Source organism: Megascapheus bottae, chromosome 7, assembly GCF_031878675.1.
Source record: "Megascapheus bottae isolate mThoBot1 chromosome 7, mThoBot2.hap1, whole genome shotgun sequence".
Lineage (NCBI taxonomy): Eukaryota > Metazoa > Chordata > Mammalia > Rodentia > Geomyidae > Megascapheus > Megascapheus bottae.
This window is the reverse complement of record NC_143515.1, coordinates 39,318,955-39,391,043: the sequence shown is the minus strand read 5'-3', so window position 1 is coordinate 39,391,043 and position 72,089 is coordinate 39,318,955. Positions and strand designations below refer to the sequence as shown.

The window sequence follows — 72,089 nt, the reverse complement described above, 5'->3', positions numbered from 1 at the left end:
CTCAGATGGGATGGGTATCTGACTGGAGACAAACAATGGGGCACTTTGTGAAAACCCCTCTACTAGCTAGATGATGCCACCTCAATTCTAGACTGTCTGGATTCAAGGGCTCATTTTGGAGTAGCCCCTAGTTCCTGGAGGCTTACAGGAACAGTCTCCCATTCTTTCACACCTTTTCCTGGCAGTTGGGCTTCCCTGGTCTCACTGCAGGTACAAAACATAGCAAGGGCTTATCCCCTTTTTAGCCAAGCATGGAGTTTAACTTCCATCTTCACTTGTAAACTCGACAGAACCTGGAACAGAAGATAACATTCACATTGGCTGAAAATCCCACTGGTACATTGGAATTGCTAAAGAAATGTAAGGCCTAGTTAGCATAGCACTCCACCTTTTAGAATCACATCCCATTATGAAAGAAGTCTGATACTGTTGTTATAATTACTCATGTGTGTGAACACATGTGGGGAAATGTGTACACCAGTACTGGGTTTGAACTCAGGGCCTCGTTTGGCTTACTTTTACTCATGAATGGTACTGTACCACTAGAACCATGCCTCTACTCCTGGATTTTTTTTGTTTGTTTTAATTCTTTTTTTTTTAAATTGTGATTAATAGAAGGGTTACATTATATTCACCAGATAGAAGGTGCATAACTTCACAAACATTGATACCCTTTTTCATGACATGGTCTCCATTTGCCTCCCACCCTCCCCCCCACTTATCTTGATTTCCCCCCTTCCCTATCCAATTTCAAATAACCAATTAAGCACATATAAAATGTATCAGATAACAAAGTGAAATATTTAACAAGATGAGATAACCAAGGGATGGCAAAAGAGATGTGAGATAACATAGTACATTAAGGACAACATTCACTCATTATATGGCTTTTGTTTCCTTCTCCTAGAGGTCCTTTCATTTAGTGTCATACTATATGGCCTATGTCTCTAGATTTTGTTCTATTGTAAATCTCTGCTAGGAGAGCCCAAGGTTTCTACTGATTATGACAAATGAGGGAGACTATTGGAGACTATTCCTTTGAGTCAGGCTTTCTTCACTCAATATGATTTTTTCTAAGTCTTTCCATTTACTTACAAATGGGGCGATGTCGTTCTTTCTGACAGCAGCATGGAATTCCATTGTGTATAAATACCACATCTTGTTGATCCATTCATCAACTAAGGGACATCTGGGTTGGTTCCATATATTTGCTATGGTAAATAGTGCTGCAATGAACATCATTGTGCTAGTGGATTTAGTATGCCCTTGTTTCTGGATGGTTGGGTAAATACCAAGGAGTGGAATTGCTTTGTCATAGGGGAGCTCTATGTTTAGTCTTTTTTTTTTTTTTTTTTTTTTTTTGCCAGTCCTGGGCTTGAGCACAGGGCCTGAGCACTGTCCTTGGACTTTCCCACTTGAGCCTCAGCACCACTTCCGGCTTTTTTCTATGTATGTGGTACCGAGGAATCGAACCTGGGTCTTCATGCATGCTAGGCAAGCACTTTAACCACTAGGCCAAACTCCCGGCCCCTATGTTTAGTCTTTTGAGGCACTGCCATACTGCTTTTCATAGTGGTTGGACAAGTATGCACTCTCACCAGCAGTGTAGTAGTGATCCCTCCTGGCCACATCCCCTCCAGCATCTGTTGTTATTAGTTTTCTTGATCCTGGCCATTCTAACTGGAATGAGGTGGAATCTTAGAGTTGTTTTGATTTGCATTTCTTTTATGACCAGAGATGTCTACTCCTGGATTTTTTAATGGTAATTAGAGATAAGAATCTCTCAAATGTGTCTGCCTTGGCTAGCTTAGAGCCATGGTCCTCAGATCTGAGGCTCCTAAGTAGGATTACAGGTATGAAACACCAGAGCCTAACTCATCATTACAGCAAGACAGGGTCTCACTTATGTAGTCCAGGCTGGCCTGCCTCAGTCTCCCCAGTACTGGGATTATAAGATCTGCACTCTTATGCTGAGCATCTGATATTAACCATGATAAAACTTTATTATAGGGCCAGGAGCATAGCCTAGAGGTAGAGTGCTCACCTAGCACTCAAGAAGTCCTGGGTTTGATTCCCCAGAACCACATACACAGAAAAAGCCAGAAGTAGAGCTGTGGATAAAGTGGCAGAGTGCTAGCCTTGAGCAAAAATTATCCAATGACAGTGCCCAGACCCTGAGTTCAAGCCTCAGCACTGGTTAAAAAAAAAAAGAAGAAGAAAAGAAACTTTATTACAGAATACAGAGAATTCTGCCACTAGACAAAACTCTGTCTACCAGTGTCAGGAAACCTCACACATGTCTGGAAGCCCCACAGAGCACCAGGACTAAAGCTAGGGATTGAGCAAGGCTTCAACCCTGATACCGCGGAATATCCATAACCTAAGCCCAACACTGCCAAGCCTTCCTTCTCTCTCACCTGGAGAGGAAACATGATGCCCATCGTAATTTAGAAAATGTAGAGTTTTCTCTTTTTTAGTTTTGCCTGTATTAAGGCTTGAACTCAGGACCTTGGTGCTATCCCTTAGCTATTTCACTCAAGGCTGGCACTCTACCACTTGAGCCATATATCCACTTGCAGTTTATTTATTTATTTTTGTGTGTGTTGATCCTGAGGCTTGAACTCAGAGCCTGGGAACTGTCCCTGAGATTTTTTTGCTCAAGGCTCTACCACTTGAGCTCCATCTCTGGCTTTTTGGTGGTTAATTGGAGATGTGGATCTCACAGACTTTACTGCCTGGGCTGGTTTCCAACTGTGATCCTCAGATCTCAGCCTCCTTTCTTTTCTTTCCTTTCCTTGTCCTTTTATTGCTTTCTTCTACTTCTTTTCTTCCTTCCTTCCTTCCTTTCTTCCTTCCTTCCTTCTTTTCCTTCCTTCTTTCTTTTCCTTCCTGATCCTTCCTTCCTTCTTGTCTGTCTATTGTTTCTGAATGTGAGTTTGCTATGTAAGTCAAGCTGTTCTCAAACTTACAATCCTCTTACCTTAGCCTCCCTAGCTGAGATTGCTGGGTATGCCATCTAGCTCCAGTAGACCCTTCCTTTTCCTGTCCTGGGGACTGAGCCCACGGTCTCACCTTGCTAAGACAGCACACTACCACTTGAGCTACATCTCTATTCCTTTTGCTTTTAGTTTATCACAGTGTCAAAATTTTGTCTGGGCTGGCGTCAGACCATAATCCATTTATTTCTGCTTTCCTAGTAGCCAGGATTACAGGCATGAACTAATATGCTCTTAGAGAACACTTTATTTTTATCTATTTTATTCATGTGGTACAAGGACTTGAACTCAAGGCTTACAGCTCTTGCTCACTGTTGGCTAGTGTTCCACCACTTAAGCCATGCCTTTAGTCCAGCTTTTTGCTATTTAACTAAAGATGGAATCTCAAAGACCCTCCTGCCCTGACTGGCTTCAAACATTGATTCTCCAGGTACTGAGTAGCTAGATTTACAGCCACCAGTTCCAGTCTCTGGAGGACACTTTTTAACTTGCTATTTTTATCTAATTTGGTGCAGGTTAGGAAACCAGATAAGTTGTCTTGGAAGTATATCAAAAATTGGAATAACAAATATTTACACAGTGCTCACTAAATGTCAGGAACTGTTCCAAATACACTTGTGCATCATTTCCAGTCTTCCCAGAACCTCCAGAGTGTCATTTATTAAATCTATTTTACAGCCATGGAACTGTCCTTAATAAATTTTGGTTACTGCTTAAAGAATAAACAATCAAATAAAAATAATAAAAAAATAAACTCTTAATAGTTCCATTTAAACTCAAATCATAAGCCATGCAAAACAAATCCCCCTTGAGAGAGTCTCCAATTCCATGAGAATTATTTTTGTCAGTACTAGAGTTTGAGGCCAAGGGCCTACACTTAAGGAGACCCCACCCAAGCCATCCTATGTTTAGACCACACTCATCATGTTAGCTCCCTCCTCACCCATCAGTGGTACTTCCCCTGATCCCTGGATTCACGCCCCTCCTACCCAGTGGCCCTGTTCTGATACTCTTGCTTTGCCCGAGCCTATCCTACTGGACTCATTCCTGTTTCCTGAGTGATTTCTTAAACATACACATGTGACAAATGGCAGAGGAGAGAATATCTGTAAGGGTGTATCTGGGGAGATTTTCCTTGCTTTCACAAAGGATGGCAGGAGCATTGCCTTTTTCTGTCCTGGATGTGGATGAAATTTCAGGATCTTGTAGCCATGAGAGAACAAGCTCAAAAATAAGGGCCAGTCACTGAACTTGAGAAAACAGAAAGACGGGACTTCAGTGGTACTGCTTTCACTGGACTTTTGGGCTAAACCTGAGTTCACTAGATTTCTCATCTACATGAGAGTCAATAATAGAAATATTTTTCTTAAGCTGGGCGCGGTGGCTCACACCTGTAATCCTAGTTACTCATGATGCTGAGATCTGAGAATTGAGGTTCAAAGCCAGCCAGAGTACTAAAGTTTATGGGACTCTTCTCTCCAGTTTACCACTAGAACACAGGAAGTGGTGCTGTGGATCAAGGGGTAGGGAGGTAGCCTTGAGCTGAAGAGCTCAGGGACATGGCCCAGGCCCAGAATTCAAGCCCCATGATCGACAAAAAAAAAAAAAAAAAACCTCTTTCTTAAAGCAACCTGCAATGAATTTTTATTTCTCATAGCAAAAATGATCCTACAATAATAATAATAATAATAATAATAATAATAATAATAATAGAACTGCAAAAAAAATCCTATAACACTGGATGCAGTGGCTCACTCCTGTAATCCTAGTTACTCAGAAGGCTGAGATCTGAGGATTGCTGTTCAAAGCCAGCCCATGCACTAAAGAACATGAGACTCTTACCTCCAATAAACCACTAGAAAACCAGAAGTAACACTGTGGCTCAAGTGGTAGGGTGGTGGTCTTGAGCTGAAGAGCTCAGGGACAGTGCCCAGGATTGAGTTCAAGCCCCACGACAGACAAAAAGAAAATCCTATATGATACATATTTAATTTCTCAAAAGAAAAATGTCTTTCCAGGATACTGCTGAAAATTTTCTGACACAGAATAAAATGGTCTTGGTTTAATCATTCCCCCTCAAAGATTTGTCCATTCTCCTAAATTAGGGAAAACTAGATTACAGTAAGCTCAAACTTTCAAGTTTGAACCTCTGGGAGTGTGGTTTTGGGTCAGATACTGAGAGCCTTTTTGAGCTGATATCAGCATATCTGTTATCAAGCCCAAGTTCATGAACTAGAGCATATGAGTGTGTGTGTGTGTGTGTGTGTGTGTGTGAGAGAGAGAGAGAGAGAGAGAGAGAGAGAGAGAGAGAGAGAGAGAGAGAGAGAGAATGGCAGACAGATAGAGCTGAAAGGCACTGAGCACTGTAAAGGGAGTTAGATGACTAAACAACAAGTTCAAACAAGAGACAGAGCCTCCAAGAGATGCTTTGCTTGTTTATGGATTACTGGCCTTCTCAAAGAGTATTACATTACAAAATCTTCCAAGCAAAGGAAAAATATGTTGAGAACTGAGTGCTTGTATAACTTCTTTTGAAACCAGCAGAAACCTGCTATCAAAGACTAGGCAAGGCTAATTAATATGTATTTTAGTGAGATGATTCATCAACCCAGCGGGTGTTTATATAAAAATAAATGTTTGTGTATTAATATAAGAAGAGACAAGATAAAGTAAGTGTAAAATCAAAAAAGAATCTGTACTATAAGGGTGGCCAAGAGATAAAAATGGAGCTTTAGGATATGAGGCTCTTCATTCAATGACCTAGAATGTTCCAGCTAAGTAGAAAAAATGATCACTAGGCTAAAAAATATAAACCACATCAATTGATATATCAGTGGCTGCAAAGCACAGAAAACCTAGCTTATTAGAAACTAGCTTATAAAATAATGAAGGTACTTAAATCATGCCTTACAAGAGACTAGTTAGTTTTCTGGCTCCCCCCCCCCTCCGCCATAGGCAGATGATGAGTGTTTTTCAGAGTCCACGTTAGAGAAAGCAATAGCCAGTGAAGACCAAGGGCTGCATCTACCGGGGGATGTAATGAAAGCCCCCAGCAGACTTATTTTCTACTCTCATTGGCCAGAATTGCTTCATGTGCCCTTTCTTATCCCAGCCTGTAACATAAGAATAGCTCCAGTTTCCTGAACAAAATGAGAGGTGACACTGGTGGCTCTTGCCCGTAATCCTTGTTACTCAAGAGGTTGAGATATGAGGATTGCAGTTTGAAACTAGCCTCAGCATTCAAATCTGTCAGATTCTAATCTCTAGCTATTGAGCAAAAAACCAGAAGTGCAGCTGTAACCAGGGTGCCAACTTTGAGCTTAAAAGCTAAGAGGGGATGCCTAGACCTTAAGTTCAAGCCCCACTGCTGGCACCAATAAACAAACAAACAAAAACCCTATATTTATTATGAACGGCAACAATGTAAATAAAGCTAATTAATGAAACATAGGAAAGCAGATTAATTGCGCTCAAGGTGTAGACCAGTGTTGGTAAAGAATGAAATATTTGGGGCCAGGAGTTTGGCCTAGCAGCAGAGTGGATGCCTAGCATGCATGAAGACCCGGGTTTAATTCCTTGGTACCACATACATAGAAAAAGCCAAAAGTGATGCTGTAGCTCAAGCAGTAGAGCTCTAGTCTTGAGAAAGCCCAAGGACAGTGCTCAGGCCCTGAGTTCAAGACCCAAGACTGGCAAACATAAAAATAATTTAAAGAATAAAATATTATTGTTGTTTTTCTTTCCTTTCTGTTGTGTTTGTTCATTTATCTGTCTTTGGGAGAGAAAGAGGGTACACAGAAACGGAAGGATAAAAGGTGAACACATGAGCAGTGGACCTCACTCAACACTGTTGAAACTGAACCATACAACTTGTGGGTGGAGATGGGAGGGAAAAACTGGGAGAAAGTGAAGGAAAGAATGACATTGTCCAAAAAGAAATGTACTCCTTACCATACTTATGTAATTGCAACAATTCTGTACATCACCTTTAGAATAACAACTTAAAAAATAAAAGTGAATTAAAACAATATTTTTGATTGTGAAAGGAGCACGGAATCAGCTTTAAGCCTAAATTCTTGCTGGAGAAATACTTTCTAGTTAGGCATGATAGTGCATGCATATCTGTTATCCCAGCACCAGAAAAAAAAGAAAGAAAGAAAGAGAACTGTTTTTAAACTTATAAGCTCATTGTTTCATCTTGGGCAACTTATATCTAAGCTGAATAAAAGCAAACCAATAATTTCTTAGAAAATTAATCCCTGAGACCCTTTTCCCATATTGTTTCAGTTTGGTTTGGTTTTAGTGTTTTTTTTGCGGGGTGTGGGGGTGTTCATGGGGTTTGAACTCTGGGCCTGGGCACTGTCTTTGAGCTCTTCAGCTCAAGGCTACCACCCTACCCCTTGAGCCACAGCACTACTTTGCATTTTCTAGTGGTTAATTGGAGATAAGAGTCTCACCTTTAGTGCCGGGCTGGCTTTGAACTGTGATCCTCAGATCTCAGCCTCCTGAGTAGCTAGGATTATAGGCGTGAGCCACTGCCTGGCTGGTTTTAGTTGGATTTTACTATGCATAATTCTCCTCCATCAGCCTAGTGAGTGCTGATATTACAGGCAGGAATTACTGTATTTAGCTTTCCCCTGCTTTCCTGATTAGGAGCGCACATGTAGTACATGAATGTTTGCTTGTGTTAATACTTTCTTATTCCTAGTGGTGAAGATAAATTGGGAAACACCATCCTAAACTGGTAGATTTTTAGCCTAGGCCTAAAAATCAATTTTAAAAATGTGGCCCAAGGAAAGGGAAGGGGGTGGGAGGAGGGAAATGGAGACAAAAATCATGAGAAGGGGTATCAATGTGTGAGAAGTATTGTACCTACTACCTGGCGGGTGTAACTGTAACACCTCAATACATTACCCCAACAATCAAAAAAAGGAAAGAAAAGAAATGTGGCCCAAGTATAGATGGTGGTGTATTCTAGAAGACGAAAAGATCTGAAAAGAGAACCTAATCTTTGTTGCTTTCATTCAGCCAGCTGTGCTGTTTTTTGTTTTTTGTTTTAATTCATAGAAAGTCCGACTGTGAAAGCAGATCATGTTCATTGAGAAAATTCCAAACCCGCTGATGGACTGTGCCTGTATTATTTGCCTCTGCCCCTCCAGTCCCCAGCACTGCACACAGTAGAAGCTCAATGTGCCAGCACCTCTCCTCCACTCCTTCCCTCTTCTCACAGACAATCACCATTAGTTAATAGACTACAATGCATACACCTCCTGTGCAGCATTATTAAAAACAAACCTTTCCCTTTTAGAACAATTGTGGATTTATGTAAAATTTGCCAAAATACTACTTAGAATTTCTACATACACACACATACTATATTCTTTTTTTTTTTTTTTTTTTGCCAGTCCTGGGCTTGAGCTCAGGGCCTGAGTACTGTCCTTGGACTTTCTCAAGGCTAGAGCTCTACCCCTTGAGTCTCAGCACCACTTCCGGCTTTTTGCTATGTATGTGGTACCAAGGAATTGAACCCAGGTCTTCGTGCATGCTAGGCAAGCACCTTAACCACTAGGCCAAACTCCTGGCCCACATTCTACATTCTTATGGCACATTTTTCATAATCGGTAAGCCCGATTATTGGTAGAAAATCATTAGTACCTAAAGCCTATATTTTACTTAAATGTCCTTAGTCTTCACCTAACATTCTTTCCTGTCCCTGGATCCCATCCATGCTATAGCTCTACATTTAGTTGCCATGTCTCCTGAGACTCCCTGTAATTGGACAGTTTCTCAGATTGTTCCTATGTCTGGATGATCTTGACAATTCTGAGCACTGATTATCCATTTCATAGCATTTCCCTTCACTGGGAAATTCTAGGTAATATTGTGAGTTGTTCCTCATAACTAGACCAGAACTATAGATTTGGGGAAGAAAACCCAAGAAGCCAAGTACAATTCTTCTCACATATATGGAGGGTAACACTGTCATCAGGACATAGCCATGGAGCCATTCATTCCTCTCTGCTATATTGCTAAGTAGAATCACCCTGTTTTCCGTGTTAAGATAAGGATGGGGAAGCTGGGATACAGCTCACTGGCATTAGGCCTGGGATTGGAGGGCTTCTGTCCTAGTTCAAAACAGTGTCCCTAGTTAACCTGGTCTTGGACAATTCTAAACATGGGAATGATTCAAAAGAGAGATTCCTAACCTTCATGCTGGCTTTTGGCACCAGAGGAGGATGTGAGGGCAGAGAAGAATCAGGAAGACACGCCCACTTCCGTTGCATGCCAAATTTCCAACACACAATTTCCAAGGGCCACATTTGGCTGTCAAGCAGGGCCCGATGTCCAGTCCTCTTCCTGTTGAACAGTAATGACCTTTGATGGTGTAAGCTTTGACATTTTAGCTATAGCTTGCTTGGGGATGGTGACTCACCTACCACTATGCTGTAACTATAGGAGTCCAGAAAGGCTGGGCTAGAACACAAGGATGGGAAAAAAAAAAAAACAAGGAATCTGATCTGAAGTATTCACAAAAAAAATGTTTCACTTTTTCTCCATTGCATGGTAACATTTTGCTTGGATTCTTCCTTGCTTTCTTCAAACATGGTATGAATACGATTTTGAGTTATTTTTCCTTGAATGGAATTAGGATTTGGAATGTGATTTTTCTTTATTCTGACACGTTAAGCAATTCAAGTGACTGAAGTATAAGGTACACAATAATAATGAGAGCATATGCCATCATTATTTTAACTTGAATTTATTGAACAGTTTACGATGTGTCAGGAACTGTGAGAATTAGTTTTTGTTCCTAGTTCACTGAATTCTCATCAACACCATGAGACAGTTATATTTTGTAGAAGATAAAATGAGCCACAAAGCAGCCACCCAGGGCTCACACTGGAAATTCTATCTACTTGGGCAGCTGGTATGGGGAAGATTATAGTTCAAGGCCACCTAGGCAGAAAAGTTCACAAGATTGGCTCCCAGTCCACTACTGAACACAGTGGTGTATGCCTGTCATCCTGAACTATGTGAGAAGCTGAGATTGGGAGGCTCACGGCTCCAGACAAGCCTGGATAGAAAAGTCCATTAAACCCCATCTCAATGAAGGGAACTTGGACATGGTAGCACAATAAAAAGAAGCCTAAAGCAGGCTATCAAAATGCAGGCACCCGCCCAGGTAGGAAGTAAGATTATTCCAAAGGTTATCCTAAAATTAACCAGTAGAAAACAGGCCTGGGGACATAGTTTAGCAGTAGAGTGCTAGCCTAGCAAGCAAGAGACCTGAGTTCAAATCCTAATACCACAAAAGAAGAAGAAAAGGAAGAAGAAGAAAAAGAGGAGGAGGAAGAAGAGGAGGAGCAGGAGGAGGAACAGGAGAAGGGGAGGAGGAGGAGGAGGAGAAGGAGGAGCAGGAGGAGGAGGAGAAGGAGGAGAAGGAGGAGGAGGAGGAGGAGGAGGAAACCGCCTGTAATCCTAGCTACTCAGGAGGCTGAGATCTGAGGAACACAGTTCAAAACCAGTCAGTAGATTTGAGCTGAAGAGCTCAGGGGCAATACCAGGCCCAGAGTTCAAATCCCATGGCCAACAAAAAAAGTGACAGAAATAAAAAAGGATAAATAACTTGCCAAAGATCATATAGCTAGTGTTGGTAGATAAGGGTATAAAAAATCACATTGCCATTCCTCTCCCCATACTGTTGCACCATTCAACAAGCCAAGTCTTCTTACTGCTACACATTCAGAAACCAACTACACTGATAGGCTGTTCAACACACCACTACACTATATAGCTACACTCATCCACAAACCAGTATGGTCAGCACCTTGTCCACACTGCTGTATAGTGTGGTGGATCATTATATCACACTGCCACACTGTGCAACTTGAAAAATAAGGGACTTGAGCCTGTGATAACTTTGAAGCCAAAGGAAATGGCTTGGAGCTTGACTATAATCCAAAATAACTAACAACACTCAAAATACTCAGTGATTAGTTCATTCTCAATTCACAGGCAAAAGAAGTTCATCCACTGGCTGAAAGAAGTAAATCAGAAAAATGATAGTTATAGAAAACTGGGAGAAGTAGACATGAGCCTGAGACAGCCTCCACGGACAGAGTCACAGGGGCCCAAAGAGACACACATGCCCATAGTGATCTAGGTGCCCTTCCTTCACCATCATGAGGCAGAAGCGGAGGAAGAGGAGGAGGAGGAGGAAGAGGAGAAGGAGGAGGAGGAAGAGGAGGAGGAGGAGGAGGAAGAGGAGGAGGAGGAGGAGGAGGAGGAGGAGGAGGAGGAGGAGGAGGAGGAGGAGGAGAAGCACTACCACCACCACCACTGGATGAGTTTGTGATATCCATGGAGTGATACTGCATCTGGAAAAGAACACCAGATATTATTCATGTTTTCATTAATATCAATTGGCTTGTACATTTACAAATCCAATTATTTCTAAAGCTTTTAAGCTCAGCAAATTTTATTTAGAGAGCTAGTAATTTCTTTCATTAAAATAAAAAGCACTCACTTCCACTTTTTAATTTGTTCTCAATAAGCTTATATATTTGATAGGTTGATTTCTCCCTAAACAGTTAAAATATTTATAAACTTAGTAAATTCCTTTAGAGATTTCAAACCAGTCACAAATAAACATAGCTGCATTCTCGTAAGAACCCCAAACATTAAAAGGTAACATATAAATCAAGCAAGTAAACCCCCTAAAATTATTTAAGGGATTCAGAAACCTTACAAAGCAGATTAAAAATGTAATAAATAATTGGATTATCTTAATCACTTAAGGCATCACAAAGAAAAACTACAGGAGCAACACAAATAATTCAAAAACCTTGTTATTATATAACCACAATTAATGCCATTTGTCAATGCTATTGATTTACTACTTCATCCCAGAGCCATAGTCTAGGAAACATCCTAAGCTTATTATAACAACTGAGGTCATGAATGCCCGAGTTTGAGTATTCCAGAGCTCAGTTCTTGAACTTCCCGTCCTCTCTTCACTCACCCCTGCCCTCCTCCACCCCAATCCTCTCAGGTAGGTCTATGGCTTTAAGTATCATGTATGTGCCAATTACTTCCCATTGTATATCCCCATATGCAACAGGCTTTAGTGTTGTTTGCTCAATATGGTTTTCCTTTTGCAAATACATAGCAGAATTGCACTTCCTCAATTGCTTGAGGTCTATTGTGGACATGTGACTAACTGTGGCCAAGGAAATATTTTATCCCTAGGGTGCGATTTAGCTCTTTTCTTCCTCTTGCTGTAGCAGTAGTCCAGGTAGTAAAGCCTCTGTCTGTACCCCGGAGGAAAAACAGTATGGAGCAAAGCCTTATACATGGAATAATACAATGAAATTTTGCCATTGTGTGTTCCTGCAGCTCAGCCTCAGCCATGCTAATTGATTCTCATTACTACCGGCCTCTCTTCTCAACTCTAGAAATAGATTTCAAGCTCCACTCAACCTCTCCACTCAGATGACTAAACAGACATTTTGAACATAACAGATTCGTGGCTTTCCTCCTTGAAAGAAATAAAATCCTTACTCAACCTCTCAGTTCTCAGCTGCATACCTTTTCTGCTGCACTAATTGCTTAAGCTCAAAGTATGATGATCACCCTTGCCTCTAGTCTCCTTCTTTCACACTTGATATCCAATCCTTTAGCAAATCTTTGAGGCTCTACCTTCCAAATGTATGCAAAAGTCTAACCACCTCCTGTGCCCCACCTCAATCTCACTCTGAATGCCTTCTCAAATGGATCATCACAGTAGCCGAACAGGTCTCCCTGATTCCATTCTTGTATCCCTCAGTAGTTTTGTTCTTCTCCAATCAGACCAAGAATCCTGTAGCAGCAGGAACTGTATGTAGTATTCCATTCGTGATAAAATGCCAAAGTCTTTACAAGATGCACAAGGTCCTAGCCACACGCTTCTGACTACAGCTCCTTTTTTTCTGGCCTTTCTCCATTTCCCTCCAGCCCCGTTGGTCTCCTGTTCTTCCCTGAACATGTCAAACAAATTCAAGCTAAGAGTTTCAGCTGTAGCTGTTCTGTGTCTGGAATATTCTTTTTCCCAGCTACTCATCTCTGCCAAGGTTTTGCTCAAATCTCACTTTCATAGTTGCTCAAGCCAGATTTATATTTTCTCCATCTCAATTTAATGCTACAACCTTTTTTTTTTAAATCACGGGACCTCCGAATCTACTTTTTCTTTATTCATAGCACTAACCCATTACACAGTCTATTTTTTTACATGTGGTAATATGTAAACACTATACAGAGCTTGTATTTCTTTTTTCCATTCCCATATCCAAGGGACCTGGAAGAGTTTGTGTAACATATGCTTAATAAATATGTCTTGAAATTATTTGTTAAATGAATGAATGTGTAAATTATAATTTGGAGTTGGGACATGGGATTGTCTTGTCCTAAATAAATATTTGTTGGGTTAAGCTGAGTTGTTACTGCCTAGTTCATGCCCTGGACAGGCCTATAACTTCCATTCCTCACTCATGACAACAGTCAAGAAACGTCTCTGGATGTTCCCAAAATGTCCCCTAGGAGGCAGTACTATACATATGAAGAGTAACTCTTCTACAGGAAGTAAACACATGACTGCTAAGTCATGCTAAGTCAGCTAAGTCTTACTCCCCCCCACCCCCACACACAAAATGCTGTGTAATTATGACGGTGATGGGGCAGCAGTTGCAGACTCATTCGTTGAGCTGATCAATTAGTGTGCTCTGAGACCCACTGGTAAATGTGTGCCAAATTGGCTGAGCATGAGGGAGACACAAAGACACACTGTTCTAGGAAGCTCAAGGCTCCCTAATAACTGCTCTTTCCTCGACTAAACAATAGTCCAAGATGTGTTCTCTTAGCCTCCTTCCTTCCAGCATTGCCTTCTGACAGCTTTACTGGCCCAAGACTTTCCAATTTTTTTTTTCTCATAAAATAAAGTCCTTGGATATTTTGTTCCACCCTGGCAGGTGCGTTTTGGAGAAGTTGAGCTAACACAGTACAAAAGAACTCTAGCATACAACAATATTTGTCACTTGGTTTTCATGGTTTGGGGCAAAAACTGGACAGTCATGATGAGCCCATATACTTTGCTGCCTTACTCCGATATCTGCAGCTAGAATGGTTGGTATTTGACCTAGATGATCTGTATAATAATAACTAGGGGATTCAACTACGTGTCTCACTCTTGAGCAAATAAACATAGACCTGGCCTCATGGAAATGACACACACACAAGGCAGTATAAAAAGCCTATATAAAACTTATTTCACAAGTTAGCTATACACATTGGCCAGAGACAATCATGTGGATGATTCAGATTTGGAGGCCTTAAAAGTAACATGAGCCTGGCACGGTGGCTCACGCCTGTAATCCTAGCTACTCAGGAGGCTGAGATCTGAGGATCATGGTTCAAAGCCAGCCCGGGCAATCTCCAATTAACTACTAGAAAACTGGAAGTGGAGCTGGCTTAGGGGGTAGGCTGGTAGCCTTGAGCTGAAGAGCTCAGGGACAACAGCCAGACCCAGAGTTCAAGCCCCACAAAAAAAATAAAAAGCCAGCCTGGACACTAAAAAGTCTGTGAGACTCTTATCTCCAATCAACCACCAGAAAACCAGTAGTGGCACTGTGATTCAAGGGGTAGGGCAGTAGCCTTGAGCTGAGGAGCTCAGGGGCAGTGCCCAGGCCCAGATTTCAAGTCCCATGACCAACACACACACAAGTAACATGACGAAGGGTCAGGACATTGAAAGTCTTAAGGAATGAACTATTTTAATCATCTATAATATAATCTATTATAATATCTATATACTTTCTCATAAGGGATGTGTAACGCTTCCCCAGTTAAAAAAACCTTAACTACCTTTCAACTTTCTATTTTCTCACCGTTGTACCTTCATTATTTTTATGGAAAGGAAGTCTGAAATTCTCAGTATTTACCAACAGACTCTGAATCATGCATTAGTTAAACTAGGAAGAACTTTAGTCTCTCCGCACAGTGACCCTGGAATGTGAGAGCCTGTGTGTATACATAGGGGAGACATTAAGTAGGAAAGAATCTATAGTTTTTGGTATGACAAATATTGGTAAACAAAAAATATTTTGTTCAACATTTTTTTGGTGAATGAAATATTAAAGGAATGGGCTGGGAGTTTGGCCTAGTGGTTAAAGTGCTTGCCTAGCATGCATGAAGACCCGGGTTCAATTCCTTGGTACCACATACATAGAAAAAAGCCGGAAGTGGGGCTGAGGCTCAAGTGGTAGAGCTCTAGCCTTGAGAAAGTCCAAGGACAGTGCTCAGGCCCTGAGCTCAAGCCCAGGACTGGCAAAAAAAAAAAAAAGAAATATTAAAGGAATAATGTTTATTGAATCTAAAACCCCTTTCAGAAAAATAGATTAAGTCATCCTCACTTAAAAAAAAAATCCAGGGCTGGGGATGTGGCTTAGTGGTAGATTGCTTCCCTACCATACATAAAGCCCTGCTTTGATTCCTTAGTACCACATACATAAACAGAAAGAGCAGGAAGTGGTGTATTCATACAGTAGAATGCTAGCCTTGAGCAAAAAGTAGCCCAGGGACAATACACAGCCCTGAGTTCAAGCCCCAGGCCTGGCAAAAAAAAATCCAGTAGACTCCAAGTTACTCCTGTGATAATATCACTTAACTCACAAGCCAGCATTCTTTCTTAAGTAGGAGGAAAGGAAAGTCTGTTGTGTTCCAGCTCAGTAGCCTAGAATTGCCTCCAACGCTGGGCCCATTTCATGGCTGTTGGTGCTTCCTACAAGCATCACTTATCATGTGTGGAAATAAATGGAAAACCACAGTTGAAAGCCATGGTGACCTCTCACTGTTCCAAGCTTCTATAATTCTTACCTCTCTACTAAGGTGGCTTGGCTCTGCAGAGCCACAGAATTAAAGTCTTCACTTATTATTTTTGCTTCACTACTTATTCCTGTAAAAATTATTTTGTGCTAAGCACCAGTGGATCATACCTATAACGCTAGCTACTTAGGAGGCTGAGATCTGAGGACCACAGTTAGAAAACAGCCAGAACAGGAAAGTCGGAGATCATCTTATCTCTATGTAACTACCAAAATCCAGAAATGGAGCTGCAGCTCAAGTAGTAAAGCACCAGCACTGAGAAAAAAAAAATCTAAGGACAGTGCCTAGACCCAAATTTCAAAACTCATTGCTGAAATATACACAACATATTTCATATTTAAATTATTTAACACATAAACATTTCTAGAACATTTATGTCTAGAAAGTGTGCCTCTGTCACTGTGTTACCATCTATGTACTTACACACTTTTTGTCAAACTACCTGAGAGGTACTCATACACCATGACACTTCACCCTAAATTCTACACCATCATGTCTCAAGAAGGAAGGCATTGGTCCTAAGATCTAGAACATGGCTAAAGAAAAAAAAAAACACTACTAAAGAAAAAAAAACTCATTAGATTCAACCTACAGGCCACAGGAAAGTTCTCCTAGTTGTCACACAATTAAAGCCCTAGTTTTTTTCAATTCAAGCTCCATCATTAAACTAATAACTAGGAGAATAAGACATGGTAGGTAGGTGGGGGGTGTTAGATAGGTAGGTATGCAGATAGTAGATAGACAGACAGACAGACAGACAGATAGATAGATAGATAGATAGATAGATAGATAGATAGATAGATCGATCGATCCCTGGGTCTTGCCCCAAAGTTACAAAATATTTTCAGGGTAGAGTCCTGGAATCTGTCAGACTCTTCTAGATGACTCTGGTAAGAGTCACATTGGGGACCACTAAGTCATTCATGAAGTTATTGTAAGGTCCATCTGATGGTCCCATGCAGATACCTCTCCCTTCCCAGTTAAGTCTTCTCCCAGTACTTGTGTTGCCAGAGTGACTGGCATACTTGGAGACAGTCACCTCCCCCTTCTCTGAGGTCACATCCTGGACCTCCCCAGTCACACCTCCCATGGGACTGAGAGAGTTCCAGGTTCTGAGGTCACATCCACATCTGGTGTGCCTACACCTTCCCCTCACCTGGCCACATCTGGCCATACCTTCTCTTACCCCTCTCCCCCTCACTCTCTCCACACCTGCCCCTTCCATAGATAAGTGCAGGCCAAGCCCATCTGAGCCCCTTTGGCCATGCTTCTCCACCATGTACAAAAGGCCCACAGTTTAGGAAAATAAAGTTCTCTCTCCTGCCTGAATACCATGTGATGTTCTCTATCATCAGTCTAACTTAAATGTAAACCTTTACAATTATCCTTTCAGGAGTCCATGTCTAATTCCCCAGATAGACTTCAGTGAATTTTTGGGCTGAGTAAAATAAATTCTTGTGAGATCTCTCTACCCTATCTATTCCAAAGCCAATCCCACCTACTTCTCACCTCTTAGCATGCACTTAGAAACAGGGACTTGATTTACCAAGTTTTTAAAAACGAACCCTTCTTTCTAATGGAAGCATAGAATTCTATTGTGGATACATCACATTTTCTTCATCCATTCATCCACTGAGGTGCATCTGGGTTGATTCCATATCTTAGTTATGATAAACAATGCTGTAATGGACATGGTTGTGCTGGTGGCTTTACTGCAGCCTGGTTTGTGGCCATTTGGGTAAATGCCCAGAAGTGGAACTGCTGGGACATAGGGAAGCTATAGCTATGTTAGAATGTCCATACTGCTTTCCAGAGTGGTTGTGAAGTAAGGAGATTGGGTCCATGCTTCCCCTAGATAATTACCCCTTGGTTTGCTGTGATTCTTTCCCTAGATGGTCTGCTTTTCTATAAGGTAGAGGTGTCCTCCCCTAGTTTGCTTTAATCATGTATGACATGTTTGTTGGGTTTTATTCTACACACCTTGTGTGGTCTTGGCCAATAGGAAGCTTTGTGCTAGCTGCATTCAGGGCTGCTTGTCTTTTAAGACATGAATCCACCAGCACTCCTCCAGCTCTCTAATAAAGATTCATAATTTGGCCTTTTAAATGGTGTGCTTCTTCTGTTTCTCACAACTGAGTTTCCTTATAACAGCTGAACAAGTTTACATTCCCACCAACAATATAGTTGTGTTCTCTTTTGGACACATCCCCACCAGCATCTGTTATTGCTAGTTTTCTTGATCCTAACTGGGGTGAGGTAGAATCTCAAGGAAATGCAAAGACTTGGAAAAATTATACTAAATGAAGTAAGTCAAACCCAAAGAAACAAAGGTTGCATGGCTTCCTTTATTTGTAACAGAATGTGCCTACAAATCTACAAGTAAACCCAATGGGAAGTAAAAGATAATTATACTTGGATATGATTAAGCAGCATTCTAAACATTCATACAATGAGACCAAAGGAGGATGTCTTAGGAGACATATGACCATATAAAATGCTTATCAGGGGCTGGGAGTTTGGCTTAATGGTAGAATGCTTGCCTAGCATGCATGAAGACCTGGGTTTGATTCCTTGGTACCACAGACATAGAAAAAAGCCTCTAGTGGTAGGGCTCTAGCCTTGAGAAAGTCCAAGGACAGTGCTCAGGTCCTGAGTTCAAGCCCAGGTCTGGCAAAAAAAAAAAATGATGCTTATCAAAATGAACTCCAAGAAATGGAAACAAAATGTTTTTCAATTTTACTGTTTGCAGAGTTCTTTCTTTCTTTCTTTCTTTCTTTCTTTCTTTCTTTCTTTCTTTCTTTCTTCCTTTTCCTTTGGTTTATTCCCTTTTGTCGCCATTTTGATTTCTGTGCCCTTTGGCTTATGTGTCCGTTTACCTGGTTTGAAGAGAGGAAGGAGAGGCACAGACACAGTGGGACAAGGATGAACCATTTCAGCAGTGATACTCACTAGCCACTATGTTGGAAATGAACTATACAACTTGGAGGATCGGGGAGACAGGAAGGAAAAACTGAGAATGAGGGAGAGGGTGACGCTGTTCAAAAGGAAATGTACAATGTGATTTATGTAACTGTAACCCCTCTGTACATCACCTTTACAATTTTAAAAATAATTTAAAAAGAATAAAAATAAAAAACTAACCCTGTTGCTAATCACAATCCACACAGAGACATTGACAGATAAAGAGATGTGGGGGAAGCCAGGAGATCAGTCTCAAGGTCATCAGCACTTGGCCCCCAGTTCCCAGAGGCAAGCATTTATTTGAATTTACACAAGGAAAGTTACCATGGATATATGCAAAAGTAAAGCATGTATATTAGTATTACAATCCAAGCCAAAACAGTTTGTAACACCGGTTCCCTTATACTTCTGAGACAGGAGGCTGCAGCCGGGGAAAGTCCAGATATGAAGTCCACCCTATCTAGCCCCACAGCTAAACTATCAAGGTCTCCAGCATTTAAGGCTAAGCTCCAGGCCTTTCTGGCACTAGGGGTCCATATTCCAGTCACTTAACCCTCTCCAGGGTTGTTTGTTTTAACCTTCCCATGCCAGCTCTCCGCATTCCAAATGCTGTCTAGGCAGCATTCCAACCTCTCAAACCTTTTCCAGATTTCACAGCTCAGCTTCAGAGTTCCCTATATAACGCTATAGCATACTGGCCGAGCAAAAGAAGCTCAGGGACAGCACCCAGCCTTGAGTTCAAACCCCAGAACAACACACACACACACACACACACACACACACACACACACACACACACACACACACACACACTCTACCCTAGACTTTATCTTGGACTCTTTTTAATTCTAACTTTTGTTAATCTAATTCCCTTGATTGAATAATAGAGTGGGGAGAAGAGGAAAGAACTGGAATGTATGCTTGTACACTCTGCCTTATTGTCCTACTAGTTCTTTCTTGTGCAGGGTTTTGGTTGTTCTGTTTTGCATGTGCTGGTAACCGATCTCAAGACTTTACATACACTAGGCCAGTACTTTACCACTGAGCTACATTCCTAGGCCTAGTACTATAGTTCTTTTCTCCTCTTTTACAGAAACTTTATGGGCCTTGCAGAAGCCATTGTTTTTATTAAGCATCAGCATAAACATCTTGCTGTTTGTGTGGGATTAAATCTCCACTCTTCCCACAGAATCTAGGCATCAAACTTATTTACATTCCTAACATTGAACTCATCTCTTTCAATGTTCCTATTTTACTCATCTTCTCTAAGTAACATCATTAAGGATATTCTAGCTTTTCTGCTTCATCTTACCTTTTGATCCTACTCTGATCAGGCTCCCCATTTTATTGACTCAGATTGAGTCTATTCCCGAGTTTTTAGTTCTAGGGGCATCTTTACATCCCTCTCCATCCCCATTCTTATCCCCACTTAACTCTCCTATTAGATTTGGAAGGTAGAGATAATACTGAGGATCCTAAAGAAAGAGCTCTAAGGAGGACATTGGTGGTTCATACCTGTAATCCTAGCTACTTAGGAGTAAGACTGGGAAGAAAAGTCTGTAGGAGTCTTATCTCCAATTAATCCCCAGAAAACTGGAAGTGGAGCTGTGGCTCAATGTGGTAGATGTGCTAACCTTGAAAACCAAAGAGGTAAGGAAAAGTGGCCACACCCTGAGTTCAAGCCACAAGGCCAATAAAAAACAAACAAAAAGAGCTCTAGAAATCTGTGTACCAGTACATTGTTGAACAAAGTTGTGCAACATGAAATTTTAAAAAATGTGTGCTAAGTATCAGGTATACTTAGGAAAACAATTTTTTATCATATTGTACTTCCTACAAGTATTTAGGAAAACCATTTTTAATCCTATTGTACTTTCTACAAGGCTATTTTTATAATATGGAAAAAACTAAACTGACTTTCTAAACTAAACTTTTCTAATGTTATTGTTAATTTGATGTCTCTCTGTGAAGAATTGTTCTAGAATCTAAATTTGCCTCTAAGGAGGCTGCACCTCTTCCTCTATCTATTCATGGTGGGAAAACAATCCTTGCTTGGTGATTCCCATGATATTTCTGGGGACTACAGTAACATAAAGTAGAAAATATGGAATGATTATCAGCTATCAGGGCAGAACTAATCAACTCTCACCAGCAGAAGCCAATGCATGGGTGTCAAGAAAACTATTCTCAGATGTACAGATATCTTAAGGCTGAGGGTGTGGCTCAGCGGTATGGTGTTTGCCTACAGCATGTGTGAGGCACTGGGCTCAATCCCCAGGAAAGAAAGAAAGAGAGGACTTTTGAAATGATAACCAGTCCCTTTGATAAGGTAGTAGTGACAACCTTTTTATCATACTCGGAGTAAAAATTCTATAGTCATTGCTTTAATGAGGGAAATCAATTCTTCTTCATGATGAGTCATGAACTCATGGCTTTAAGAACATGATTAATGGAGTTGGCACTGTGGTACATGCCTATCCCAGCCTTCTGGAGTCACAAACAGGATGTCTGAGTTCAGGCCAGCCTAGGCTACATATCTAGACTGTTTAAAAAAAATGTTCCCAAACTGGAAGAGTAAGGGAAGGGGTGACACTGTCTCAAAAGAAATGTACTCTTTACCCTATTTATGTAACTAGCACCGCTTTGTACATCACCTTTATAATAGAAACAGTTTAATGCTATCAAAATGCAGCAGTGGTACTCACTAGACACTATGTTAAAAGTGAACTATACGTTTATTTATTTGAAGCAGGAAAGGGAAGGAGGGAAACATGGTGATTGGGAGGGGGTGGGAGGAGGGAAATGGGAACAAAAATATGAGAAAGGGGTATCAATGTGTGAGAAGTAATGCACCTACTACTTGGCGAATGTAACTGTAACCCCTCTATTACCTCAATAATAAAAAAATAAAATTAAAAGTAAACTATACAGTTTGTAGGTGGGGAGAGAGCAAGGGAAGAGGTAACCCTTCCCAAAAGAAATGTACTCATGACCTGACTTATGTAACTGTAGTCCCCTCTGTACAACATTTTTTTTTTTTGCCAGTCCTGGGGCCTGAACTCAGGGCCTGAGCACTATCCTTGGACTTTCTCAAGGCTAGAGCTCTATTACATGAACCACAACACCACTTCTGGCTTTTTCAATGTAGGTAGTACTGAGGAATTGAACCCGGGTCTTCATGTATACTAGGCAAGCACTCTACCACTAGCCCCTCTGTACATTTTTTTTTTTGGACAGTCCTGGGCTTGAACATTGTCCTTGGACTTTCTCAAGGTTACAGCTCTACCACTTGAGCCTCAGCACCATTTCTGGCTTTTTTCTATGTATGTGGTACCGAGGAATCGAACCCGGGTCTTCGTGCATGCTAGGCAAGCACTCTACCACTAGGCCAAACTCCCGGCCCCTGCACATTATTTTTATAATAATAAAAATTAATGTTCCTAAATTAACTATTTTTAATTTTTTTTGCCAGTCCTGGGCTTGAGCTCAGGGCCTGAGCACTGTCCTTGGATTTTTTTCTCAAGACTAGAGCTCTGCCACTTGAGCCTCAGCACCACTTTTGGCTTTTTTTTTCTATGTATGTGGTACCGAGGAATCGAACCTGGGTCTTTGTGCATGCTAGGCAAGCACTCTACCATTAGGCCAAACTCCTGGCCCTATTTTTAATTTTTTAATTGAAAAGTTAAATACATATTTATGATGTATAATAGGATGTCTTGAGACATGTATATATTATGGAATTGACAAATCTATTTAATGTATGCATTACTTAGCACAAAAACACTTAAAATGCACTCTCCTAGCAATTTTTAAGTACATGATTTTTTTTTTGCCAGTCCTGGGGCTTGAACTCAGGGCCTGAACACTATCCTTGGGCTTTCTCAAGGCTAGAGCCCTACCACTTGAGCCACAGCACCATTTCAAGCTTTTGCTATGTATGTGGTATAGAGGAATTGAACCCGGATCTTCGCGCATGCTAGGCAAGCACTCTACCACTAGGCCACACTCCAGGCCCCTATGTTATTACAGTTACCCAGAAATACAATAGATCTCTCTTAAAGTTCCTCCTCCAGTCTGACAAAAATTTTGTGTCATTTGATCAGTATCTCCCCAGCTCAGTACTCCTGGTAACCACCATTCTACTTTGTGTTCCTCTGACTTAAACTTCTTTCAGATTCCATGTTGGCAATCATCCAGGACTTGTCACTGTGCCTGGTTCATTTACTTACTGTCATAGCTTCTAGGTTCATCCAGCTTGTTGTAAATAACAATGACTTTCTTGTCAGAAGCTAAATTGAAATTGTATTCTACTGGATGTCTATTTAGATTTCAACCTAGACTTCTGGTACTAGGGCTTGAACTCGCGGTCTCACACTCTTGCTCCACTTTTCTGTGGCACTCTACCACTTGAGCTATGCCTCTGGTCCAACTTTTTGCTGCTTGATTGGAGATAAGAGTCTGGTGGAGTTGTCTACCCAGGATGGCTCTGAACTACAATTATAGGATTATGGAATTATAAGTACCCACATCTAGAATACTCACTCCAACCACAGTAATAGCTAACCACATTAAGTTAGAGTAAAATGTCCAACTCATGGCAGCTCTTCCAACCACTCTAACCCAGGTGTAATCAGCCTCAGCAGATACAAAGTAGGACAGACCCAGGATCCTATGGAAAAGCCAGAATAGAGTACCCCAGTTGAGCTGTTTCTAGCCATCTCTAGCCACTGAGACACCATCATGGAGCAGAGTTGAGATCGCCTATTGTGCCATCTAAACCATGACCACAAGAAAATGATTGGAATTTCATGCCACTCTGTTTTGAGGTACTGGTTGTTCTCTGTCAGAACTAAACACTATGAGCAGCAAGTAGGTCTAGGGCAACAGAGATTCAGAGACTGTATAGGGAAAAAAGAAGATAAAGAAATGGATATCCTCCCATAGCTGAAGTGGTAGAGCAAGTAGGAGGTCAAATTCAAATCCCAGGACCCAAAAACAGTAGGAAGACTGATCAGACAACATTTCAATGGCCCATATAAGAAACGAGGAAACAACTGGCAGCAGGAATGGGGACAGAGGGAAGAAATGACTGTGACAGATATTGCGAAAGGAGAATCTATGGGACTCGTCAACCGATCAGATGAGAGTAGATGCCAAAGGGAGGACTCAAAGGTCACTTTGAAATTTCACACAGAGGTAACGTGGCCATCAATGACCAATATCGATAACGGCAACAGGGGAATCAGATGAATGAGTAAGTCTGAGGAAGGCGACCATAAATCTTGTTTTGAATCTGCTGAGTTGGGATGACCACAGTACACTTGGGTGGAGATGTATAGCAGGCAGTTGGAAAGTTATTTCTTGAACAGGATTCGAGAGTCTTTGCATAAAGTAGTTGTTCAAACAAAGGGAGGAACTGATGTGCAAAACAGAGCATGTGTCTACAGGAATTACACAGAGAAATGAACCTTGTTCTGGAAACCCAGATAGAAATATCTGTAACTCTTCACCTGACTAATCTCTCCCCTTCTCCAGAGAGAGGGGGAGAGAGACAGAGAGAGAGTTCTACAAGCTCCAGCCAACAGCTGACTGGTTCCAAATAACTCATTGTCTCAAAATCTGGACAGCTCCTTAAAGTGCTTACGAGGGCATTTTGGTTTGCACAAAAGTGTGCTATGCCATGTTTGGGGATGGCTCCTTTTCTGCAAGAGATAGATAATGCCTTGTCTTACTAATTTAGGTTAGCCTTCCCTTTCGCAGACATCTACAAGAATGACTTTTTTCAAAGTACAATGCGAATAGATAGACAGACAGCTAGATAGATAGACAGACAGACAGACAGACAGACAGACAGACAGGACCTGCAGAGGTTCCCCTTCTCTCTGCCTTTTAAATATTAGATGGGAGAAACAGGAAGTCAGGCAGCTGAGTATGAACGGGAAGGAACCACCTGCAGGCGTCCCGGGCTGAGGCCCAGGGATGAAGAGGTTAACAATCCGGGGGCTGTCTGGCTGAGATTACGTGGCAAAGCGCCACGGCCATGGGTGGCGAGAAGGCTTGAAGGCTCTGTTTCGTCTGGAAGGGCTCTGTGTCCCCGGCGACTCCCGCGTCGTCCCGCAGCCCTGGGGCGCGGATCGGGGCCCCGCCATCGCCTGGCCTTATGCTGCAGGCTCTGCCCTTTGTGAACACGTGATAAAGCCTCTCTCGTGCCCCCCCCCCCGCCACCCCCAATCCTGCTTTTGTCTCCACCAGGGCCTGCGGCCCGGCATCATGTCGCCCTTTACCGCCAGGAACCCATGGGCCCCCAGGAGACACGGAATCCCGCAGGGCGTCGGGACGGGAGGGCAGCCCTCAGCCCCCCACGCCATCCCGCGACCGGCCGGCCACGAGGGGCGGGGGCGAGGGCACCAACCCTGGAGGGTCTTCCTCTCCTTCTGCACCCCGGGTAAAGAACGTCTCGGCGTTCCCTACTTTCCCAGACCCCAGCTGGCCCGTCAGGCCCCAGCCGGTGCCACCGAAACCCAGTCACAGGTCAGGCCTCGGCCCCGGCAACCGCCGTTAATAGGGTGGGGGCCCCACGCCTCGCAGCCCCAGACAGGCCCCGCCCGCTCAGCGGGACCCCGGAGGCGGGGCTCGCGCGGCCGCCGCAGTCCTCGGCTCTGATTGGTCAGAGCCCTTGGGGGCGGGGCGGGGCCCCGGGGCGGAGGGGCGGGCTCGGGCTGCCGTGGTTGGCTAGCTCCTGCCTAGTCTGCGACCAGCCGCGCGCCTCTCCAGTTGCATCATCTTCAGCTTGCGGCTGCTCCGGGGAAGTGAGGCGCGGCACGGTCCACTCTGCTTGGGGCTCCGACCCACTTTCCAACACCTCTCCTTTGCCCTTGTCTCGATCCGGCTCCTGCGCCCAGCCTGAAGACCCCTCCCGGGGGGGTGCTGGCTACCAGAACCTTGGAGACAAGGCGCGCAGACACCGTTAGCTCCGACGTCCATTCATTGGCAGCCTAGTTAGTCTATTTTCTCAGACCCCCAAGTCCCCTGACTCCTCCAGCTTGGAGCGGTGGACAACGCCATGGAGAAGAGCAGAGAGACCAACGGCTATCTGGACGGCGCCCAGACCGGGCCCGGCGCCCCCAGGACCACCGCGGGGCTCGCGCGACGCTTCGCCGGCTTCCTGCGGCGCAACGCGCTGGTGCTGCTCACCGTGTCCGGGGTGCTCGTGGGCGCGGGGATGGGCGCCGCCCTCCGCGAGCTCAAACTCAGCAGCACGCAGATCACCTACCTGGCCTTCCCGGGGGACATGTTGCTCCGCATGCTGCGCATGATCATCCTGCCGCTGGTGGTCTGCAGCCTGGTGTCGGGCGCGGCCTCTCTGGACGCCAGCTCCCTCGGGCGCCTGGGCGGCATCGCCGTCGCCTACTTCGGCCTCACCACGCTGAGTGCCTCGGCGCTCGCCGTCGCTTTGGCGTTCATCATCAAGCCAGGGTCGGGAGCGCAGGTTCTTCAGTCCAGCGACTTGGGGCTGGAGGAATCGGAACCTACGCCGGTCCCCAAAGAGACGGTGGACTCTTTCCTTGACCTGGTCAGGTAATGATCTTCACCTTCCCCAGGGCATTAGTAGGAGACACCAGCTTTCCAACGCCCTTCCAGTGCATGCCCTCAGGTGTCCTGAAGGTATTCTTAGTAGGAGGCTCAAGGTGGTTTTTTGACTTTTTTTTTCTTTCAATATCAAAACAATACCTGCACAGTTGCTTGCTGACCACTCGTGTGGGTGTTAGGGAAGCTAACTTCCCATCTGTACTTCACTCCTTACACTCTCCTGTTGTCCTCACCATTTTCACCAACCCACCCAATATCTTCACCCCCTCATTTTCTCCCCACATTGTCTAAAAGTTTCTGCACTATGGATTTACATTTTGTTGGGCCGTGGATTTGCGAGCTGTTGCGTTCTCTGATAGAGCCCATGGGCTCAAAAGAAGCTGGTAGTGTTTTAAAAGTTGCCCATGGATCCAAGAATAACAAACCTGGGGTTAATTGTGTGAGGCCTATTTCCCAGAAACTTGCTTCTCCTGAGAGCTTGGAACAGGATGGCTGCACAGTATTTTGAGTTTTGAAGGGCTTTTCTTGAGGATAAATAGGCAGAGACACATCTTTACTTAGCTTTGCTTGTTTTGTGTGATTCTTAGAAGTTGCATTTTATCCTTTGACACGGTATGGTATAGTTTCCAAGTCTACTCTTACTAGTTTCTTCATTCATCCAGTGTTCATAGGGGGAAACTGCAGCCTGCAGGCATTTTCTGATCCAACCAGGCTCATTTGAAGTGAGAGGAGGCCAGTTGGCTCCCATTCCGTCTTTCTGCTAATCTAAATTCTGAGCTTGGAGATAGGCTAGGCATTGTCCTGAGTCACTGAGGCAAAAAGTGAGTTTCCTTTCTTCTCTTTCCATTTCTCCATCTGGAGAATGTGACAGCTATCTGCCACTTTTAAAGAAATTGTGCATCTAAAACAACAATAACTATTCAGGACACATTTATAGTAAAAAGAAAAGGGAAAAAAATGAAGAAACCACAAATTCTGAGGAGGAGTTCCAAAAGTTCTTGCCAAAAGGGTAGGTAGGGATGGCCTATGCTTGTCAGGCTATAGCGGCATCACAACTTTTGTTTCCTGTTTGGCAGCTTGGTATTTGAGGACTTTGAAAGTTTGAGAACTAACCTTTAGGTAGGCCCCAGGGGGAAAAAAATTACTAAAATGAGAACAACTTTGGTTTCATTTAATTCAGCTCTTATAGGGAGGGATCCAAAGACTCTTTTTTGCAAGAATCTGTGGCCTATGGAGGGAGTATAGTGAGTCAACTCTGGCTGCTGGTAACTCCCAGGGACACTTAATAATGATCTACTATCTCCAAGAGTGGGACTGGATTTAAAAAAAAATTGGGGGGCCGGGAGTTTGGCCTAGTGGTAGAGTGCTTGCCTAGCACTCTACCTATTTCTGGCCTAGCCAGAAATGGTGCTGAGGTTCAAGTGGTAGAGCTCTAGCCTTGAGAAAGTCCAAGGAGAGTGCTCAAGCCCTGAGCTCAAGCCCAGGAGCTAGGGGCCAAGGTAGACTTGTTTCTTGATTGTGTTTTAAAATCCAAGCTCTTTTTTTTTTTTTTTGTCATGGGGCTTGAACTCTGGGCCTGGGCATTGTCCCTGAGCTCTTCAGCTCAAAGCTACCCTTGAGCCACAATGCCACTTCTGGTTTTCTAGTAGTTAATTGGAGATAAGAGTCTCACAGATTTTAGTGCTTGGGCTGGCTTTGAACCACAATCCTCAGATCTCAGCCTCCGGAGTAGCTAGGATTATAGGTGCAAGCCAATGTGCCCTGCCCAAGGTCCTACTTTTGAAGAGACCCAAGGTCACAGCTTAGCAGTCAGAGTGGATGCAACTTTCTAGTGACTTATGCCACACCTGCATAGGAGAGCAGAGAACAGCTTTGTCCTGGCTTGTTAGCAAAGATAATTTTTCATCAGGCTTCCAACAGCCAACTTCATTTAATCCAGCTGCTCGAGGATAAAGGCAGGATAGGTGATATGATTCTATTTTACATTTGAGGAAAAGGAGATTAATTTAGACTTATCAAAAGAGGGATTAGGAGAAATTTTCTGGTTTGGGTGTTAGTTTCTCCTGCTGTAGTTAGTATAGTGTAAGAAATGTTTGCTTTGAGAGGAGAAATTTTCTGGTTTGGGTGTTAGTTTCTCCTGCTGTAGTTAGTATAGTGTAAGAAATGTTTGCTTTGAGGCAAGAGAGGAACGTACCCCTAGGCTGGGTTAGTTGCCACATCCCTCCTGCCAGGCACTGAGGCCAGACCCCTTACTTGAAAGTAAGTGTGAATGCATCTATTTAGTTTTGGTTGCATCTTGAGCAGCTGGTGCCAGGAAACCAGGGTTACCTGTAAATGCCCTTGGGACTAGGGAATCTCTAGGCCAATTTTTAAAAACTGATTCCTTCAGCCAAACTTATGTGACTTCTAGGCAGAGTCAGTCCTTTCTAGCTATGTGCATGTGAATGAAATCATAGCATACCTAGATTATCCTCCTGACCCTCACCTGGTAACCACCCAGTACACAAACAGCTAGAAGAGTGAGAAAGCTTTTGATGAGTTGGCATAGTTGCTGCCAAGGCTTTGTGCTCAAGTGCTTGCCCTTTCCTGGTGGTAGGTGCATTATTTATTATTATTAAGGTGATATGCAAGGGGTTACAGTCCCATAAGTCAGGAAAAGAGTACATTGCTTTTTAGACAATGTCATTCCTTCCCTGGCACTTTCCCAGTCTTTCCCTCTGGTCCCCACCAACAAGTTGTATCCTTCAGATCTTCAACATAGTGACCAGAGAGTACCAGTACTGCATTTGTTTACCCTTTGTCCCTCCATTTCTGTGCCCCCTCTTACCCTCTCAAAGACAGATAAATGAACAAACAAGACAAAAACTACACAAAAACAGCAACAAAGGTGGGGGAGGGAACCCTCTTGTTTCCATTTCTTGGAGTTCGTTTGGATAAATACTATTTGATATAGACAGGCATTCCACCTTTGTGTTCCTTCCCTAAGAGTATCCTCCTTTGGTCTCACTGTGTAAGTTACCTTTTAAAGATGGCACTAGGTAGGGTATCAACATGCGTTGCATATGTCAATGAACTCTTTAATTCAAAATGTTATTGGTGAATGGTATGATTTCTCAACACATATTGGACCAGAAATGACAAAGTAGAATGAGGAGTTGGAGGGAGTAAGGAACTGATATTGGAAGCAGTGGTAAGTACAGCTGACCAGAGGGAGAGACTCAGTCGTCTCCTGAGTAGCCCAAGGTACTCTCCATAGGAATCTCAAAGGGTACAGAATTTTGTGAACTGTGTTGACCTATGTGACTGGCTTATGACTTATCCCAAATGAAATGGGTTATCAGCAAACTAATCCTGGTAGAATTTGGGGCTTTCTCCCCCTTTTTTGTTTTTTTCTTTTTTTGGGGGGGGGGCTTGGGTGGAGGGAATCTATATAGCCTGGTTGTCCTCAGCCTCCTGAATGGTAGAATTACATATGGAACTTGCCACAAGCAGCATATGAACATATGCATAACTTTTCTTTTCTTTCTTTCTTTTTTTTTTTTGTCAGTCACGAGACTTGAACTCTGGGCCTGGGCACTGTACCTGAGCTCTTCAGCTCAAGTCTAGTGCTCTACCACTTTGAGCCACAGTGCCACTTCTGGTTTTCTGGTGGTTAATTGGAAATAAGAGTCTCATGAACTTTCTGTCCGGGCTGGCTTTGAACCATGATCCTTACATCTCAGCCTCCTGATTAGCAAGGATTATAAGTGTTATCCACAGGCACCTGGCATATCTCAGTTTCCTCATCTTTATCATGGAAGTATCTACCTTAGAAGATCATTTGGAAGTTAAATGTATTATGTCACTTTTAGAACAGAGCTAGCCCAGAGCACACTTGCTCTTGATATAAATGGAACAGTGTAATAGCAATTTTTTTCCAGTTATTATGTGCTGATTGGGAACAACATGTAATGAATGAGAATGGGAACTGCATGGTGTATGGAGAGGTGAACAGTGATGAACAGAATCACACTGTGGGCAATAAATGGAGGAAAGTTGTTGCAGAGGAGACTTTCTGAAATAACCAGAAATCCTAATGGGTCCCTGCTTACGATCTCCCAAATTGACCTCTGTTTTTTTCAGCTATAAATTGAAGGGATTAAAACAACTGTGTTTTGTTTTGTTTTGTTTTAACCTTTCTTTTGGAAGGGTAGCTTTCAATCAGAGAAACAGATTACAGAGGAAGGAGGCAGGGAAGACCCTGCAGCTGGCCAGAACTACTGTCTTGCAGTTGAGCAGCAAGGAAGGGTGCCACCAAGTATTTGGTAGACATAATTGGTTTATCACCTGATTCTCTGGACTCTTTCCCCTTTTCTAAATAGTAGACAGTGCTTAAGAAAGAGATGGTCACATTTACTAGCCCTTTCAAGTATAGGCATAAACCAACGCTTGTATGTTACCAGTTGACCACAAAAAAAGTCATCTCAATTTAGTATAGAGAAACCTGTTGGAGTTAGGAATCCAGCATTAACTAGGAATCTCATAGTCAAAGAAGTGAATTGTGAATAATTACTCTGAGAATAGTGATCATGGCATACTCACTTTAACTATACCTATGATTCAATTCCACAAATAAGTTGAAAATTCTTAGCATGTCTAACAAAGATCCAAATTTAATAGAGGTTTTTCCACCTAAGTAGACACTGGTGAGGGGTTGGAAGGAACAGAGTCTTGAAATTAGAAACAAAACCAGACAATAGAGGTTTTAACTCTTGATAGCTCCTTCTATTACCCAGGCAAATAAGTGAGTAAACACTGAAAAAGAGTATACTCAAGGGAAACTGATTGGGTTGAGAGTAAGAGCAGGTACAAAAACCAGCACCTAAGTTTAAATCTTAGCTCTACCACTACTTGCTGCAGATAAGTCATTTAGCCTCCTTGTGCTTATGTCCTTATCTTTAAAATGAGGCTAAAAGTAATACCTATGGCTAGTATTGGGGAGGGGGGTCACAGGCTCCCTTAGCTTTTTCACTCTCATACTTGAGCCACAGCATCATTTCTAGCTTTCTGATGGTTGGTTTAGAGAAAAGATTGTCACAGACCTTCCTGCTGGGCTAACGTTGACCTGCGATCCTAGATCTCAGCCTCCTGAGTATGCAGAATTACAGGTATGAGCCACCTGCACTCACCTTGCTTTTTCCAAAGTCTCCCTGGGGATTCAACTTCAGCCCTTTTGGCTAGAATCCAAAATAGAATGTAGGCCTTAAAAAGAGCATAGTACACGTATTACCACCATATCATCAGGAGTATGAGCTGCTACGCCCAGCTCTTTTTTGGCTTTTAGCCTTGTAAGAAGTACCAAGATCTAAAGGGAGACTCACCAGCTAAATGGCTCTGAAACAATAAACACTATGGTGAATAAATATTTATCAGGTATACCTACCATGCCATATCCTGTTCTGGAATCTTTGAAATTTTCATAGGTTTAATAACAAATTGTTGAACTTTAAGGAAATAACTTGAAACAGAGAAAACATACCTACGCAAAAGTATACTGTATTGCATTCTTCAAATACAGGGCAGGGAAATACCTCCCATGACAATAGCATCAGAGGAGCAAACAGCCCCAGATGTATACAGAATAAACGTTTTTGAAGTTTTTCACACTGAGCACAACACCCCCAACAGAGTTCTGCATTTGTGAGCCCAACCATGCCTCACATTTGTCTTACTACTTAATCTAACAGTACTGAAATTCCTTGTCCTAGTGTGATCTGACTTGAATTTGAGGATTTGGTAATATAGTCTCGGCATTTCCACATGATTTTTACTTTGACTCGCAATAAGATATAGGTTATTCATTTTAGATCCACACATGCACACACACCTCACCCCTGCATATACCAAGTAAAACAAGTTTCACCATAAAGTAAATTTTCCATTCTGTCTAATGGGTTTGATCCTCAAAAATTACTAGTTACAGCCAATAAACTGACTGCAAATGCAGCTCAGTAGTAGAGCACTTGCCCAGTAAAAGCCATAGGTATGATCTCTATCCTTGGGAAAAAGAAAAGGCAATGAGTTGATTTTATGGCTTACTCATAGATGAGACATTTTGGTCTAATGCATATATGACCTTATATAATTCAGGTAAATTTCTCAGGACTAAGCAGAAAGAAGAGATATTTTTCAGCATGAATAAATTGAAGAACTTTTAGATTAAAAACACCCTAATGATCCCGACATCAGTGGCTCTCCCCAGCTACTCAGTGCTGAGATCTGAGAATCATAATTTGGAGCCAGCCTGAGTAGACCGCAAGCAAAAAGCTGGAAGTAGAGGTGAGGCTCAAGAGGGAGAATACCAGCCATGTGTAGAAAAGCTGAGCAAGAGTGCAAGGCCCTGAGATGAAGCCACATCTCAGAAAAAAGAAAAAAAGAAAGCCCTAACACTAAGGAGACTAAAGGATTAGCAAAGATATCTGGGAAGTCCACTTGGTCTTGATTTTCAGACTGAATGTCAGAACTGTCCATCTGTGTTGTTCAGTGGGAATATAGATAAGCCATATGTGGCTATTTTGTAAATAAAGTTTAAAATTCAGTTCCTCAGTAGCACATGCCCCATATCACATTCTACATAGTCTCATGGCTACCACTGGACAGCATATGTAGATTTCTTTTTTTTTTTTTTTTGCCAGTCCTGGGCTTGAGCTCAGGGCCTGAGCACTGTCCTTGGATTTTCTCAAGGCTAGAGCTCTACCACTTGAGCCTCAGCACCACCTCTGGCTTTTTTCTATGTATGTGGTACCGAGGAATCGAACCCGGGTCTTCATGCATGCAAGGCAAGCACTTTAACCACTAGGCCAAACTCCCGGCCCCATATGTAGATTTTTATTGGACAAGGCTGAGCAAGATGGAGGAGGACCAACTTCATGACCCTGTGCCTTGGGGTTTCCAATATGCTAAGTGAGGAATTGCCTGTAGAGTCCTTTCCAGCTTAATAGTCTTCCTTTTGAAAGCCACCAAGTTTCTATGTAGATATGAGCAGTTGGGAAATGTGTCCAAAGACAAGACAGCTCTTCTTGCCTTCAGAGCAGCTGATCCTGGAGTATAAGAAAGTTTGGAATAGTGGGCACCAGGGGCTCACACCTGTAATTCTAACTACTCAGGAGGCTGAGATCTGAGGGTCAAGGTTCAAAGCCAGCCCAGGCAGAAAAGTCCTGAAGGGACTCTTATCTCCAATTAACCACTCAAAACTTGGAAGTGAGGCTGTGGCTCAAGTGGTAGAGCACTAGCATTGAGGAAAAAAAAGAGGCTCAGGAACAGTGCCCAGGCCCTGAATTCAAGCCCCACCACTAACAACAACAACAACAACAACAACAAAAGGCTTAGAGTAAGGGTAAGCCAGACTTTATGTACCGTATCTGTGTTGAGAAGCCATAGGAGAGCCAGAGATGCATTGGGGTACCCGAGCTTTAGCTTACTGCCCCTAGATGAGGTAGGAAGAATTCTGGAAGGTGGGTTCTGCACACTAAGGGCATATTGGAAGGGGGGGGGCACAGGACAGTATCTTGCCTTGGCCCCTTCTTGGAACTGGTCCACTCTTTCTGTGTAGCATGAGGACAACTATTCTGCCATGTCTTCCTCATCATGATATACTGAACCCTCTGAAACGCGGACATGATGACAGCTAGCTAACATACCTTCCTGGGGAGCAAGCACTGTGCTGTAATTTTTTTCCTTTGCACTAGGGGTTGAGCTCCTGGCCTTGTGCTCTAGCATGTGCTTTACCACTCCAGCAGAGCCCCAAATTTGCTGCATTTTTAAATTTATTTTTTGTATTTATTTTTTGAATAGAGTTTTGAGTGTGTGCCTAGGCTGGCCTGGATCAGGATTTGCCTCTATGCTATGTAAGCAGCTCATGCTAATCCCAGGGCTGCCCTGGAACTGTGATCTTCCTAAACTCAGCCTCAGATAGCTAGGATTAGAAGCATGCATCACCACACCCAGCTTCTTTTTTCTTAAAGCAGCTTTGAGTGGCAATTTGCATTCAATAACAAGTATATACATTAGGAATAGTGTACGCATTAGGTTTAGTCAGTAAGTTCTGAGCAATGGCAACTCAACTCATAAGGCCACACCACTGAACATCGCTTCCCCTTTCCATCCCTCTTCAGCAGTCTCCATCCTTAGGTGGTGGTATGCATTTTAACACTGTCAAATTGTCTATTAGAGAAATCATCCAGTGTTCTTTGCCTTCATTTGCTTAGCACAGTGCTGTTTAGATGATCCATGTTGCTGTGCATATCAGTAAGTGGTTCCTTTTTATTTACAAGTATATTCTATTATCTAGAATCATCACAACCATTTAATTTATCCCATAAAACCTTCATAGATAAATGGCTATTTATTTAATCATCCATAGACATTTGAGGCTATTTATTTTGCCTAGAGCTCCCTTTTGAAGACATTTTTATTTTTCTTGGGTAGAGCTGCTAGGCCATATGATAAATGTATGTTTAACTTGATCAGGAACTGCCAAAATACATTGTGTTCTTAGGAGCTTAATTTTTTTTTCTGGCAGGAGTTACCATATCTCTTGCAGTGTTGCTTGCCACCCCTGTTTTCATTGGATCTTGTAGAGGGTCTGAAGAGAGATTTGGGGTTTGGGTCTATTTTGTGTGAGATGGTATCAGATCAGTGATAAAGAGACTAGGCTAGACCTGAAGATGTAAACAAAAAGTGCTATGCCTTTTAGAAGAGAATTCGTTTCCAGATGGTGAGAAAGCCTGCACTTTCATCCATCAAGGAAGCAGCTAATCCCTGACCAGGGTGAGGTATTTGACAAGAAAACCATTCCCCATGGGGAAGGTGGAGGTTTCCTAACTTGGCTGTTTCTTGAACTTCCATATCTTCACAGAGAAAACCCTGAGGCCAGCTGGGCCTGGGAACTACTGAGAATTGGCAAATGGTGGATGGAGAACGGGGAAACTTTAGCATGGGGCTCTTTCTGCTTCTGACTAGCAAATAGAAATGAGATTTCAAACCTAGCACAGAAGATTGAAATGGGCTTAGTATTAAAAATAATAGGCAAATGTAAGTTATTCATCTATATACTGAAGCCTAAACAATGCAAGATGCTACTGTACTTTTTATTTATTTATTTTTTTTTGCCAGTCCTGGGCCTTGAACTCAAGGCTGAGCACTGTCCTTGGGCTTTCTCAAGGCTAGAACTCTACCACTTGCGCCACAGTACCATTTCTGGATTTTTCTATGTATACATGGTACCAAGGAATTGAACTTGGGTCTTTGTGCATGCTAGGCAAGCACTCTACCACTACGCCAAACTCCCGGCCCACTCTTTACTTTTTTAAGAAGCAAATTGACCCATGGTAATCACATTTCTGATCATGATTTTTGCACATGCTTACATGCAGGCATGTTGTTGCAGGTATTCTCTTCAACATATGTTACGTATGTTAAAAAGCAATTCAGGTTACTGAGACCAGTCATCTCAGGCAATGCAGTATTGCAGTCTTTACATTCCGGACGTCCTAGAGAGCACCCCGAATGCTAATGAAGTATTTATGCATCTCCTCAGTCCTGGTAGCTGGTATGTTGCTGCATTAGAAGTGACTACAAATGATGTAGTTTACCCTTCATTTATCCCAGAGTACCTGTAATCAGGAATTTTGGTATTTTGCTCTGGTGTCTCCTATGGAGTTTCAATCAAGGGGTCAGTCGGGCTAGGGTCTCATCTGAAAACTGTACTCCAGGGATGTCACATGATTTTTGACAGAATTCAGTTCTTTGACGTTTGGATTGGGAGCCTTGATTGCAAGTTGGCCTTGGGCTGGAGGCTACCTTCAGTACTTATCATATGGGCCTTTTCAACATAGCTGCTTGCACCACTCAAGTGTACAAGCCCAGAAGACAATCAGGAGAGTCTGCCAGCAAGGAAAAAACTAGTTTTATCTAATGAAATCATGGGAAAAACATCTTTTCTTCTTTAGTTCATTCTCTTGGTTAGAAACAAGTCAGAGGCCCCACCAGCATTCAAGGGAAGTATCACATAAATATGTGAAAACAGGAAGTCATTTTATATTCTACCTGCCATTAAATGGCAACCATACCTACCTATATCTGAAACCCAATATGCAACACAATATGCTAAATGAGCAATTCAGCTACAGAAGTAAGCATCCAAGGACAAGCCTAACACAATCTGTAAAAGAGAGTCCTGAAGCCGGGCATGATAACTCATGCCTGTAATCCTAGCTACTCAGAAGGCTGAGATCTGAGGATCGCTATTCAAAGCCAGCTGGGATGGTAAAGAACGTGAGACTTTTATCTCCAATTAACCACTAGAAAACAGGAAGTGGGGCTGTGGCCTTTTAGTTGAAGAGCTCAGAGACAACACCCAGGTCCAGAAGTAGGACAGTAAGTAGCCTTGAGCTAAAGAGCTCAGGGACAGCACCTAGATCCACAATTGAAGCCCCTGGACTCACCAAAAGAGAAGGCAGGGGGAGTTCTGAGTCTTTGGCACTTGAGAAATCTTATAGGAAGTGTGTAGAATAAATGGTGGAATATAACTCTTGTATATCAAGACTGGTTTCCTGCACAGATCTGACCTAAAGAAGAAGTAGAACAACAACAACAAAAAAAACATTGTAGTAGATTTTCTTTTTCTTTTTTTTTTTTTTGCTAGTCCTGGGCCTTGAACTCAGGGCCTGTGCTCTGTCCTTGGACTTTCTCAAGGCTAGAGCTCTACCACTTGAGCCACAGCACCACTTCTGGCTTTTTTCTATGTATGTGGTACCAAGGACTCGAACCTGGGTCTTGATGCATGCTAGGCAAGCACTCTACCACTAGGCCAAACTCCCGGCCCTGCCCTCCTTTATATTTAAAAAAAAAAAAAATCCTTCATTCTAGCTGGGCGGGTGGCTCACTCCTATAATCCTAGCTACTCAGGAGGCTGAGATCTGAGTCAGCCCAAAGCAAAGCCATGAGGCTCTTATCTCCAATTAATCTCTAGAAAAATGGGAAGTGGAGCTGTGGCTCTAGGGTAGGGTGGTAGCCTTGAGCTGAAGAGCTCAGGGACAGCACACAGGCGCAGAATTTAAATCCCATGACCCACAAAAACAAAAACAATCAAAAAACCCCTTCATTCTAAAATGAAATTGATAAATAGAATTTATCTACATACATAGTTTCAAAGCATCAAAAGGATATAATGTAGAAGACCAAAGAAAATAATTATAATGAAACATGATTCAATTTGTAAGTCCTCTAAACAAAGAAATTGGATTCTTGTCATTAAAGCTAGAATCGCTGATAGCCGAGCATGATGGCACATGCCTATAATCCTAGCACCTAAGGGACAGACACAGAAGGATTGTTAGAGGCCAGCAAACTGAAAGTTTGCCTCTAAACAAAAGAATGAATTAATGAGTGAATAAATGAGGGTTGAGGATATAGCTTAGTTGGAAAGTGCTAGCATCTGTGAGGCTCTGGATTCATTCCAGCACCATCCCCTACCCACAAACATATACCACACACACACACACACACACACACACACACACACACACACACTCAATCAGTGCTATAAATGCATGATGCTTGGAATGGAGGTGTGGTGTACTAAAGGTATGATTTTTCAGAAAAATTGAATAATTCTTGGAAACTTTCTGAACAAATCATCATCCCATAATTTACATTGAAATAGCATTCCTGGAAAATTCAATGCATGGATGTTCAAATTGTATTTAAAAAAGAAAAAATCCCTCAGCCAGGCACTGGAGGCTTTTGCCTCTAATCCTAACCACTCAAGAAGCAGAGATATGAGGATCATAGTTGAAGCCAGACTAGGCAGGAAAGTCTGTGAGACTCTTATCTCCAATTAACCACTAAAAAGCTGGAAGTAGAGCTGTAGCTCAAGTGGTACAGTGCTAGCCTTGAGCAAAGAAGCTCAGGGACAGTACCTAGGCTCTGAGTTCAAGACCAAGGACCTGCACACACACGCACATACACACACACAGACTGACACACACACACACATCTATGCTGGAGTTAGCGCAGGTTCAGGGAACTATAAACAAGGTCTTTACAGTCATGTCATACAGGACATCGGGACCATAAAAACTTTGGAAAATTCACTGTACAGGACTTCACTGTACTTTTGGAGAAAAATGTCTCAGACATATCTCTTCCCCTCTTCCCTCCGCTCCCCCTAATTCCAGAAGTGGCTCTCAATTGCAATACTGACTCTTGTTTGGGCAGAAGAAATAGCATGGGCCCTGAGTTGAATCCCTAGCACTGCAACAAACTTGAATTCCAAGTTTAACCTGGAGATGGTTAAAGGAAAACAGTACAGTTATTAAGCTTGGCTTGACCCAGTTAAATCTTTAGAGAGAGGGAGGAAAGAAAGCATCAGGAGAGAGAAGAGGATAAAAATGATGCATTCAAATGCTGGGTGCCATGGAGGCCGAATTCTGAGGATGGTGGTTCAGAGGCAGCCAATTAACCACTAGAAAACTGGAAGTGTGTGCTGAGCTGAAGAGCTCAGGGACAGCCCCCAGGCCCAGAGTTCAAGCCCAACCACCCAAAAAAAAAAAAAAAAAAAGCTGATAAGAGGAGAAGTTGAGGTACATTTTGAGTGTTTAGGTCAAGCAAAGACCAAAGTGTCTGCTGGGAAGTAGGGAGATACTACATGGAGTCAGGCATGGCAAAGCAAATGATTAGTAAACTGGGTTTTAAGAATACTGATGAAGTTCTTTGTTTCCCCCACAGAAACCTATTTCCCTCCAATCTTGTGGTTGCAGCATTCCGTACGGTAAGACATTATACTTTGCTAAAAATATGAAACTTTGATGGGGGTGGGGGGATGGCCGGGATAGGTAAATTACTGCTATAGTTAAATAAGGTAGTACAGGCAAGATCAGGTTGTTAGCCAAACTTGATAGCCTTGACACACATTTTTATAGATGGCACCTGGGATTAAATGAAAACAGACAAAAAACTTTTCTAAAATGTTCTAAAGGCTCACCTGTGGTCACTCTAGCCATGTCCCTTATCAACATCCTTTAGCTGTTCTCTCTAGTACGTGAACATGTTTTAAAAATCAAAATAATCTGCTATACCTATTGTTTATATATACACCATTTGCTGTTTTAAAGACAGTATGTTATGAACATTCTCCCACAGAGACAAAAATCCTTCAGTATACTGTTCATGGCCATAGAACATTCCAGCCTAAGAGGCTAACATTGGTGTCCTCTATTGGTGGACATCCAGGCTGCTTTTAGTTTTTCCCCTTATTAACAATGCACCAAAGAACACCCAGTGGCCATTCATCACACAGGGAAGCGATAGGATGGGCCAGATAAAGTGGTCTAACCGGATTGCTTTTCATAAGCAAAGTCTGCTGTTTCTGCTTATAACCTTTCCTTTTTTAATCTGTATGTGGACACAGAAGTAACTTGTATATATAATATGAGATAGGAGGGAAAAAATAGATGTATAAGGCATCCAGTGCCTATCACAAAGGAGGTGAGAACAAGTTGTATTTCCCTGCCACCCTAACCATGAGACAACTGAAGTCTTCTGCTTTTCTGAAGCTTTGGTAAATCAAAAGACAGAAGCAGAGTTCATTCAAGGCCAACATGTGGCAGGCTCAGGTCTTTACCTCCAAGTAGCCTTCTCCTGACAGTTGTAGATTTCCACATTTCCTTGGTATGAGTGAGAAGAGTCCACCAGTCGTGTGGGGTGCCACAGGAGATAACTGCGGGCACTTCGCAGAGGTATGTGGAGTCAACAAACTGTAGGGTCAAGGGTTGGAGAGATGTCTTAATGCCATATTGCCTTTGCTGTGGTGAAGGCTTCAGCCAGTTTAGAAACAGATGCTAAAGAACGATCACACTCAAGCCAGTTTAGAATGAAGTGAGGCATAACTAAATGAATGAAAATAAAGGAATTAAAAAGTAAACTTCAGCATTATAGAAATATTGCCAAGTACATTGAATTATCAGCTGTTGTAAGAAATTAAATTATCAAGAAATTGTGCATGCCTTTTCCAAACCATTGCTCAAGGACCAGGTGGAAATTTTCTGTCTTTCCTTGGGTCCCTAAATAACCCAAAGACCTCTTGAAAGACAATCTAGCTTGGTCTTAATGAAATTTTGTCCAGTTCTCAGAGGCTCTCATTAAGACAACCTAGCGAGACATGCCCAGAACATCCCGTGAATAGTGATAGAAATAGCAACAGGCCCATGTCCTCAGTTTCTCTGGTTGGTTTTCACCTGGGCATTAATGATGGTTTCTTCTTCTTCTTCTCCTCTTCCTTCCTCCTCCTCCTCCTCCTCCTCCTTTTTCTTCACAGTATGCAACTGATTATAAAATGGTAGTCCACAACACCAGCTTTGGAAATACGACCGAGGAAAAGGTAAAGCTCTTTATAAAGTCTCTTGTGAAAAAACTAGTGTGTAAAGTCTCATGAAAAAGTAGTGTATGAAGTGTATAATGGTTTTTACCTAAGGGTCATATGTGTTAAACCTTTTTCTTAGTAGAGTTGAAACCTTCCTAGTTTGAGTGGATTATTCCAAGCCTATAAACTTGGACTAGCTGCCACATCTTTAGAGAATATTTAAAATAGTTTATAACATCTTTTCTACTATCCCAGACTATAACTAAAAGGTGTTGCAAGTTACACACATAACTGTTAAAAATCAAAGTAATAAATAATAATTAATATTTTACTATGTAAATATACAATTATACTAGAAGCTATACTAAGTTTTCAGTCATTTATATAGACTTGGAATGAGTAAATTTTTATTTCAAAGCAGTGAAATTGAGCTGGACATAGTATTATATACCTATAGTCCCAGCTACATGGTAAGTTGAAGCACAAGAATCACTAGACTGTAAGGGTTCAGGTCAACCTGAACAATATAGCAAGACTATCTTTAAAAACTAAGATAAAATAAATGTTGACATTTTCCCCTTTTGGGGGGAAGGGGTGGAGATTTTGAACTAAGTGCTAAGTAGCCAGCTTTGAATCTATACATAGAATCACCCTCACCATCCCTCTGTGACTATGGGTTGACATCTGGTGTTGTAGAGTGGACACAGGTCCTTTGGTCTTGGCTATTAGCACTTTGTCTTCATGTTATGATTTTCTAAAATGGCAAATCACATAGGTAAAGTTCACAACAGAACTGGTTTTTCTTTTTTTGTGTTTAACATCAATTTGATATTCTTGGAAAGTACAATATACATGAAAACATTGCATTGAAAATGGCACTGTGGCTTAAGGGCAGTAGCCTTGAGCCAAAGAGCTCAGGGACAATGTCCAGGCCCAGAGTTCAAGCCCCATGACCGACAAAAAACGAAACAAGACATTGCCATTAAAAGCTATGTGTAAAATGAAGTTAACACTGTCCTTTGACATATTATTTGAGCCTTGGGTCAGTCTGCTCTGGTGAGATGTATTATCCCCATTATAACTGACCCTAGCCAATGGGCTTCTGAGGTTGATCATAACCATTTGAAGCCAGGAGTGATGCAGGAATGCTAAAACACAGCTTATCCCTGCAATACCTTTGGAGTTTGGGATCATGAGTTCTTCTGGCTGCCCTGATTTCCCCACTGCAATGCTTCCATCCCCTTGCCCACACTAGAAACTTAACTAGAAATGCAAGAAGAGCAGCTGCATTCTCACTGCTTCCAAGCTTTCACGATCTCTGTGGCTGTCACCCTTGTCCCACCAGATGGAATGCAGTTGACAGAGTGAGCAGTAGAGCCCAGGGGCACTAGGACTCATGGAAGGGCCTCCACCCCATGGCTGTCTTCCAAGCTTGCTTTGATCTCACGTAGTAACTTGCTCTGGGTGCACAACTCCCACCTAGGCTTTCATTCCATCATTAATTCAGTAGACAGTGATGTATTTGACAGCCACTGTGTACAGACAAACTTCTGCTTTTGCAGAGCTCCTGTTCTAATGGAGGGAACTATCTAATAGATAGATGTCAGCTGGAGGGGGTGCTAAGGAGGAAGATGAAGCAAAACCGAGAAAGAGTGGATATGGTAGGTGCTGTCTCAGCCAACACAGTCAAGGAGCCCTTTTGATGAAGTGAAGGAAGAAATATGGGAAGATCTGGTATTGGCATCAGGAATAGAACATGCAGCTCTGGGGGCTCTGTTTGCTTCTGGTCTCCTAACCCTGTTCAGTGTCAAGTTTCTAAATGTAATACAGTGCAGCACACCTTTCTGTAAACCCACCTGCCACCAGCTTTCTCTCCAGAAAGGAATATTTTCATTGGAGAAATTATTGGTGTTGCCTCAGGTCAGAAAGTCATTTCCTTTTCTGGAAAAGCCTAACTTAAACACCATCCCTTAGAGTTTCAGACTTATAAAACTAACTTTTGATCAGTGCATAAATTTTCTGATTGCACTGATTCTTAATCCTCAGTTCCAGTTAGAACTCAGGATATGAATCAAGAGGGGGAAAACAAGTATCGTTCCAATTTTAGTATATGTGCTGCCAAAGTGAGCACTCATTGTGCAATTACCTATGGGTAATTTGGAAACTAGAAAAAGTCCCTAGACAGCATATATGTCGTAATCTTGATGCCTATTTACCAGACCCCACACCAGGCCCCAGCCTCCAGGATAGAGCTGGGGGGGACCAGTGATCCTCAGGGATTATCCAGCCCAGTGACTTCCATGCTGTGTGGTAGGTCTGTCACCAGAGGGAAGAGGTACTTCTGCCCTCTCCCCGGCTCACACATGAACCTCTCACTGCAAAGCAAGGGAGCTCATATTCTACCAGCCTTTCTTTAAAGGAAAAGATGTACTTTCAAAGCAAACTGTTGAGAGCTACTTAGTCCAACTCACTTTCCTTATAGATGGAGAACCTAAAAGCAAGACAAGTTAATACCCAAGTTAGAACTAGAACTTGGATCTACTTGGTGAACTACTTTCTGCTTTACCATGCTGAATCTGTTCCCTTTTCAGATCCCCATCAGTAGTGAGATCGAAGGGATGAACATTTTAGGATTGGTCCTTTTTGCCCTGATGCTGGGAGTGGCTCTGAAGAAGCTAGGCCGTGAGGGAGAGGGGCTCATCCATTTCTTCAGTTCCTTCAATGAGGCAACAATGGTGCTGGTGTCCTGGATCATGTGGTGAGTGTCTCCCTGCAGCCTTTTTCCCCTCATATTTCTCCCCATGTTTAGGTTACCTGGGGTGGGGGCTACCTAGCCCAGTGTTCTCGTGTGGTTGGCACCAGTCTGCATACAGGGAGTGATGGAGGTGAAGGCAGCATCTCCCCTTGTCTAAGACCTCAGAGAATTAAATGCACCAGTTTCTAGCCCTCGTGTCCACACTGACCCACTGTTGGCCCAGATCATTTTATAAAGCAATGAATCCCATTCATTTGCTATCTGCTGTATAAACTAAGGCTCGTTTACCCTAAAGTGATTGGAGGTCCCTCACTATAGTGTTTCACGTCAGGGACAACCTATCTCAACCCCAGACATATGGAAAACTTGCCATGTCTTGTAGGTAAAATTTGATTTCCTAAATGTTCCTTTGTATAACAGCAATGAAAAGATGATTGCTCAGTGTAAACCACTAGATTAATTGTTGGCAAAGAAAAAAAAAAAGGTGAAAATGCAACCAGCTCCCCGAAAGCAATGTCTCAGAACTGCCAATTCCAGTGCTCATGCTGTAAGCTTTTTATGGCATTTCACCCATGCCAGACCTCTGTGGCTTTTAGCTGCTAACCATTAATTGTTAAAAACTAGCTGCTGCTTTCAGGCACAAAGTATTTGCTTACTGTCAACCTTCAAGATCCCAGAACTTTGTTCTTTCCAATGGCATTGAGTGCCAGCTGGACTGATTTTAGAAATTTCAAACTGAGTGAGAAGCCAAGTCTAGACCCTCCCCCCAGTTATGGCATTCCTCATTCTCTCTCTCTCTTTTCCTCTCCCTCTCTCTTTGTGAGTCACTGGGCTTGAATTCGGCCTAGGAGCAGTCCCTGAGCTCTTCAGCTCAAGGCTACCACCCTATCCTTGAGCCAAGCCCCACTTCCCATTTTCTAGAGGATATTGGACATAGGAGGATAAGAGTCTCAGGTCATTTTGTGCACAGACTGGCTTTGAACCTTGATCCTCAGATCTCAGCCTCCTGAGTAGCTAGCATTACAGTCATGAGCCACCATGCCCGGCTCTCTTCATTGTCTTCTTGAAAACATGCTACTTTATAGGACTGTTGATGAGCTGGGCTAACAACTGGTATTTTTGGAGAGGAGAAAGTTGTTTCATCAGATGGAAAGTTCTTCTCTTAACTATTTTTCCAGTCTAAAATCCTCGCAGAGTGTAGATTGAAGAGAACTTTTATTACAAACAAGGGCAACCAAGCAGCGTATGTTTTTCTTTGGGTCTGGCTCACTTTGCTTAACATAATTTTTTCCAAGTCCTCATTTCCTTACCACTGGGGATATGTCATTCTTTCTGATGGAGGCATAGAATTCTATTATGTATATATTCTGCATTTTCTTGATCCATTCATCTACTGAGGGGCATCTGGGTTGAGTCCATATCTTCACTATGGTAAATAATACTGCAGTGAATATGGTTGTGCTAGCAGCTTTAGTGTGGCCTTGTTTGTGGTCATTTGGGTAAATACCCAAGAGTGGGATGCATATGACCAAATAAAATGACACTTATCAAAATGAGCTCCAAGAAATGGAAAAAAGAGGGTTTTTTTTAATGTACTTTTTGCAGTTGTTATTTTCCTATTGTTTATTCTCTGTTGTTATCACTGTTCTTTTTTTCTTTACCCTTTGTCTTATATATAAGTTTATATGATTTGGGGAAGGAAAGCAGAACCACAGAAACACAGGACAAAGGGTAAAACAATGCAACAATGACACTAAATTGGAAATGAACTTTACAACTTGGGGCAGGGAAGATGAGTCAGTGCAGGGAGAAGTGGGAGAAAGCGAGGGAGGGGGTAATACTTCAAAAAAAGAAATGAACTCATTACCTTACTTATATAACTGTAACCCTTTTGTTCATCACCTTTACGATAAAATAAAATAAAACCTTATGCAAGAAAGAGGTACTCCCAGGCTAGAGCATGTGACTTCAATCTGGAAACCAATTTAGTATTCAATCTAATGTCTTGGTTAGTTATATCAGCAGTACACAGGGAGGCAGATGTCTGACTACCATGGGAGATCATTTTCCAGAAAGTACATAGGACAAAGAATTAAAAGGTTTTGTTGGATGGCTCACTTTGTAGTCTAAAACAACCTTGAACTTGGGATCCTCTTAACACCACCTCCGAAGTTTTGGGATTATAAATGTAAGCCAGGGGGAGGGTAATGGGGACCAAGACATGTGAAAGGGTATCAATGTATGTGAATTAATGCACCTTCTATCTGGCAAATATCATGTAACCCTTTTATTAAATACAATAAAAAAATACTAAAAAAAAATAAATGTAAGCCAACACACTCAGCCTAAAATTGGAGTTTTAAATGCTGTAGCATTTAAAGGACCTCAACTAAGTTTGGGAGAATTTGAAAATTTTCAATAATAGTAGCTCTTTTCCTCCAAATACCTACTTTAAAACCAAAGCATCTGGGCTGGGAATGTGGCTTAGTGGTAGAGTGCTTGCCTAGCATGAATGAAGCCTGGTATTCAATTCCTCAGTACTACATAAACAGAAAAGTCCAAAGTGGTGCTGTAGCTCAAGTGGTAGAGTGCTATCCTTGAGCAAAAGAAGCTCAGGGACAATGCCCAGGCCATGAGTTCAAGCTCCCAGGCTGGCCAAAAACAAAAACAAACAAATAAACAAAAAAAAACCATCATAAAAAACAAAGCACCTCCCACGGGGGAAAAAAAAAAAAAAAAGAAGGCCAGGTGCAGTGGCTCATGCCTGTAATGCTAACTACTCAGGAGGCTGAAATCTGAGGATCAAGTTCAAAGCCAGCCCAGGCACAAAAGTGGGAAGTGGGCCTTGGCTCAAGATTAAGGCAGTAGCCTTGAGCTGAAGAGCTCAGGGACAGTGCCCAGGCGAGTTCAAGCCCCATCATCCACAAAAAAAAAAAAAAAAAAAAAAATTACCCAGACACAGTGGCTCACGCCTGTAATTCTAGCTACTTAGGAGGCTGGGATCTGAGTATCTTGGTTCAAGGTCAGCCTGGACACTAAAGTCCATTACTCTTTTTTTTTTTTTTTTGCCAGTCCTGGGCTTGAGCTCAGGGCCTGAGCACTGTCCTTGGTCTTTCTCAAGGCTAGAACTCTACCACTTGAGCCTCAGCACCACTTCTGGCTTTTTTCTATATATGTGGTACCAAGGAATCGAACCAGGGTCTTCGTGCATGCTAGGCAAGCACTTTAACCACTAGGCCAAACTCCCGGCCCTGTCCATTAGACTCTTATCTCCAATTAACCACTAGAAAACCAGAAGTGGTGCTGTGGCTCAAGGGGTAAGGTGGTAGCCTTGAGCTGAAGAACTCAGTGACAGCGCCCAGGCCCAGAGTTCAAGCCCCCGACCACCACCACCAACAACAAAATTAAAGCACCTGAGTATCTGTTCACTGAAATCACTAAAAAAGAATGACCAGCTGGGTGAGGTGGCTCATGCCTATCCTAGTACTCAGGAGGCTGAGATCTGAGGATCACTGTTCAGACACTAAAAGGCCCGTGAGACTCTTATCTCCAATTATCCACCAGAAAACCGGAAGTGATGCTGAGGTTCAGGGGGTAGGGTGGTAGCCCTGAGCTGAAGAGCTCAGGGACAATGCCCAGGCCCAAAGTTCAAGTCCCACAGTCAAAAAAAAAAAAAAAGATAAAGAAAAAGACCAATTATGGTAAAATGGAAAATGTATATTAGTAATGGGAAAATTTGAAAATGGAAAAAGTATATGAGTAGGCAATTCATAGAAGAAGAAACCTGAGTAAGCAGTAAGTGTATTAAGAACTGTCCAGCTTCATCAGAAATTAGAGCAATGAACATTTGGTTTTACCAGGGACTGGTAAGGGCAAGGAAAAGTCTTTTGTCATTTGGGGCTGACTGTTCTTTGTTGTGTGCATGGGAGGTGGTAAGGATTGATGAGGATTGATGGCATCCTGGCCTCTGCCTGGAAGCCACTAGGCACCATGCTCCATAGTTGTGATATAACAACCAAAGCTGTTCTCAAGATTCCTGCGGGAGTGCCCTGGGCTCAAATCTTTCCCTGGTGAATTGGTAGAGGAGGATGATACTTCTCTCCACCACAGGTGGGAATGGAAACTGGAGTGGCTACGCTGAAGAACAAGTCAGCAGTACCCACTAAAATTAAAGTGCATGCCTACACACACACACACACACACACACACACACACACCCTCCACACACCTACCTGTATTTCTCATTCTTAGAGTCCCCTATTAGAGGACACAGGCATGTGAGGTGTGTTAACAATGGGTTTGTAATGATAAATTCCCAGAATCAATTTAAATAGCATTAATACAATTAGCAAATAACACTACAGTATTCTACAGGTTATCCATTTTTATTTTAAGTAATGAGGTAAGGATAGAAAAAGCCCAAAAGTTCATCAGTGGATGGATGGCTAAATGGTATATTCAGCCCTTAAAAGGAGTGAATTTTCTTAATTTTTTTTTGATGGGTCATGGGGCTTGAACTCATCCTGGACACTGTCCCTGAGCTCTTCAGCTCAAGGCTACTGCTCTACCCTTGAGCCAGTTTTCTAGGGGTTAGTTGGAGATCAGAGTCTCAGGTCCTTTTGTGCCCAGGGTTGGCTTTGAACCTTGATCCTCAGATTTCAGCCTCCTGAGTAGCTAGCAGTGTGGAGGTACTTAATGCCACTGAACTGAATGGCTAAGTGACTGAAATGTCCAATTTTATGTACATTTCACTGTAGTAATAAAAGGAATGGGGTAGATCTCTAGGTAGACATAGGAAAAGATAGGAAACAAATATAGGGTTAAAATGCATTCCTACATGCATAAATGCAGAAGCAAAAGCAGAAGCAGAAGTGAGAAAGGGTATGGCTGGGAGATGATGCCCAAAGAGGAATTTGATCTTGTTTATAATGTTTAAAGATCTTCTTTGTAATAGGGCTTGAACTCCGGGCCTGGTTGAGCTCTTCAGCTCAAGGCTACTGCCCTACCTGTGGGCCTGGGCATTGTCCCTGAGCTTCAGCTCAAGGCTACCACCCTACCCTTGAGCCACAGCCCCGCTTTCCATTTTCTACAGTGAACTGGGGATGAGTCTCACGTCCTTTAGAGCCTGGGCTGGTTTTGAACCTGGATCCTCAGATCTCAGCCTCCTGAGTAGCTAGGATTATAGGCATGAACCACAGTGTCTGGCTAATGTTTTAAGTTTTTGAAGATAGAATATATTTTATGTATGATGATGAGATTTGAAATTAGTAACAGTGCTTAGAAGATGACCAGGAAGAAACCTTAAGCAGCCAATGGCTTTGGCTTTCTGCTTTGAGAGCTTGGGAGGCAGGTGTGAGATTTCACCCTATTCCTTCTGTTGTAGTGCCTTGAAATTTACAAGTTAAATCCACATTATAACCTTTTTCTGAGTTTTCATTAAATTCAGAACAGCTAACTTTTGTTCTCTGTAGCTCACAGAAGTCAGTCCTTCTTCTGCCTTTAAAAAAAACCTTCACGTTCTAGCAGCACTCCCAGAGAGTCATTGTTCATGACTTTTTCCCACGGGATCATGTGTTCTAAACCACAAAGAATATAAAACTTCACACAAGTCCCAGCTTTGTATCACAGCAATTCTGAGAAATAGAAGTTTAGTCTTTCCTGTTTGTAAGTTCCCAAAACAAGCCTGAGCAGAGCTGAAAGTCAAGTTCACAGTCTCAGAGCTTTTGATCCTTGGTCCCTTGTCTTTCGGCCTGGGAGCTCATGTGCATGGTAGCATCTTCCATGGATACACTGGAGCATTGAGTGTTGTGGTACTTGCCTGTAATCCCAGCATTCAGGAGGTTGGGCTACATGGAAAGAACCTGACTCAAATAAATAAATAAATAAACAAACAAATAAATACATACATAAAACAAAAAGAAAACATGTGTGATTCAGCCAGTCTCACGATGGGTAAAATGAAGATGACTGACCCCAGTTCTTTTCTGGGTTTAGGATTATCTTAGAACAAGATAATGACCTAACTGAAAGTTCATGTATTCTGTTTCAGGAAGGGCCAGTATCTCACCCCCAACTCCTCCTCACCACCATCCTGACCACTGCTGACCCTGTGCTTCTACCCTAGGTACGTGCCTGTGGGCATTATGTTCCTGGTTGGAAGCAAGATTGTGGAAATGAAGGACATTATCGTGCTGGTGACCAGCCTTGGGAAATACATCATCGCGTCCATATTGGGCCATATTATTCATGGAGGAATTGTTCTGCCCCTTGTTTATTTTGCTTTTACACGCAAAAATCCATTCAGATTCCTCCTGGGCCTCCTCACACCATTTGCAACAGCATTTGCTACCTGTTCCAGGTGAGTGGGCTTGGGGTGCGCTTGCTGATCTAAGCCACACGGGTGTGGAAGCAGGCAGCCTAGTGGCAGGTGCACTGCCAGGCTTTAGTTGGGGAGCATTTTTGCCCTGAGGCTACATGTGGATCTGAAGAAATTCCGAACAGGTGAACGAAGTAAATTATACAACAACATTTCAATCCAGAAAGCCAAGCTGGGAATAATTTGGGGATTCACAAAAGCCTCCTGTTACTAGAAACTTTGAAACAATTCTGGTTTTTCACATCTTTCAAGGAAAGACCAGAACTTGAACGCTGCTAACTGCTTGGTCCCAGAGTCTGAGATGAGTAATGTATGTCTGGCCTGAAGAGGCCATTGTGAGGGCTGACGGCAGTTTTTCCATTTCTAGTTCAGCTACCCTGCCTTCTATGATAAAGTGCATTGAAGAGAACAATGGTGTGGACAAGAGGATCAGCAGATTCATTCTGCCCATCGGGGCCACTGTGAACATGGATGGAGCAGCCATCTTCCAGTGCGTGGCCGCAGTGTTCATCGCCCAGCTCAACAACGTTGAGCTGAATGCAGGGCAGATTTTCACAATTCTGTAAGCTTGATACTCTTTCCCTCATCTTTGGGCCTGACTCAAAACCCGAGATTATCCCCATCCTTTTTTTTTTTTTTTTTGGTGGTGGTGGTCGGGGGGAGGGGGAAAAGACCAAAATTCTGGTCTCAGTTGTAAAGTGCAGATAGTGTGCATTTATTACAATCATTTCTCATTATCTTAAGGGCACTAATTCCAGGAGTTCCTTTATCTCCCATACTTAAGTCCCTTGTATAGAATGGGCAGAATTTGCATATAAGCTACTCATTTGTCCTCTAAATCCTCTCTAGATTACTAAGCATATCAGCTATAATGTTAAATGATATGTAGATAGCTGTTACACCGTGTTGCTTAGGGCACGATGACAAGGGGGGAAGTTCTGTGCATGTTTAGTAGAGTCATAATTTTTAAAAATATTTTTTACAGTTGGGATTTTGGCCTAGTGGCAGAGTGCTTGCCTAGCATGCATGAAGACCCAGGTTCGATTCTTAGGTACCACATACATAGAAAAAAGCCAGAAGTGGTGCTGAGGTTCAAGTGGTAGAGCTCTAGCCTTGAGAAAAATTCCAAGGACAGGGCTCAGGCCCTGAGCTCAAGCCCAGGACTGGCAAAAAAAAAAAAAATTTACCCATGGTTGGTTGACTCTGAGGATATGATGGGGTAAATGCAGGCAGGTGAGTACAGTCTATCTCCTTGGCTCCTAGAATCGATGGTAGAGTAATTTCCACTTCTAAGCCTGTCTGCATTTCTGTGTTCCCTCTGCCCCAGTTGTGCTCTGTGTGAGTGACTGACATTGCTTTGCCATCCCCTAGAGTGACGGCCACAGCATCCAGCGTTGGAGCAGCGGGTGTGCCAGCTGGAGGGGTCCTCACTATCGCTATTATCCTGGAGGCCATTGGGCTGCCCACTCATGACCTCTCTCTGATCCTCGCTGTGGACTGGATTGTGTAAGTAGAAAGTCTTGAGAACACCGGGAAAAAAGTCTTGTGTTCCCTAGGAGCATGACACTGCTAAGCCTGGGGCATATGGAGAAACTTAAAACAGCCCCCTCTACCTTGTGAAGGAGCCTGTACGGAGGTGGCAGGGCCAGATTTAGAGATAGGAAACATTAAGCAATGTGGAATTCAAGGGTCTAAGAGCGTTCATGAGTGATGAAAATTTGCCTGCAGCATCCAGAAAAGTGAGGATCCAGGACCAAGTCACTCATCCCAGACCCAGGAGTGCGAAAGTCTATGGAGCTGCTGGCTGCACAGGGTCCTAAGTAACTGAAGTAGTGAGCATTTGAAAATGATTTTCCCTAGCTTGGCTATGTGTGAAGGAGGATTTCTGCACAAAGAGAGAAAGTGAGCCCTGCTTATGGGAATGGCTGCAACGTAGGCTCAGAAGTAGTCAAAGAGGTGATCTGAACCAACAACTCCAAGCCTCGTGGGATGGTACAGAAGTTTCTGGATGCTGATTCCTTGAGTCTTGTGATACATTTGCAGGTGTAAATAACACCTATCTATAGAGAAGACCACCTGAAGTAGTGACGTTCAGATAGCAGAGCATATAAGTACAACAGAAGCCCCGGAGCCCAGCACCTGGACTCAAGTCCTAGCTTTTCTATGCAGCAGCTGCATAATGTGAACTCTTCTGTGTTGTGTTCTGCTGGGCCCAGGGCCCAGATTCTGGACAGAGAAGAGAGCATTCAGTAACTATTTAGTGAAGAAGGCACTCCTGTGGGGCTGGTCACAACCAAGCAGAAGAGAACCTGAACCAAGGTGCCTGACTGGGCTTCTGGGTTGAGAATGGTTAAAAGGGGCTAGTCAGAATCCTTAGGCCGCTTCTTAGGGAAAGGTGAGTGAAAGATCCCACAGAGACTCCTGTTGCCTGATACCTTATCAGAGGAAAATCTGTCCCTAAGCTGGCAGCCTAGACAGAATCAGAGTGGTGTTTAGGAAGGGAAATAGGGTCACCATGGCCGCCCAAAGCCTCTAACCTCAAAGCAATGGCTTCAGCCCTCTGGGATCCTTTAGGAATAATAGTGTGTGATCTCCCTTTTGTTCAAAAAGGCATAGTACAGCTGTCTCACAGACTTTTATCTACAATTAATCACAAACAACTAGAACTGGGGTTGTGGCTTAAGTGGTAGAATACTAGCCTTGAGCACAAAGGCTCAGGAACAGCACGCAGGCCTAGAAATAAAAAGGGGGATGGGACACAGTACTATCTCCAAGCTCCAGAGACAGGAATGGCCTTGGACCAACATGCAGCAAGCAAGCTGAAAAGACCAAGGTAGGCTTTCTATGAGGTGGTGCTTGCCAAGAGCCATAGAATGCATGGGAGATTAGTGCCATAGAGTGAAGCAGGGCCAAATTGAGAATGCCAAGGGGAAGATAGCTGGATGCCAAGCCACATCTACTTTCTTCTCCAGTTACGTATGATGTGATGTGATGACGTCCGCTGGCATAGAAAAAGGAACTCTCAGAGTTGTGGAACAGGCATTAGCTTATCTTCTTTCTTCAAATTTTCTAACAGCAAAATGTGTTTGTATGTATGTGCATGAGTGTGTGCGTGCATATACTCCTATGGGAGCCATACTGATGCTTGAACTCTGGGCCTGGGAGCCATCCCTTAGCTTTTTCTGCTCAAGGATTGCCACAGCTCCACTTTTGGCTTTCTGGTTCTTAACTGGAGGCGAAAGTCTCAGACTTTCCTGCCTGGGCTAGTTTCAGACTACGATCCTTAGATCTCAGCTTCCTGAGTAGTTAGGATTATAGGCATGAGCCACTGGCACCCGACTTCTACTTTTTTTTTTTCAATCTTTAATTAGTTGTCCAAAGGATGGCCATTTAACAAAGAAGTTTATGAGTCTATATCTCAATCGGTGTCATCCTTTTTCCTAACTCATCCCTCGCCTACCCATCACTTCCCTCATTCTTCTTAATTCTGTAGGTTATACATTGGATTCTTGTCTGCACCACTTGTATATATTCCTACGAGAGTAAAAGAACGTTCAAAGAAAATCAATTTAGGGCAAGCCCCTTAGTGACATGACTTCCAGAAAACCAAGTCCCTCTACTCACAACTTTCCAATGGCCATCACCTACCTAAGACAAAGCCTTGCTCCTCCCAGCTTTTCTCCTGATGGCCTTGAATGTGACCCCCAGCCCTTTCTTTCTCTGCCAGGGACAGGACCACCACCGTGGTGAACGTTGAGGGGGATGCCCTGGGCGCCGGCATTCTCCACCACCTGAATCAGAGGGCAGTGAAGAAGGATGAGCAGGAGCTGAGGGAAGTGAAGGTAGAAGCCATCCCCAACTACAAGGCTGAGGAGGAGACGTCACCTCTGGTGACACACCAGAACCCCACTGGCCCGGTAGCCAGCGCCCCAGAACTGGAATCCAAAGAGTCAGTGCTGTGAAGGGGCAGGGCCGAGGGCTGAGGTCGGCCAGCCTCCATGGACTTGAGCATGGCCTCCGTGGACTCGGCGTCTCCAGAGCGATTCTCTGGCCCAGTCACACCAGTTTCATGATGACTTTTCAGCCCAGTTGCTGGGCTCCCTAGTGGGAACTGGTGAGCAAGGACCAGGACACTCTGACATTTGGCTTCTTCCATGTCCACATGTAGATGTGGAGGCCCCAGGGCTCTGTGGGGAAAACAGCTGCCCGCTTGGGAAGGTTACGGGCTGGTGGGAGCCTGTGGGGAGAGACTGAGAAAACACATATGTATTCTCCATTGCCACATCAGCTCTGCATCAGGTGCTTTCTGGGCATACCCTGGGGATTTTCGGTCACCTGTGCCATTGCCTCCTGAACTGTCGTTATTGGGAGAAATGACCAAATTCTTAGCCTTGGCTGGAATTTGCTGAGCTGGGACTCAAGTTTTTAAAGGACTGCATTGCAGCTAAACTGTCGTGGCTTCTGGAGGACCAGGTGCACTGCTGGGGTCTCTAGTCAGGAAACCATTTGTTCTGAGGTCCAAAGGGGGATTGCAAACTTGGGTAAAACACACACCGCGGTCCTCATTTCTTTCCCAGTCCTGGAGCACTTCTCCGCTTCTCTGGAGCCTGGCCTCTGCTAACTCTTCACCTTTATTTCCGTCCACTCGGACTTGGCCAGAGGACCTCTTCCTGTGGTTAGGTATGACCTATGACAGTGTATGAATTTATTATAATTGGATGAGAATCCTTAGAATGCATGCAAAAACAACATTACCAAAATAATCCCTTCAAAAGGAACCCAGGTACTAGGGTGTGCCTATTCCCAGGCCCCTGAGCTTTAGCTGCTTCCACAGATGTGAACTCCTTGCCTCTTGTTACATGAAACTGTAAGTTTATTAGTGAAATGGTCCATGTGCCTCCAACACCAAGCATTTCAATGTTAGTCTTGGGGTGGAGGCTCGTAGAACTCGAAATCTGCTGTTTCAAGTTAGTGAGTCTGTTGATAAGTTCACAGTATATGTCCTGCAGCAATCCTCGTGCTGATGTTACCTGCCTCTTACCTACCTCAGAGAGATCTGGTGAGGCAAACTACATGCACTTCCTTTATATTTTTTTCTTTCCATGCTGAGGTTTGACTTCAGGGCTTCACATGGCTAGACAGGCATTCTACTACTTGAGCTACATCTCTAGCCCCATTTTTTCATGCTGATTATTTTTGAGATGTCTCACTTTCTTCCCAGGTACTGGCCTGCACTGGGATCTACCTATTTTAGTTTTCTTGTTAAAGCTAGGATGACAGGTGCACACCAGTATCTAGCCAGCTATCTGTTGAAAAGGGGTCTTCCAAGCTTTTCTGCCCTTCTGGCAGAACTGCTAGACCATGAACCTCCATGCTTCTGATCTCAGCCTGGAAAGTAGCTAGGGTTACAAATGTGAGCTACTGGCACCCAGCTCGCCAAGTGCTGATTTTTGTGTAAGTGATGGCTTTGGCCATGGAGAATGCCTCCTAATAAGGGCAGCTTTCCTGAGTGGGGTTCTGTTCTCTTTATGAATCAACTCCTTGAACCACTCATTCTTTTTTTTCCATGTTGTAATTAATAGAAGGGTAACATTACATTCGCCAGATGGAAGGTGCATTACTTCACATGCATCGATACCCTTTCTCATGTCTTGGGGGACCACTCATTCTTTATGTATCTTTTTGGGGTTTTTTTGTTTTGTTTTTGTTTTTTTTTTGCCAGTCCTGGGCTTGAGCTCAGGGCCTGAGCACTGTCCTTAGACTTTTTCAAGACTAGAGCTCAACCACTTAAGCCTCAGCACCAATTCCAGCTTTTTCTAGATATGTGGTACCGAGGAATTGAACCCTGGTCTTCGTGTATGCTAGGCAAGCACTCTACCACTAGGCCAAACTCCTAGCCCTTTATGAATCATTTGTTAGCACCCAATGTATCCTCTTCCTTACTTTCCATCACATCTCTAGGTATCCAACTTTGCTGTGACCCCAGGTCCAAGCACTGCTTTTGCCATCCACCCCCCACAGACCATTCAAGTCCCCAGTGCTCTGTCTCATTCGTTGTCTTATTATCCCTGTTGTGTGTCACCTGGTCCTACAGGCAGGGGAAACACCTTTAGGATGTGTGTGCTGATGCTCTGAGAATGAGCAGATGGGTAAGACCTTTTTCTTTTCTTTTCTTTTTGCCAGTCCTGGTACTTGACTCAAGGTCTGAGCACTGCCCTTGTGCTTTCTCAAGGCTAGCATTCTACCACTTGAGCCACCGTACCACTTCTGGCTTTTTCTAAGTATGTGGTACTGAGGAATTGAACCCCGGTCTTGGTGCATGCTAGGCAAGCACTCTACCACTAGGCCAAACTCCCAGCCCTGAAACCTTTTCTTTTAAAAATTTTTATTGTTATTATATAGGTAATGTTCAGAGATATGATGGAAGGTAAGGAAGAGGGGAGAAGGGCTGTGCCTAAGTGGAAGGGGTGAAGATGAGCCACAAGGCCCAGAGCTGACCTGGCAGTGGGAGGGCCCAGCTCTCTAAACCAGCTAAATCCTACTCCAGTCTCCTGTGAGCCCAGAGTGGCCAGGGGCTTAACAGAGATGTCCCTAGAACCTTCTACCACTGGCCAGAGCTGAAGCAAATACCTTAAAGAGTAGACAATCACATTGTTGCATAACAACTACAAATAGACACTATTTTTCAGACTTTGCTAACTTTTTTCTTACATGTACATATATATATGTATACATAAAATGTGTATATATTCACATACATGTAAGTGTATGTGTGTACTTTTACCTATAATTCAAACAAGTTTAAGTTTGGATAGAGGAGGACTAAATTATAAGCAGTATGTCTTTAGTATCCTCATTTTTCCATTTCTAAATATTAATTTTTACAAAGTTTGGAATTCAGAGCTGGCAATGAGATCCATTGGTTGAACTCTCACGTCCCAATCAGTAGCCTGTATTAAAGGAAGTGCTGCTGTGGTCCAGAGAGGTGTGCTTCAGTGAGGCTGGAAGAGGGAAAAGGTGTCATGTCTCCCTGTTTTTCAGTCCACAGAGAAGTCAGTAGACTAAGGGTTCTAAGAACAAATCTGCTGCCACTGTCTGAAATGTTTCCCCTGCCATTCTGTATCGTGTTGTAAACATTGTCCCTCTCTGATGTTTTGTACATATAACACTTGCCTTAAAATGTAGCACAGTCCTCAAAGGAGAATATACTATTTCTACTGGGACCTGCCTGTGCTTGACTCCTGACTTGTGGTGGGAAAGGGCTGACTTAATGAAGCTAATGCTCTCCTAGGGGATAAGCTAGATTGACTGGATTGAGTTTTTCTTGCTCTTTCCAGCCAGCATAAGCCCCCAAGGCAAGGCTGTGTCAGGAGGGCAAAGCTTGGGTTCTGAGTCACCAAGTTATCTCTGCCCTCCCTCACCCCCCAACTAGTGAACATCAAGTTACCTAGGTCCCACTCCTCACTAACAGGACTCTTGAAAAAAGTATGGTTTTGCCACATACATCCATAAAATTAGGGCATGTCAGAACAGGTAAGTTAACAGGCTTTAACTGAGTCCTATGTAAGCCAAGCACAAAACAGAAATAATGAAGAAAGCCCAGAGGCCATAGAATTACTGGGAAAGTCCCTGCAGGAGGGCAGTTGTTCATGTCTCTACCCAGTCACTGACCTGGACATTTTCATCTCTTCATACTATGTGGAACTGGTTTTTATTTCTGGCAAAAGCATAAAAAAAGAGGGGAGAATTTGCACAGATCAAAGGAAAAAATAACTAGATTTCTCCCCTGGAGTATGGCTGGGTTGCCTGAATTCTCCCACATACAGTGTTTGGAAACAAGACTAGTACTCAGTGAGTCAGTTTTTCAAGGACAGCAGATCCATACAAATGACTAGACTAGGAAGAGCACCCGTGTGTTGGCTCAGAAACCTGCTCAAAAGAACTTTCAGTTAATTCCACGAACAGTAGAAACCCTGTGGCCAGGAGAAGCATGGGCTGTGGGTTCCAGTCCTATATCTGCCACTGACTTTCGTGTGACCCTCATCTCTCCATGCCTCAACCTCCTCAAATTAAAATGTGATAACTGACAATGACATGGGCGTATGTGAAGATGTTAAATGTTCAGAAAAGCACCCGAGTGTGGAATGTGCTGTGTCACAGCTGGCTTAAAATAGACACGTAGCTAGAAACGTTCCTGACCAGCCTGAGTCCTTTTGTATCTGGGCCCAACAAGGATTATAAGACAGAGAGGAAGATTTGTCTCAACTTGTGAGCCTCTGCTCATGTGTGCCTGCATGTATAGGAGTGTGTCCATTGCTTAACAGTATGTTTGGGAAAAAACATTAACTGCCTGGGGAACCCCAGATGTCCTTGCCTCATAAAAGGTTTTCCACTCACAACTGCCTCTCTTCCAAGTGGCAATCCAGGCTACAGACCCTTCCAGCCACACATTGTCTTCCACAAGAGGACTTATTCTCTTGCCCTATGTTCTGTCTTTAGCCAATACTCAGAGGAGGCTAAAGATATGGGTGGGTGGTGGGTTCTGTCTGCCTGCCAACTTTAGGGCCCTGACTGGCAGGTCCATGGCTTAGACTCTCAAGGAGTGAAGGAGCATATAAGTGGGGAAATATTAAAGCACTCATTGGGCCAGGAGTAGTGGCCTACTGGTAGAGTGCTCACCTAACATGCACGAAGTCCTGGGTTCAATTCCTTGGTACTACATACACAGGAAAAAAGCCAGAAGTGATTCTACGGCTCAAGTGGTAGAGCTGTAGCCTTGAGAAAGTCCAAGGACAGTGCCCAGGCCCTGAGTTCCAGCCCCAGGGCTGGCAAAACAAACAGACAAAAGCATGATAATGACATTGGAGATTGTCTCAGCTCCCAGCAAGGAGTGCAGCCAGTTAAGACCTTGGCCACGAGAACACACTCAGAAGCCACCCGAGAAGGCCCAAGATGTCCTCACCAGAGTCAACATCTCCCGGGAGGAGCCCTCAATAATCATGGATGTTCTGGGTAAGCAAATGCCATTCTTTTGAACATGAGGGCAACTTTGTCTACTGTCTTACATGACAGGTATTCTCCCCTTCCCCCACACCAGGACAAAAACCAACTTTTTTACATTTCACCCCTCACTCTTGCCTTGCAAAACTGGGGATCAGGCATTTTCACATAAATTCCTTACCATTCCAGAGTGCCTTACCCCCTATGCCAGATTCTCATGTAATCAGTGGCCTTACAGACCTTTGCTCCCTGGCTTGACCTGACTCATAGTCCCTTCAGAACTTAGACTATTTAAGTAGGGAAGCAGTTATGTAGTAAAGGGGAAGCAAAAAGTAGGAGGGAGACATGGAGGCAATGTGTTCCTTAAGGAAATCATCCTTAGGTAAGTATTTCATTCAAAGTGACAATGACCCTGCATTTGTTTCCTGATTCACACAGCAGAGGCCAGGAATGAATTACACCTATATTCTGCTTGGAGGCCCCACATCTCAGGAAAAGTTGGAAGGGCCAACCAAAAGTTAGAGAAAAGGTTAGCTGGACAGGGTGGCTCATGCCTGTAACCCTAGCTACTCAGGAGGCTGAGATCTGAGGATCAAGGTTCAAAGCCAGCCCCAGCATAAAAGGACCTGGGACTCATCTCCAATTAACCTCTAGAAAATGAGAAGTGGAGCTTGGCTCAAGGGTAGGGCGGTAGCCTTGAGCTGAAGAGCCCAGGGATAGTGCCCAGGCTGAGTTCAACAAGTTCAAGCCCCATGACCCACCAAAAAAAAAAAAAAAGTCTGTGTGACTCTTATGTCTAATTAACCAGCAAAAAGTAGTCAGAAATGGAAGTGTGGCTCAAGTGGTACACTAGCCTTGAACAAAAAGGCCATGTAATGCACAAAGCCCCAGGTTCAAATGCAGTAACTTTCACTTACACACACACACACACACACACACACACACACACACACACACACACACACACACACATATCCACTCATCAGTACAATCAGTATTACTGCATGCTATCCTGGCTAAAAGCCCTCGTGGCATGGGAACTCTGACAAATGTACACTTGAGCTTTGTCCTTTGGTTTTGAGTCATGCAAATGTCATATATACTTCCTCATGATGTTTGTGTTCTTGTGGGAATAGCTATCAAACAAGAAATAAAAGGAAAGAACGGAAGGAAGGAAGGAAAAAAAGGAAAGGAGGGAGGGAGAAAGAAAGGCCAATGTCAATAAGAACTGGAGGAGGAAAGTGCAGGTGAAAATCAGTGGCCAGGTAGGGTACAGGAAACTCGCTGGCTGATAAACGTCCTGCAACATGAGGCAGAGGTCACGACTGCACGGTTCCTTTTTTGGTGGCTAAAATGAAATCTTTCTTTTTCTGATGTATGACTTTATTATTGTTTTTTTGTTAATAGTACTGGGGACTGAACCTAAGGCCTTATATATGCTAGGCAGGGGCTTTACCACGGAGCTACATCCTCAGCCTTTTTGGATTTTTTTTGTCTGTCTGCCTGTCTGTTTTGAGATGAGGTCTCACTATGCAACTCAGGCTGGTCTTGAATTTTTGATCCTCCTGCTTCAGCCAAGTTAACTGGAATATTGGCATATACCATCGCATCCCTTATGCATACAAATCTGCTCTCATTGTGTCACTTCCAACCTGAGTGGCATTAGTAACTTCTGACAGTACATATTGCTGAGGAAAACTCAAGTATGTCCTCAGCAGCAGCTGGTTTGATGTGGATAACTAACTGCTGATCTTAGAGCTATGTCACTTTTATTATTTTCCCTAAAAAGTAATGTCTTGAAATTTCTCCAAATAACCAACAATGCTTTAATTAGGGGGCAGTGGAGTAATTTCTAGAGTTATAGAGCCACCCTGTGGTTAAGTGTCCAAAAAAGCGGGGGAGGGGGTGTCCTGGGATTTTCTGCCATTATAAAAGTCCTTCTAGAAGAAAAATGTAGACGCTAGTTTTCTATCAACTGTCTCTTCATCTGGGTCTACAGATGCCCAATGAAAACCAGAATGAAAGGCTTAACCACTCAGCCTTATCTGGATCTGTCCTTTCTCTGAGTCATTATCGCATTGGATTGCAGGAGCTACAGGGCTCATGAATAAACATCTTGTGGCCTGTGTTGAAAACTACCCGTCTAACATCCAATGACTTTCCTATGACAAGCCTTGACCCAATCCATGCTGAGATACTGATCAACTAAAGTTGACCAAGACTACTGTAATCACCTCCCCCCTCCACTCCCCCCTCCCCCCCCCCCCGTACTGATTAGTTTCCTTTCACACATACTTTTCCCTTTTGTGTTTGGAAAAGTTGCTGGACCTGCTTTGTTGAGACCCTGTGTAAAACCAAGTCTCTGTTTAGGATACTAGCAGCATCCATTTACCCAGGATTTTTCTCTCCCGGGTTTCAATTAACCATAATCAACTACTGACCCCAAAAATTCTAAATGGAAAGTTTTAGAAATAAAGGGCTTTACTAAGTAGCCCAAATTTATTATCTTACCCCAGCCTGCCAAGTGTTGAGACTATAGACATGTACCACCAATCTTGGCTAATATGTAAGTTTTAAATAATTTTCATTACAGCATATTATTACAATTGTTCATTTTATTCATTATTAACATCTCTAATTTGTAAATTTAACTTTACCCTTGTGTACATCATCATTATATTTTTTAAAAAGTAAAGAAAAAATTAGCATGTATTGGCATGTATATATAAAAGAAAAAAGTGGTAAATGTAGGATTAGTACCACCTGTAGTTGCAGGCATCCTTTAGGGTCTTGAAACATATTCCCTGATAATGAGGGGTCTACTATAATTTTTTTTCACTCAGACACATGAACAGTAAGCTAAATTTGTCCATACTTTGCTTAGAATGGTCAATTAGGGTTCCAATCATTAGGCTACAATCATTGAGCCAAGGCCAGACCTATTGAATCAGACACTCTAGAAGCAAGATCCAACATCTGAAGGGTTTTGGGGGAGGTTTTGGGTGCTATTTCTGTAGTTTGAATTCAGAGCCTGGGTGCTACCCCTGAGCTTTTTCATTCAAGGGTGATACTCTACCACTTAAATCATAGCTCTACTTCCAGCTTTTTTTTCTTTTTTTGCTAGTTAGAGATAATAGTGTCATGGACTTTTCTGCCCAGCAATTCTCAGATATCAGCCTCCTGAGTCATCAGGATTATAGGTGTAAGCCACTAATACCTGGCCTATCTGAGTTTTAACAAGTCCTCTATATGATTCTGATACCAAGTTAAGACTGAGAACTAGCAAAACCACCTATACTAATTTTAACTAATTATGATTAGTATAGAATTTATTTGCAACTACTGCATTTCATTCATTCAACACCTATCTATTGTGCTTAAAGTGCAGCAAAAAGTTCTATGTGATTAGGGAAAAGTGGGAGAATGTAAGAAATGAGTTCTGAGAAGGAGGCAGGAACCAGGATACGTAGATAAGTAGACCAGGAGTTCTGAGTGTGCTGAGCAGAAAATATACAAAATAGGACCAAGAGTTTGGCCTAGTGGTAGAGTGCTTGCCTAGTGTGCACAAAGGACCCGGGTTCAATTCCTCAGTATCACATACATAGAAAAAAGCTGGAAATGGGGCTGTGGCTCAAGTGGTAGAGCTCTAAACTTGAGAGAGTCCAAGGACAGTGCTCAGGCCCTGAGCTCAAGCCCAGGAGTGGCAAAAAACAAAAATGCATAGAATTTGATTGTCTTATAAATACTCCAGCCACTGGAGAGAAGTCAGACAGTGATCAAAGTAGGACAGAAGATGAGAGACTGATACACATATGAGGGCTTGGGTTGAGGCACGGCTGTGGAGGTACTGAAATGGCTGGATTCTGGAGAGATGTGGAAGACAGAACTGGATTTGTGCATGAACTGGATATGAGATGAAAACAACATGAACTGACTATGACTTCAAGGCTTTGAGCCAAAACAAAACTATATTTGTTTTTGAGATGACTACTACAGATACCTTAAAATGTATTTCATAGGGGCTGGGAACATGGCCTAGTGGTGGAGTGCTGGACTAGCATGCATGAAGCTCCGGGGGCAATTCCTCGGTTCCACATACACAGAAAAAGCAGAAAGTGGGGCTGTCGTTCTAGTGACAGAGCTCTAGTCTTTGAGGAAAGCCCAAGTACAGTGCTCAGCCCTGAACTTAAGCCTTAGAACTGGCAAAAAAAAAAAAAAAAAAAACGTTATAAAGCTCAAAAGCTCAGTGATATTTAACAGTTAACATAGTTTAACACAGCGAAATTAAGATTTATTTTTGCTTTCACATAACTTACATAATTCTTGTTTTAGGCAAAATAGTCTAGCTTCTTTTTTTAAAAAAGTTCAAATTTCAGTAAGTAACATCAAAATTCAAAGAATATTTACATAGTAGCATCTATGATGAAGGAGTCTATAGCTATTCTATATTATAGATGTAAAAATAGGATTCCTTTATCAATTTTCTACTTCCATTCTTCCTGCTCTGCAAATTAGCAGCAATTATTTATGCTTGCAAACATATACTTTAATATATAACAGAACCCTACTTCCATTTAGCAGCTGTATTCTGGCAACTTCAACCATTTGAAATTCAGATATGAATTCCCAAACCACACTCAAGAGCTTAAGGGATGTGTCTAAAATTAAGGTTAATGATTTAACAAGTTTAATTATTCACTTTCCTCTGGCAGCCACCCAGTTTTCCCAGGTTTTGTTCTAACTCAGGGAGTGTCTATCGAATGCTTGCTGTACTGAGCCTGACAGCTACAATGAGAAAAAAAAAAAAAAAAAAAAAAAAAAGGAGAGCAGAGTGGCTGAACAATTTCAGAGCAGGCAGAGATCAGTTGACTGCAGCAACAAGGGAGGAAATGGAAGCTCTCCATCTAGAAAAGAACAGTCTCTGAGCTTCCAGATGAAAAGTAATAATACCAGATAATTAAATAGTCCCCTTGGATAGATTAAAGCCAGGACAGTATCTGAGGTTTCACAAAAAAAATTAAAAACAATGGAGATGTTAGTAACTTAATTTCTTATGGCAATGACATAAGATATTATAGAAAAATCAAACAGGATCAAACTTAAAGGAGTCTTCTTTTTAGTTGTCTGAATTATTAAATCTAGACTTTTCATTTCCATGAAAAGTCGGGTGTTGGTAGCTTATGCCTGTAATCCTGGCTATTCAGGAGGCTAAGATCTAGGGATCATGGCTCAAAACCAGCCTGGGCAGGAAACTCCATGAGACTTACCTCCAATTAACCATCCCCAAATTGGAAGTGGCGCTGTGACTCAAAGTCGTAGAGCACTAGCCTTGAGCAAAAGAGCTCAGGGACAGCATCCAGGCCCTGAGTTCAAACCCCACAACCAAACAAAAAAGAATGCTATGTAAATGTGCCTGAAAGTGTGTCCATTTTACTATACACTTTTAACTGCAAAGAACTCTTTCCAAAAAGAAAGGGAGAGAAGAAAGAAAAACTCTACTGATGGCTTTCACCTATAATCCTAGCTACTCAGGAGGCTGAGATATGAGGATTATGGTTTGAAGCCAGTCTAGGCACAAAAGTCCCCATGAGACTCTTACCTCCAATTAACCTCTTAAAGAATAGAAGTGGAGCTGTAGTCAAAATGACATAACACTAGCCTTGAGCAAAAGAGCTCAGGGACAGTGCCCAAGACCTGAATTTAAACCTCATGACCAGAAAAAGATAAAAAGCTCCCAATTTTTGTATCTAAAAAGTAATGATACTTACTGAATATTATCAAATGTATACTGAGCTCAGATTTCCACTTGTTTCAGAAGCTTAAACCTTCTTATGAAAAATTATATTTAAGAAGCTCAGTGACACATGTCTGTGTGCCAGCACTGCAGAAGCTGAGGTGGGTGAATGACTTGAGTTTAGGAGTTTGAAACCAGCCAGCCAGGAGAATAAGAGATCCCATCACCAAGGTATGGGTGGGAGGAACAGGATTATTTTGGATGTGATAAGCTATACCTTTTTTTTTTTTTTTTTTGCCAGTCCTGGGGCTTAAACTCAGGGCCTGAGCTTGGGCTTTCCTCAAGATAACATTCTACCACTTGAGCCACAGCACCATTTCCGACTTTTCTATGTATGTGGTACCGAGAAATTGAACCCGGATCTTCATGCATGCTAGGTAAGCACTCTACCACTAGGCCAAATTCCTGGCCCAAGTTATAACTTTTAATAAGACTCAAGACTTGAAGGGAATATATGAGAAAAGATGGGAAGAGCACAGACTATGGTATCTGGAATAAATTGGGGGAAAACCACACAAAACCAGAATCTGAGCTGTGTGGTGGTGCAGGCCTCTAATCCCAGTACATCTGAGGCTAAAGCAGGAAGATCTCAAGTTTAAGACTAGTCTTGTCTCAAAAAAGGAGAAAATCTAGATCTGCAATTGAGCTATACATCTAGATCCCCAAGCCTTTTTAAATGTTTTATTGGATTCGGCACATCATTTGTCCTAGAGAATTTCTCACACTGGATTTTGCCAATTATAACTCCACAGTGGCATCATGCTCTTTCCATGCTCTTTCTTTCTCCTTCAGATACCTATAAATTGTCTCCTTTAGGTTCAGGTTCATCTTTTTGTTGTTGTTGTTTTGTTTTGTTTGCAAAACTACACGGGTAGTGATGTATTCTTTGAGCAGGTGATGCTTCATGCACAGCAGTCTATCTTTATTATGACCAACGCTTGGGACCACAATACTCAGATGGCTATAAAAGGGAGATCATCTAACATTATCAATTTCTAAAAACACCTATTTGTATCTAGTGGTATGGTTCACATAGAAAAATCTTTTTTCACCTACTCATTTCCCAAATAATGTTTTCTTTCTAGCATCCTCCAACATTTTCTTTTAGATTTAAATGTACTTGATGTGCCAGGCGTGGTGGCTCACACCTGTAATCCTAGCTACTCAGGAGGCTGAGATCTGAGGATCAAGGTTCAAAGCCAGCCTAGGCACAAAATGACCTGCGACTGTTATCTCTAATTAACTTCTAGAAAACAGGAAGTAGGGCTTGGCGCCAGGGTAGGGCGGTAGCCTTGAGCTGAAGAGCTCAGGGACAGCACCCAGGAGTTCAAGCCCCATGACCCACAAAATAGATAAATATATACATATATGTATATACATATACTTGATGTGTTTTATTGCATCCCTTGCAGTTTTTAGTCTTATTAATGTTGAAATCATTCAGTGTCTGTCCCTGGGAGTTCTCCACTTGACTCCCAAATCCTTTTGGCAACCCAACAACTCTGAAAGCGTCCATCTCTAATCTGATATCGCCCAGGCTCACCTCATATAATTTTTGCCCTCAGTGATTACTACCCCCCCCCAAGGACTTTTTTTTTAAAATAGGAAATCATTGTTGACATCATAATCAAGAAGGTATAGGCTTCGTCATTGTTTCTAGGTCGTTCCATGGACAGAGCCAAGAGATGCATTCTTAATTTGTACTGAGATTTCCAAACAAACTTTGGACGACAGGGTTTTTGCTTGTGGGTTGTTGTTGTTGTTAGATGGTTTTTGTTTTTGTGCATGTACTAAGGCGTGAACTTGGGACTTTGGGAACTGTCCCTTAGCTTTGGTTTTTACTCAGAGCTAGTGCTCAACCACTTCATAACAAGTCATGTGGTTAACTAAGATCAGAGTCTCACACTTTTTCGCCTTTTCCAGTTTCAAACAGCCATCCTCAGACACTAAAGTCCGTGCAACTTACCTCTAATTAACCACTACAAAACTGGAAGTGGTGCTGTGGCTCCAGGGGTAGGGAAGTAGCCTTGAGCTGAAGAGCTCAGGAGCAGTGTCCAGGCCCAGAGTTCAAGCACCAACCCCCTGCCCCAAAAGTATATGTGGGTTTTTTTTTTTTGCCAGTCCTGGGGCTTGAACTCAGGGCCTGAACACTGTCCTTGGTCTTTCTCAAGGCTAGCGCTCTACCACTTGAGCCAAAGCACCACTTCTGGCTTTTTTCTATGTATGTGGTACCAAAAAATTGAATCCCTGTCTTCATACATGCTAGGCAAGCACTCTACCACTAGGCCAAACTCCTGGCCTATATTCATGTATTTTTAAAAATATGGTTGTACAGTCTATATGCTCTTTTGGGCTTTTGATTTTTTTTTCACACTGTATCTTGGAGACCACCACATGATTATATTTAGAGATAGTCTTCATGTCTTTTTGCATAAATAGTGGTGTACTGTGACTGAGGTTTGACTTACCATGTGCCAAACATGGTGAAAAACAGTTTACACAGATTATCCTATTTAATCCTCAGAACCAAGTGAGGTCAGCATTGTTATAATTGCCATTTGACAAACAGGAAATTGAAGGCTAAGTAATTTGTCCAAGGTCACTCAACTGAAAACCAGTGAATAATCTTTTAAGACAGGAGAAAATGAATGTCAATTTTATGTCTTTTTTTTCCATATACTTCCTTATCTCTAGTTAGACATAGATACGGGAACACAATTTACACTAGTAAATTAGTAAGCATTGGTGTCTCAGATGTTCTGTCTGTGCAGTTTCATGGAAAACTTTCCGTGGATGCAGATGGCCTACAAAGCAGGAACAAAATTTTAAATAGACACATAAAGTAATTTGCAACTACTTCTTAAAAGCTGTAGAGGGGTCTGTCTAGGTTAACTATGCAAATGTAGAGTGACAGAATAAATGAGAAATCAAAGCAGGCAAGTCTTCTGTGGTGGCACACATGGTAATCCCAGCGCTCAGGAACCTAAAGCAGAAGGGTATCAAATTTGAGGCTAGCCTGGGCTAAAGAGCGGAACTCTGTCTCCAAAAGAAGAAGAAGAAGAAAGTAGGAACAAGAAAGAGAAAAATTAAACCAGGTGTAATGTTATATAAGTTATCTAAGGATAACTTCTTTGGGCATAGACCTAGGGACACTATCACTTTGTAGGGGTTTTTTTTCATTGCTTTTTTTTTTTAATAGCAACATCTCTGTCATCAGCTGGGGCTGGCTCTTACTCCAGAGCAATATGGAACAGTTCTAGAAAGAAGGAATATGATGTCTCAAATGGCATTTACCACAGACCTTATAATGTTTTGTATTCTAAATTACTTACATGCTTATTTTCTCCTTTATGTTCTTAGACTATCAGCAACTTTAATCAGGCCTAGCACACTTACTCCTGTATGTCTCCCACCATCTTAGCGAATGGGCAAGGTAAGCACACACTCCAGGGAAGCCACTCACACTCTGGTTGGAATTTGCAGTTAGGACACCAAGTTTCTGCTGGCAACTGACCCCATCCACTGTCCTTTCTCAACACAACTCAATTTTCAGGCCAGCAACTGAGGAATTATCATATGTGCTTTCACCTTCCACATCCCACTCCCCTCATACCATGCATCAATAAATCAAATAAGGTGTGTCCATCTGGGACTGAGGGTAAGGTCCAGGTAGCAAAGGGCTCGATTGGCAAGCTCAGCCCTAGTACTACCAAGAAATGAAAAAATAAAGTCAGTTTCTTCTCCTCCTCTCTCTCCCTTCTCGCTCTCTGTCTCTCTCTCACTCTGCCAATACTGGTGCCTGAACTCAAGGCCTAGGCACTGCCCCTTAGCTTTTTTTGCTCAAGACTGGTCCTCTACCATTTGAGCTACAACTCCATGTCTGGCTTTTTGATGAATAATTGGAGATAAGAGTCTCCTAGGGAAATAAAGCTGAATGGGACAGGGACACCTATAACCTCAGCACTGAGGAGGAGGATTGTAAATTGAGGCCAACTATGGTGACAAAAAGGGGAAGGCAGTGCTAATCATTAAGTTATGCTCTCTGCTTCAAACACACCTTCCAGGGGTGGGACCCCACAAACCACATTTCTTCTTTGTCAACATTTCTTCTATTGAGAGAGGTGATAGGGTTGATGGGGGAAGAAGGGCTTTCCTACTCCTGTCACCATCACCTTTGCCACACCGCTTCTCTTGTCACAGCACCAGTTGATTTCAATTGAGTTCAAGGCCAGACTGTGCTACATATGTACATATGTGCCAATAAACTCTCATTGTAGCTCAAGTGGCCGAGCAGCAGCCTAGCAAGTGTGAGGCTTGGTATTTTGCAGATAGATAGAATACTTCCAAGCTAATCACCAGTCTAAGAAGCTAAGGACTCCACCTTGTGGTCATACTGAAGAACTGCATCACTGTCCTCCATGGTTCTACCTTCCAAAGGCAGCATAATCACCATCACATCTGTTTCCTTGTAAATTTTTCCTCCCTTTCTTTTTTTTTTTTCTTTGTCGGTCATGGGACTTGAACTCTGGGCATGGGCACTGTCCCTGAGCTCTTCAGCTCAAGGCTACTGCTACCTCTTGAGCCACAGCTTCACTTCCGTTTTTGGTGTGTGTGTGTGTGTGTGTGCGCGCGCGTGTGCGTGCGTGCGCGTGCGTGCGTGCGCGCGCGTGCGTGTGTGCGTGTGTGTGCGTGTGTGTGTGTGTGTGTGTGTGTGTGTTTCTGGTGATTAACTGGAGATAAGAGTCTCATGGTCTTTAGTGCCTGGACTGCCTTTGAACCGCAGTCCTCTGATCTCAGCCTCCTGAGTAGCTAGGATTAGGATTACAGGTGGGAACTTTTTTTTTTTTGGAGGTGTAGCATATGAAGACCACACTTCAGACCTACCTCCGATAAGGAAGAAGACAAAATCCTGGATAACCTCTTGGCCTTTTGGAAGTATATCCAGGCAAAAATTCAGAAAAGCCAGGCACTGGTGTCTCACACCTGTAATCCTAGCTACTCAGGAGGTTGAGATCTGAGAATCACAGTTCAAAGCCAGCTTCAGCAGGTTAAGTCCATAAGGTTCTTGACTCCAATTAACTACTAGAAAACTGAAAGTGGAGCTGTGACTCAAAGAGGTAGAGTGCCAGTCTTGAGCAGAAGATATCTTAGGAAGAGCATGCAGGCCCTGAGATCAACCCTCACTACTGACACACACACACACAAAAAAGAAAAACACCCCCATAAATAAATAAGACAGAGGGAATTGCCTGTCCCCGTAGTTACAGTATTCTTGTGAAAGGTATTACATTATGTTTGCATACTATAATAGGTCTCTCTAGTCCTGGACCTTGAACTCAGAGCCTGTTTGCTATTCCTGAGTCTTTTGTGCTCAAGGCTAGCATTCTACCACTTGAGCCACACCTCTACTTCCAGTTTTGTTTTTTTTTTAATCAGTCCTAGAAATTGAACTCAGGGCCTGAACACTGTCCTTGAACTTTCTCAAAGCTAGAGGTCTACCACTTGAACCATAGCACTATGTCCAGCTTTTTCTATGTATGTGGTACCAAGGAGTTGAACTCGGTCTTTGTGCAAGCTAAGCAAGTACTATACCACTAGGCCAAACTCCAGGCCCTCACTTCCAGCTTTTGTATTGATTTTTGGTGGTTAGAGATAAGACTCACAGATTTTTCTTACCCAAGCTGATTTTGAACATGGATCCTCAGATCTCAGCCTCTTAAGTAGCTAAGATGAAAGACCCTGAAATCTAGTTTTGTTTCATTGTTGTTGTTGCTCTTTAAGCTATATATGCAGTTTTTGTGCTGGTACTGGGGCTTGAACTCAGAATGTGCGAATTGTCCCTTCATTTTCCTACTCATGGCTGGTGCCACAGCTCCATTTCCAGTTTTTCTGGTGGTTAACTGGAGATAAAAGTCTCATGGACTTTCCTGCTGGGGCTATATTTGAACCTCAACCTCCCAATCTCAGCCTCCTAGGAAGCTGGGAATACAGGTGTGCCCAGCTTATGTCGCTGGATGAATTTTTTTTTTTAAATACTGGGGTTTAAACTCAGGGTCTGGGCTTGCTAGGAAAGAGCACAGTTACTTAATTAAGCACTTCCCCTATTGCCATTTTTTTCAGGTAGGGTCTTATATTTTTTCCCAGAGTCTAGCCTCAGACCTCCATCCTTCTTCCTAAGGCCTCCCACATAGCTGGAATGACTATGAGCAACCACACCAACCTGTTGATTGGGATGGGGGAGATGGGTCTCACTAACATTTTGCCCCTCTGGCCTTAAACAATAATTCTCCCAATCTCTGCTTTGATTATAGGGATGAGCTACTCTTCTAGGGTGTTTTTTGTCTCTTTTGTATTTTAAGCTTCTTAATGTCTTCTCAGTCTCCAAAAAGACCAAACACGTATACACACGCATATACACGCGTGCGCGCACGCACACACGCACACACATACCTGGATTTTGTCAAGCCACGGTTCTGAGCCCTATAGTAGGCTTGCTCAAAGGCCACAAACAAGAAAAATAAAAGAACAAGACTTACCATGCACAACCAGCAACGGTTTGCCATTTATCCGGCAAAGAAATATGGCTTTCAATTTTTCATTCTCCACCCCCACCCCATAGAGAAAGAAAGAAGCAAATCAGAGACAGCTAGCCAGTGGTGAAATTCAGGAAATGGCACATTCATAAATATTTGTCATCAGCCACCATGTCTTCATCATCCAACAATTCTGTTACCACAGGCTTGGTAATAAAGCTCAACATTGGATCTGAACACTTGCCTCGCTAAAAGAAAAAGGGATATAATAAATATAGAGGGAAAATGAATTTACAAGTTTGGGCCAAATTTTTTTTAATGAGGGGAAAGAAATTCTCAATCTGTCTGTTTTGTTCCTAGCAGTGTCCCAACTTAGAGAAAAGAACAAAAGCCAGGCAGTACACAGGTGGGCAGAGTCTCCAGGGAGAAGAGTCTTCTCAGCACCACAGCTCCCGCAGATGATGCATCCAATCCCTAAGCCCCCTGTTTCAGTACATCTGTCTCCTACAACTTATAAGAAAGAATTCCATTATGGAATAAACCATTAAATCTGTATTTCAACTGACAAACAAGAGCACTTTTGGCTGGGTGCTGGTGGCTCATGCCTGTAGTCCTAGCTACTCAGGAGGCAGATATCTGAGGGTCACAGATCAAAGCCAACTAGGGTAGGGAAATTCGGCGAGACTCTCCAGTTAACTACCAGCAAGGCAGAAGTACAGCTGAGGCTCATGTAGTAGAGTGCTAGCCTAGAGCAAAAAAGTTCAGGGA

The 72,089-nt window shown here is 42.8% G+C and overlaps 1 protein-coding gene across 1 annotated transcript; it reads left to right on the top strand.

The window, feature by feature from the left end:
• The first annotated feature begins 25,259 nt into the window (after positions 1-25,259).
• Slc1a4 (solute carrier family 1 member 4) lies at positions 25,260-54,745 on the top strand. The gene is made up of 9 exons (XM_090336794.1): positions 25,260-25,403; positions 25,915-26,450; positions 39,231-39,273; positions 40,819-40,881; positions 43,455-43,621; positions 49,743-49,976; positions 50,362-50,556; positions 51,366-51,500; positions 53,722-54,745. Exons 2-9 carry the CDS (start codon positions 25,936-25,938, stop codon positions 53,954-53,956), a joined length of 1,587 nt encoding a protein of 528 aa, XP_090192920.1. The 5' UTR covers positions 25,260-25,403; positions 25,915-25,935; the 3' UTR covers positions 53,957-54,745.
• The last annotated feature ends 17,344 nt before the right edge of the window (positions 54,746-72,089 follow it).

What these genes read in the sequence shown, in the direction of transcription:
- Slc1a4 (XM_090336794.1), top strand. Translation starts at nt 25,936, where the DNA reads ATGGAGAAGAGCAGAGAGACCAACGGCTATCTGGACGGCGCCCAGACC. An exon ending in CTGGTGTCCTGGATCATGTG is followed by an intron (nt 43,622 to 49,742) that starts GTGAGTGTCTCC and finishes CTTCTACCCTAG; the next exon opens with GTACGTGCCTGTGGGCATTA. An exon ending in CTCGCTGTGGACTGGATTGT is followed by an intron (nt 51,501 to 53,721) that starts GTAAGTAGAAAG and finishes TTTCTCTGCCAG; the next exon opens with GGACAGGACCACCACCGTGG.